This window comes from Salvelinus fontinalis, chromosome 8 (assembly GCF_029448725.1).
Source record: "Salvelinus fontinalis isolate EN_2023a chromosome 8, ASM2944872v1, whole genome shotgun sequence".
Taxonomy (NCBI): Eukaryota; Metazoa; Chordata; class Actinopteri; order Salmoniformes; family Salmonidae; genus Salvelinus; species Salvelinus fontinalis.
The window spans coordinates 976,383-1,048,471 of record NC_074672.1 but is presented as its reverse complement, the minus strand read 5'-3'; the positions used below and the strand labels follow the sequence as shown (position 1 = coordinate 1,048,471).

Here is a 72,089-nt window from a genome sequence, read left to right as displayed (position 1 = left end):
AAATAAACGTGAACACTTACAAAACAAAATAACAAATGTGGCAAACCGATACAGTCCTTTCTGGTGCAGACAAAACACAAAGACAGGAAACAACCACCCACAAATCCCCAACACAAAACAAGCCACCTATATATGATTCTCAATCAGGGACAACGATTGACAGCTGCCTCTGATTGAGAACCATATTAGGCCGAACACAGAAACAGACAAACTAGACACACAACATAGAATGCCCACCCAGCTCACGTCCTGACCAACACTAAAACAAGCAAAACACATAAGAACTATGGTCAGGACGTGACAGTAATACAATGAAAGTTTAGATGCGATCACCATATAAGTTCAAAGATGTAAAAGCCTGGAAGGAGGAGAGATGACTAGAAACGATTCGGTTGCCATTTTGTATTAATTGTCGGAGTAGAGGTCCTTGTGCATTTCAGGTAAAATAACTCAATGTTTATATCCCAGGACAAATTAGCTAGCAACAGCAAGCTAGCTAAATAGGACAAATTCACGTTAGCTAGCATGTGCAAGCTAACTAGCTAAATTGCCATACATGTTTAATGCTTTTCGACCTGTCCCCTAATTAATGTAATTGGTTCAGAGGTTGTTTTGATATTTTAACCTGCGTGTCGTGATCGCGTTTGGTGTGGGGGGGCAAAATACATTTATGCACGATAGCGCATGATGGCGCACGCGCGCAGATGGTTTGGGTTCCGTGTAAGGCAGTTGTTTGCAGTTCCTATCGCTTCCACTGGATGTCAACAGTCTTTAGAAATTGGTTGATGTTTTTCCTTCGTGTAATGAAGAAGTAGCCCTGTTCAGAATGAGGGTCGAGTGAAGTGTACTGTTTGTTAGAGGCGCGTGACCTGAAAGCACGCTCCACTTTGTTTTCCTCCGGTATTTTATCGATTATTTACTTTAAAAAATACCTAAAGTTGTATTAGGAAAGTTGTTTGAAATACTTGGACAAAGATTACAGGTAACTTATGAGATATTTTCTAGTCATGTTGCGCGAGTTGGAACCAGTGTTTTTCTGGATCAAACGCGCCAAATAAATGGACATTTTGGATATATAACGAGGGAATTAATCGAACAAAAGGACCATTTGTGATGTTTATGGGACATATTGGAGTGCCAACAGAAGAAGCTCGTCAAAGGTAAGGCATGAATTATTTCTTTATTTCTGAGTTTCGTGTCACGCCTGGTGGGTTGAAATATGATTGTCTGTGTTTGTTTGATGGGGTGCTATCCTCAGATAATCGCATTGTTTGCTTTCACCGTAAATGTAAAGCCTTTTTGAAATCTGACACGTTGGCTGGATTAACAACAAGTGTAGCTTTAATTTGGTGTATTGCATGTGTGATTTCATGAAAGTTTAATTTTTATAGTAATTTAATTTGAATTTGGAGCTCTGCCATTTTACCGGATATTGTCGAGGGGTTCCGCTAGCGGAACGTCTAGCCATAACAGGCACCTTTGGGCTCATGGTGAAATCCCTGAGCGGTTTCCTTACGTTCTGGCAACTGAGTTAGGTACGACACCTGTAATTGTGTGGTGACTTGGTATATTTCTCCGCCATCCAAAGTGTAATTAATAACTTCACCATGCTCAAAGGGATATTCAATGTCTGATTTTTTTTACCCATCTACCAATTAGTGCCCTTCTTTGCGAGTCATTGGAAAACCTCCCTGGTCTTTGTGGTTGAATCTGTGTTTGAAATTCACTGCTGGATTGAGGGACCTTACAATTATCTGTATGAGTGGGGTACAGAGATTTTTTTAACGTTTATTTAACCTTTTGACCTGAATACAAAGTGTTATGTTTCAGGCACGTGCAACACAACACATTACTGAGTACCACTCTCCGTATTTTCAAGCATAGTGGTGGCTGCATCATGTTATGTGCATGCTTGTAATCATTAAGGACTGGGGATATTGAATGGTCCCAGTACTTAAAAAAAAACTAAATGGAGCTAAGCACAGGAAATATCCTAGAGGAAAACCTGGTTCAGTCTGCTTTCCACCAGACACGTGGTGATGAATTCACCTTTCTGCAGGACAATAACCTAAAACACAAGGCCATTTCTACACTAGAGTTGGTACTAAGGCAGTGAATGTTCCTGAGTGGCCGAGTTACAGTTTAAAATGTAAATGTGTTTGAAAATCTGTCAAGTGGTTGTCTAGCAATGATCAACAACCAATTTGACAGAGCTTGAATAATTTTGAAAAGAATAATGGGCAAATATTGTTTAATCCAGGTGTGTAAAGCTCTTAGAGACTTACCTTGAAAGAGTCACAGCTGTAATCACTGCCAAAGATGATTCTAACACTCCAGGGGTATACGAATATTTCTGTATTTCATTTAATACATTTGCAAACATTTCTAAATGTTTTCGCTTTGTCATTATGGATTATTGTGTGTAGATGGGTGAGGTAAAAATGTTGATTTCAGGCTGTAACACAGCAACATTTGGAATAAGTCAAGGGGTATGACACACAGAGAATGCTGTCTTTCAGAATAACACAGAATAACACAGTGAAATAAAAGGATTAGACTACAAAAGAGACAATAGAATCTTCACAGTGAAACACAGCAGAAAAGCAGGTAATAAAAACACCGAGAGAGGGTCAGAACAGAGAATGCTCATGCAGATAATAGCAAGTATATTAGACTGTGAGTGCTATTGTAGTACTACCCCTACTGTGAGAAGTAGTATTTTGCTGTTGGGTGAAAATAAAGCTCTTTGGCCGTGCACACCGGTGGTGGATTTGTCATCGAAATGAGCATGCACGAGCAAACAATTACTCCGTACTTACTGTAAAATATGGTGGTGGATCTTTGATGTTATGGGGCTATTTTGCTTCCACTGGTAATGGGACATCATGAACTTTTCCCAGTACCAGAATATTTCAACCAAAAACCTGGTTGCCTCTGTCAGAAGGCTGAAACTTGGCCACAAGTGGATCTTCCAGCAAGACAAAACCCCAAGCACACATCAAAATCCACAAAGAAATGTTTAATTGGCTACAAAATCCATATTTTGCACTGGCCATCTCAGTGTCCGGATTTGAAACCCTGGGGTTTGAATTGAAGAGGGCAGTCCGAATGCAGACGTAAGAAAACAAGGAAGGAAGGATTCTGTATGGAGGAATGTGTTCTCCAACTTATAAAACATTTGTTTTAAAGGCTCACTGCCATTATCCTCGCAAGGTGAGGTATTAAAAGGTATTGGAAACAGGGGTGTTAATAAATGTGACCCTACCTTTTTGAGAAAAACAAGTATTAGTTGTTAAACAAAATCTCTTTCTCTGAGCAATTGTATTAGTATGAAATAATATAATTTCAACAACAAAAATTACAAAAATTACAGCTCAGATTTTCAGTTATTTATTTAATACAGTCATTTTTGTTAATCTTTATCAAGGGTGTCAATAATTTTGTATCCCACTGTACATGAATGTGTGCGTGTGTCACGTTTGTTGAAAGGATCGGACCAAGGCACAGCGTGAGTAGAGTTCCACATAATTTTTATAAACGGAAACGCACCTAACACAACAAACAACCAAATGAAACGTGACGCTACTGATGTGCACTAAGGTAACTATACATAGACAAGATCCCACAACACAAATGAGGAAAATGGCTACCTAAATATAATCTCCAATCAGAGACAACAATAAACAGCTGTCTCTGATTGGGAACCATATCAGGCCAACATAGACATACAAAAACCCCTAGACATACAAAAACCCTAGACATACAACAACTAGAGTACCCACCCTAGTCACACCCTGACCTAACCAAAATATATAGAAAAACAGATATCTAAGGTCAGGGCGTGACAGCGTGTGTGTACATTTACATTATTAGGCAGACGCTCTTATCCAGAGCGACTTACAGCAGCAGCATTTAGGGTTAAGTGCCCACCGCCCTCCACTCTTAACCGCTAGGCTATATGCGACCCTACAGTATCTACAGTAGGTGTACAGCAGGTGTACAGTAGGTGTGTGTGTATTCAAGCGTATAGGTGTGTGTCTGCATTCTCTTCGATAGTGTTTGCCATGTACTGAACAATATAGATAGTAGCAGCCGATAAATAATATTGTCACGTGTGCTCCCTCTCCGGCCTCTAGGTCATTAGGCTGCTCGTAATGGCGCACACCTGTCACCATCTTTACGCGCACCTGCACGTCCTCAGACTCACCTGGATTCCATCACTTCCCTGATTACCTTCCCTATATCTGTCACTCCCGTTGGTTCTTTACTCAGGTGCTATTGACTCTGTTTTCATGTCGGTGCGTTGTTTGTGTTACGTGTTTCATTTATTTCTTAAAACACTCACGTGCTTCCCGACACTCAGTGCACTCGTTACAAATATGTTATGTCTCATCCAATTCAGCAAAGCGACCCTATTGTAACACGTGCACTATTCACTAATCAATCATTAATTAGATTATCATAAATTATTGCCCATGATATTTCACATATTCACTCGTTATTCACATATTGCAGAACATTACAGCCACTGGAAAAACATTGCATAGTATAACATATTGCAGACTGAAACAGAGATTATTGAAGCCTGTTACAAATGTGGAAATGACTCCCACACTCCAAAACCACTTGGCACTGACAGGAACAGCATAAATGCAATTAGAATGTCTGAACCGTTCGTCCTCAGAGTGGAGCATTCATGTGCAAACGTACCAAATAGTCATTACTGACACTAAATTTGAATTGTGTGCACTGTGCACGCTCAACATTCATACAGTAATCTCTACATACTTTACTTCCGTAGAGCCTGTTCTTCTACTTGGGAGAGATAACAGAGGAATGAAAGACGGTCACTAGTAGGAAGGAAGGAGGAAAGGAAGGAAGGAAGGAAAAATGCAAGAATATGCAAGAAAATGCAAAAATAGCAGGAACCGAGGTGATGAAGAGGGGACAAGATAGTCAGATAGTCAGTAGCCAAAATGACTACTGTTTAGAACGCAATTATGGGTATTTGGCACAGCTGACAGAGAAGGGAAGGGGACAGGCTGTACCTAAATGAACAAATGGTGGGATTCAATGCAATTGCGCATGAGATTACTTAGTAATTAATGCACAGTATGTAGGTAATCAGTGCACAGTGCAAGGTATGTAGTTTTAGTAAGTAGTAGGCAAGACAGATTTTGGACAAGGCCAAATGTCTCTTGCCTCTGCAACCATCAAAAACACTTAAAAATTACAAATAGCTACACATCATATATGTTTTTATTTATATTGAGCTGTTTATCAATGAAAAAACATAATGCAAGTAATTATTATTGCAAAGCTTTGTTTATGCATTGTTTAAAACTTCTTGTCAATAGGGGGAGCTGTTAGCACTTTGTAATAATGACGTTCCCAAATTAAACTGCCTTGTACTCAATTCTTGTTCGTACAATATGCATATTATTATTACTATTGGATAGGAAACACTCTCTAGTTTCTAAAACTGTTTGAATTATATCTGTGAGTGAAACAGAACTGGACTTAGAGCAATTTTCCTATGTGTATGTGAGAATGACAAATTTTGCAAGCTGCTCTGAGACCTGTGTATAAATCTGCCTGTCTTCTATTGGTTGAGATGCACTGCATACGCCTTCCCCTGGATGTTAGCGAATAGGGAGACTTGAAATGGAGTCTCTACGTAGATCTGAAATGTTATAAATCACTTGGCAAGGACGTGTCTGTTCTTTTCCCTCTTCGCTCTGACGCACTGAGGACCTTGGCATATTGTACTAGAACCATCGGTTATAGCTCTTAGAAATTTCCGGCTGTGTTTTTATTCGATATAGGATTTAAAGACATCATAATCTTGTTATATTAAACCGAGTTATATCAGTTTATATCGGTATATTGCGATTTTCGGATATTTATTTGTACTGCGTTTTAGTGAGTCGGACACGTCTTTGCCACATGGCTAATGTTTACTGCTAATTGCAACGTTGAAGAGGACGTTCTACAACCTAGCAACGATTCTTTTGGACAAAGGACACCTTTCCCAAGATTCTGATGAGAGTTCATCAAAAAGTAAGAACTATTTATGCTGATAATTCGTTGTTCTGTTGAAAAATGTCAAATGCATAAGCCGCCATTAATTGCAGTGCAGCCTCGCTTTAGCGCACGCTGTATGCTGAAGTAACGTTAATTTTAAAAATGTAACACAGCGATTGCATTAAAATGCTTAGGGTAAGTAAATCGGCTTGCCCCAGTAGTGATGAGTAGAGTTGTAGTGACATGTTTTTGGGATGTAGAGATATCTATCTATTATTTTGAGTGCTATAAAATAAACAAAAGTATTTAATTAACTCAGCAAAAAAAGAAACGTCCTCTCACTGTCACCTGCGTATATTTTCAGCAAACTTAACGTGTAAATATTTGTATGAACACAAAAAGATTCAACAACTGAGACATAAACTGAACAAGTTCCACAGATGTGACTAACAGAAATAGAATAATGTGTCCCTGAACAAAGGCGGGGTCAAAACCAAAAGTAAATCAGTATCTGGTGTGGCCACCAGCTGGATTAAGTACTGCAGTGCATCTCCTCCTCATGGACTGCACCAGATTTTCCAGTTCTTGCTGTGAGATGTTACCCCACTCTTCCACCAAGGCACCTGCAAGTTCCCGGACATTTCTGGGGGGAATGGCCCTAGCCCTCACCCTCCGATCCAACAGGTCTAGGACGTGCTCAATGGGATTGAGATCCGGGCTCTTCGCTGGCCATGGCAGAACACTGACATTCCTGTCTTGCAGGAAATCACACACAAAACGAGCAGTATGGCTGGTGGCATTGTCATGCTCAAGGGTCATGTCAGGATGAGACACAGGAAGGGTACCACATGAGGGAGGAGGATGTCTTCCCTGTAACGCACAGCGTTGAGATTGCCTCCAATGACAACAAGCTCAGTCCGATGATGCTGTGACACGTCGCCCCAGACCATGACGGACCCTCGACATCCAAATCGATCCCGCTCCAGAGTACAGGCCTCGGTGTAAAGATCATTCCTTCAACGATAAACGCGAATCCGACCATCACCACTGGTGAGACAAATCCGCGACTCATCAGTGAAGAGCACTTTTTGCCAGTCCTGTCTGGTCCAGCGACAGTGGGCGACGTTGTTGCCGGTGATGTCTATTGAGGACCTGCCTTACAACAGGCCTGCAAGCCCTCAGTCCAGCTCTCAGCCTATTGCGGACAGTCTGAGCACTGATGGAGGGATTTTGCGTTCCTGGTGTAACTCGGGCAGTTGTTGTTACTATCCTGTACCTGTCCCGCAGGTGTGATGTTCAGATGTTCCGATCCACACCTGCAGTCCTCGTGCCTCTTGCGGCATGCCTAAGGCAAGTTCACGCAGATGAGCAGGGACTCTGAGCATCTTTCTTTTGGTGTTTTCCAGAGTCAGTAGAAAGGCCTCTTTAGTGTCCTAAATTTTCATAACTGTCAGCTTAATTGCCTACCGTCTGTAAGCTGTTAGTGTCTTAACGACCGTTTCACATGTGCATGTTCAGTAATTGTTTATGGTTCATTGAACAAGCATGTGAAACAGTGTTTAAACCCTTTACAATGAAGATCTGTGAAGTTATTTGGATGTTTACAAATTATCTTTGAAAGACAGGTTCCGGAAAAAGGGACGTTTCTATTTTTGCTAAGTTTATATTGTATAAATCAATAAAAATGAAGGCTATTCAAATACACACTTTTTCACACAAATATTATGTTATCCTACATTATATGTAATTGGTGTTACCCAATGGAAAAGAAGGGAAATTTCTTTTTGTGCAAAATGATTAAACACGTCACTTTAGTAAATTATTTTAAAATTGTTAATGACCTTAGATTTGAGCATCTGTGGCCATTGGTGTTATCGTCATTGGTGTTACTGTCAGTAGTGTTAGACCTACTACTCCTACTGGTGGCACATTGTTTTCATAATGGTACAAATGGTTTAAAGTCATTGAGCTGCCATATTAGTTGATTTAGAATGGGAAGATCTACCCAAGTACATAAAACAATTCTAAGTTTAAAAAAATCCAAATGCCATGCCCAAATGCTACTGCAATTCTTGAACCACCCAATACATACATAAATGCTAATTTAAATCACTTCAGAGAAGCACAGTATTGCTGTTTTGTCACAAAGATGATTTTATCGAATACATTTGAAAAACATAAAAATATAATTATTAATTAATCATAGCACAATATACTGTAGGTACAGTACATGGTTTAATAACTACCTCAAGACTGCCTACCATGTACAACACAATTCCTGTCACCCCTTTTGCGCTATACTCACTAATGCCCAGCAATGATTGACCACTTAAGACTGGTAATAGTTAGATATACTGAATGTAACATGACAGTATGTGATGGATTCGTTTATGTCTATTGCACATAAATATAACCATTATAAACCATGGTAAATCATAATATTTGATTGGTGGGAGATAGTTGTCAGCACTCCAGTCTTTCCATTTCCTCCCATGATGCCCTAGTAGTAAGTTCCAGAATGGAATAGATTTCATAACAATGGTGCCCCAAAGTGCCAAGCTATTGATTTTTAAAAATATATCATTTACATTAAACGCAATAACCTCTTTAAATCCAGACTTTTCAACTTTGCTACTCATATGGCTGTCTCAACTCTCAACTTGCGTTGACCCCACTTTAACTCAATCAGACCACACCGGCACAAAGCTTTAAGGTTGATTAAATATTAAAAATACGTGTTGTTATTACATTCTATTGTAATGCACCGTAAATGGCAGTCTGTACACTTTAAAGACAATCTTATATAATACAACCCCGATAGAATCACTACTTTACAGGAGAGCCATTTGAACGTAAACCTTTTATTTGTGTTTTAAATGTGGGTTTTTTTGGGGCAGAAATGCCTTCTGGAACATGTGAACTTTCATGTGCCTTAATAACAAACTTGTATGCCATCTGTAAATATAATACAATTGTTAAATTGCGAGCCTAGTTGGTTTAGCCACAGACAAAGTCAGCAACCTTCCCACTAGCCTTGATTGGCTAAGATAATGAGTGGGCTGGACATGCCGAGAGATCGAGTATTGAAATCAGTGGTATGATAACTAAGGAAATGGAGAAAACACCTGTCTCCAGATTACATCTTCAAACTAAGGGCAACCATGGCATCCGTAACAGAGTGGGAGAAGCGTCCATCAATGTATACAGGTCCATCAATGCATACAGGTAATATAGTCTAGTTAACTACATTTTCAGATATTACACATTTCTAATGTTATGTATATGATCTGTGTAGTAATATTATTCATATCTCAGAGCCATTTGCTTTACTAGTTATAGCCTAATGTTAGCTAGCTAACATTGAACCTGGTTTATCAACTTTCAAAGAATAATTAATTTACCATTGTTCCTCAACTTTAGTGTAGGATATACCATTTTCTAACTCTGAGTTTGTACTTTTATCCAATGGAAAAAAAACACAATTTCAAATTTTGCTACATAAGACTGAATCGAGCCGGTGGGTCACAAACGTATGCCATGCAAAAACACTAGAGCGTTATTGCATGAATAAGGCCTTTAAAGGGCTACATAGGGCCAGTAATGCATTACACCTGGAATAAAGGCTTACATTTTTATTGGGTGGGAGGGACTTTGTTAAGGCTCTTTATTCACACCTTTTTCATTGTTGTAACGATCGTCTTCGGGAGAAAGAGAGGAGGACCAAAGCGCAGCGTGGTAAGTGTTCATGATGATGTTTTTAATTAAACTCAGAACACTAAACTAATCAATAAACGACGTGAACAAACGAAACAGTACTGTGTGGCGACAAATACTGACACGGAAGACAAACACCCACAAACCAAAAGACAAAACAGGCTACCTAAATATGGTTCCCAATCAGAGACAACGACTAACACCTGCCTCTGATTGAGAACCATATCAGGCCAAACACAGAAACAGACAAACTAGACATACAACATAGAATGCCCACTCAGATCACACCCTGACCAAACAAAACATATAAACATACAAAGCAAACTATGGTCAGGGCGTGACAATTGTAGGTTTCATAACATTTGTTACTCTCCACCATCCAACACTCACCGCTTTGACCTAGTTTTCTTAATAACCAATAAATCATTCATAATGTTTAACCAGTGTGAACTCATTCTTCCTCTATCCTTAGCAAACATTACCCAAACTTACAGTGTCCATATTAGGACAGCCCCAGTCTCAGCAGGAGACATTGCCCTGATGTAGACGTAACCAATACAAGTCTGCAAAGGCAAATAGAGGTTACTGAACCTTCCATCCAAAACTTCTTCTTTAATTACCTTTAGCTTCTAGACGAGCATTACCTCAAAAATCCAGACTCATGTCCCTTCCTTGGTGTAGCTCTATCCTTATAGAGCATTGAGTAATGTTTAGGGAGGTGAAATGACTAAGGCCAGGTTTGACGTCAACAATCTGTGATTTAAAAAAAGAAAATGGGAAAGATATTGCTTTCATTCTCTCTCAGAATATCATAAATAAATATTTTGCTGTCCATTTGGCTGGAATGCAGTGTCTATGCCTACACAAAGCACAGCAGTCTCTAGTGCACAGTAGTTTCTGCTCTAGGAAATATGTCATCTGTTTTGATATGCATTGAAAGATCTTGTCTGTGACATTGGTCTCTGATGTCTCTGACCTTCATCTCTATGCCACTAGTGACCGCATTTACCCGGAATGATCGTCCAATAGAATGCAAGCACCGACTGAGCCCGGCTCTAATGATGTGCAAAAATAGAAGAGAGGGCAGAATTGCACTCATTATCTTCATATACAACAAGGTTATATTGCCCAACGTTTTTGTATGGCATTAATATCTTTAATGAGATGGAGTTTTTGTAGTCATCAAGAACTGTTTGATACCTAGTACCAGAGCTGTAAATGGCTAGGCAATTTTTTTTGCCTTGGATATGATTGGAGATCATATTTAGGCAGCCTTTTCCCACTGGGTTTTTGTGGGATCTTGTTCGTTTGTGTGTAGTTGCCAGTGTGCACTGCATTTGACTTCACGTTTCATTTTTGCTCTGTATTGTTTTGGTGAGTTTCTTTAATTAAACAGGTGGAACTCTATGCACGGTCTGTTAATTCTACAAACGACCGTGACAATTATATTTATTTTGTATCATCCCTTTCAATTTTTTTTTGTGTGTCCTCAACCCTATCTCCCCTGGCCTCAGAGCCAGGGCTGGATTAATGCAGGGGCTGATTCCCCTGGGCCCAGGCTCGTGGGGGCCAAGAGAAAGCAAAATATGTTAATAAATATTATTAAGCAAATATAGACCGTATATATTATATATACCGTGTATAGCATATACAGTTGAAGTCGGAAGTTTACATACACATATGTTGGAATCATTAAAACTAGTTTTTCAACCACTCCAGAAATTTCGTGTTAACAAACTATAGTTTTGGCAAGTCGGTTACGACATCTACTTTGTGCATGACACAAGTAATTTGTACAACAATTGTTTACAGACAGACTATTTAACTTATAATTCACTGTATCACAATTCCAGTGGGTCAGAAGTTTACATACACTAAGTTGACTGTGCCTTTAAACAGCTTGGAAAATTCCAGAACATGATGTCACGGCTTTAGAAACTTTTGATAGGCTAATTGACATAATTTGAGTCAATTGCAGGTGTATCTGTGGATGTATTTCAAGGCCTACCTTCAAACGCAGTGCCTCTTTGCTTGACATCATGGGAAAATCAAAAGAAATCAGCTAAGAACTCAGAAAAAAAATTGTAGACCTCCACAAGTCTGGTTCATCCTTGGGAGCAATTTTCAAATGCCTGAAGGTACCATGTTCATCTGTACAAAAAATTGTACGCAAGTATTAACACCACCGTAAGAAGTTAACAGAATGCTAACAAAATTAGCATCATTAATAGTACATTTCCATTGAGGATGCTAGCTAAATATCCTAACGAGTGCAAACGAAAATAGACAAATTGCAAAGATAGGCAATCCAGCTCATGAAGTTAATCATATATAGGTAGGTTTGGACATTTACAAGTGAATCTAAACTAGAGACATCAAGACCGGCCGCTCATTAGGCAGGATTAGACGGCCACTTATGGTGGCAGATTGACCAAGACGCACCTCCAACAACACATAAAACCTCCATCTCATCACTCAACCAGTGACATATGGGCTTTTTAGGTGAGCGCTGAGGCCGCCCTGTGATAAGCAATGCCCACTTTATCAGTTGGTCTCTCCAGAGTTCGATCGGGTTCATGTCCGGGCACCGGCTGGACCACTCAATGACATTCAGAGACTTGTCCCAAAGCCACTCCTGTGTTGCCTTGGCTGTGTGCTTAGGGTCGTTGTTCTGCTGGAAGGTGAACCTTGGCCCCAGTCTGAGGTCTTGGGAGCTCTGGAGCAGGTTTTCATCAAGGATCTGTCTGTACTTTGCTCCGTTTATCTTTTCCTCAATCCTGATTAGTCTCCCAGTCCCTGCAGCTGAAAAACATCCCCACAGCATGATGCTGCTACCACCATGCTTCACCGTAGGAACCAGAGAACCTTGTTTCTCATGGTCTGAGAATCCTTTAGGTGCCTTTTGGCAAACTCCAAGCGGGATGTCATGTGCCTTTTACTGAGGAGTGGCTTCCGTCTGGCCACTCTACCATAAAGGCCTGATTGGTGGAGTGCTGAAGAGATGGTTGTCCTTCTGGAAGGTTCTCCCATCTCCACAGAGGAACTCTGGAGCTCTGTCAGAGTGACCAAAGGGTTCTTGGTCACCTCCTTGACCATGGCCCTTCTCCCCCGATTGCTCAGTTTGGCCGGGTGGCCATGTCTAGGAAGAGTCTTGGTGTTTCCAAACTTCTTTCAGTTAAGAATTATGGAGACCACTGTGTTCTTGGGGACCTTCAATGCTGCAGAAATGTTTTGGAATCCTTCCCCAGATGTGTTGCTCAACACAATCCTGTCTCTGAGATCTACAGACAATTCCTTCGAACTCATGGTTTGGTTTTTGCTCTGACATGCACTGTCAACTGTGGGACCTTATATAGACAGGTGTGTGCCTTTCCAAGTCATGTCCAATCAATTGAATTTACCACAGGTGTACTCCAATCAAGTGGTAGAAATATCTCAAGGACGATCTATGGAAACAGGATGCACATGAGCTCAATTTCTAGTCTCAAAGCAAATGGTCTGAATACAAATGTTAATAAGGTATTTCTGTTTTTTATTTTTTTTAATTAGCAAAAAATTTGAAAACCTGGTTTAACTTTGTCATTATGGGTTATTGTGTGTAGATTGATGAGGGGAAAGATGTAATCGATTTTAGAATAAGGCTGTAATGTAACAAAATGTGAAAATAGTCAGGTCTGAATACTTTCCGAATGCACTGTATATACTGTATATATATGTATACATATATATAGCTTCCTAACGTTGTCCAATCTGTGTGTTGCTTCATTGCCCTGGGCTATTGTTTATCTGAATTCAAGACCAGATTGATCTCAGTTCGTAGCCACTCATTTCGGTCATTTGTGTGGTATTCAAAATGATTCAGCTTCTTTCATATTTTATGTAAATTACTCAGAATTGCATGACATACGTTTAAAAAAATAATAATTCAGACCCTGCTAAAAAATAAATCCCCATTTGTGGAAATACAAAAAATGCCTCTGTTCAACTGTAGCCTATGAATGAAAAGCTAGCCGGTTGTCACACCAAGCCGGAGCAGTGTGAAAGTTATTCACAGCTTCTCTTTAGGGAAGTCAATGCGAGCAGGTCTATGATTCATAGTCTGTGTCCGTTTCATTCACACTGTTGTATAACTCACAGTATGTCTTGTCAAGTGAACTCTGGTCGTATCACACAGAATGACCTCACACGAGGCCACGTTAGTATCAAAGATAACAAGCTTCCCATCAGCTACACTGTGCTTGTTTGTTTTGTGCTAACATATCAGCTCAGTGGCCTTTGTCAGAGGTTTCGTGATGTTCACATTTCATCACTATTCGTTTTTTTAAAACATTGTTAGCATCAGTCACAACACTAAACTTATCTAAGCTTATCTAATTTAGTTTAAGTCAAAATCCAATATGGCCGCCAGCTGATTAAAGCCTATTGAAAGCAACTGTGATGTATCATCCACAGGTCTCTGCAGTGGGTTCACTGTTAGTGATAGCATCAGTGACAGTACTCTTTGTAGTTATGCTCACAGCTCTTGGCAGAGGTAAGACAGGGATATGGAGAAGGGAGGAGAGGAGCCGTGGAGGAGAGGAGACGGGGAGGGTGTGGTGGTCGATGTCAGCAGCAAGGCTTTTTCATTAGGCAGTGGTGAAATGGGTCGTTGAGCTTCATAAACCAGGGAATAATGTCCAAAAACAAAGAAAGAGAATGAGAAAAAGAAAGTGAAGAATACCCAGCTAGTCATTTGATTTGGGCAAATGAGGTAAAGAGGATGCCTAGCTCAATGTGTTTTCTATGCACATGGAAAAGTAAACTGACTCGACTCTCTCTACACTAGACCGAACAACAGAGGAGATATTCTTATATCGTTCCAATGTCCCAGATACTGCATGCATGCATGCACACACACACACAGCACAGGCTGGGTTAAACTGTGCTCATAATCATTAAGAGTAAGACTTTCTTATATAGACATTCATAAAGCCTTTATAGATAACACTTAATACTGTATGTCACAACAGCAAACTTGAGCCATTATTTCATGAGCTAGCATTGGCTTCCATTTTGAAACAAAGTTTTTCTTCAAGAGATAAGTTCACAGTATTTAATTGCTTTATCTTTTCTTCCATAGCCAATAAAGAAAATATCCAAAAACATCTAGTCTGTCACATCTTCTCCTGCTCCTCCGCTCCGGCGTACGACATCGTCAGAATACTAACCACCGGTCCTAGGATTCATCATTACACACACCTGACACTCATCATTACGCATACATGTTAATCATTATGATTCACACCTGGTCTTCATTACCTTCATCATTTCTCCCCTTTCTATGTCACTCCCTTATGCTTTCGCATCAGTTGGTATTGTTCTTTTGTATCGGTGTGTAGCCTTATGTATGTCTCGTTACTGGTTTTGTTTTATTAAACGTTTCACCTGCACCTGCTTCCTGACTCACAGCTCCATTGTTACATAGTCAGAGTGGTTGCTTACCAATTGACACCCTATTCCCTACATAGTGAACTACTTTAACCAAAGCCCTATGGGCCCACGTCAAAAGTAATGCACTATATATGGAATAGGTTGCCATTTGGGATGGACCCATAATCAGAATGTGTGGGAAAATCAGTGCTCATGTCCAGCTGGCAACACCAGTGGGTCCAGTGTAATCAGAGTTACAGAATTACAGATACATTAATCATCTTTGCTTTAACACTGGCTGTAATTCATGTGTCACACAGCTGTACCCCTCTTGCTTTCCCGCATGTTATGGAGACTCATTAAGAGTAATTAAAAGTAATGACGGTGATTATGCAACGCTCTTGAGCGGCATCCACTGGGACCTTGATATTTCCGAACAGGCAATGACACAGACAATCCTATCTCAATGCCGATCTAAAGGGGGAGCAGCATGTTGACTTCTGAAATTTAGGGGCGGTTTCTTGGACAGAGTTTAATTTTCAGGATGAGGCTAATTCTACTTAAATTAATGCAGATTTAAAAAATGGCTTTCTGAGATGTTGCTTAACTTCAGATTAATTAGTTCTAGACTAGGGAGTCCCAGACTAAGGTAAATAAGGATTAATTGTTTAATCTTTGTGAAGCCTAATTAGATGATGTGCACTTGGTGCTGACCTGAGGATGCTTAAAAAAACAGGGATGGGACACTAATACATAAGCATTGTGGAATTGCTTATATATTAGTGTAAACTAAACAATGGACGGAGGTAAGGAGAAACGTTCAAAGAATTTCAGTGACTTTGAAAAAACCCTCTTGAAGCGAATAGTATCAAACCAATCAATTATCGAGAACAAACTCAAATGAAAAGTAAACAAAAGGACGCTACAACAACTATTGTTGGCCCACTTTTACAACTCAGAGTCACTTTGAAATAGTTTAGTTTAGTTTTCTTGTGTAACACAACACAGTGGGGCCTAAATGGGTGTGACATAAATGTAACAAACAATATCATACATAATTACTAATAATTTCTATATTGTCTTCTTTCTAAGGTCCCATGAAAAAAGATAAAAATCAACTGAAAGAAGACAAATGCTGTTGCTCGTAGGGAGCCTTTCAAAACTGGTGGCAGACCCCCAGTAATACCAGAGCCAGATGAGCTTGGGGACTTGTTGACCGGGATCATTCATAGCCATCAACCCCTGTAAGGTATCCCCGATGATGACCATTTGGACAGTTCAGATGGGGGACCTTTCCAATCCTCATTTGGTAGGACACATTCGTTCAACATGTGCCATTCCCGGACTACAGTGAATATGTAATGTTGACAGTCATCTCTTGCACTCCCATAATAAAAAGAATATGTCACAAACTCAACTCTGAATAAATAATGTTCCCTAATGCAGCAATGTAATCATTTTCTAGAGGCAGATGATCACCATAGCTTGGAGGGGATAAGACAGGATAAAGGTCAGCCTGCTACATCTGCAGATTAGAGTGTCTAGTTTGTGAAACAGACGCCTCAAAAGTCCTCAACTGGCAGCTTCATTAAATAGTACCCGCAAAACACCAGTCTCAACGTCAACAGTGAAGAGGCGACTCTGGGTTGCTGGCCTTCTAGGCAAAAACCTCAAGGTGACCAGTACTTGTAGGGAAAGAGGGATGGGCCTTCCCCTAAGAGAGTCAGATTAAAGCCTTGGCTTCAGCAAACTAATTATGACAGCTGCATTTTTTTTGTACATAGGGAAAAGGTCACATAAATAGATTTCATCAAAGTCATTCAGTGGGTTTATCCTGTCTATAACCACATTTCTGTCTGGCCTTGGTGGTGCTCTTTGATCATCAATGAATAGTCCAGGTAATCCTCCATTGCCAAGTTCAACCTGGTGGTTCATCTGAAGGTTAACCTGCTTTGGCCAGGTTTAATTTAAACCTTCACTTAGATCTAGATTAACTGTAATCGTCCTTCTAAAAAATCGGACTTTTTAAATCTAGACTAGGGCAAGTCTGAGACTATTTTAAACCATGTCTGAGAAATTCCATTTCCGTTAGTCCAGTTTAAAAGGGCAATTTAGTCTAGGATTAGGCTTAATCTGTGTTCGCGAAACTGCCCCTTAGAGTTTTATGAGTTGAGTACATGAGGTAAATTAGGGGTAAATTGTTAGCATTAAGAGGGTGGTGTTAAAAGGTTAGTGTTAAGTAGTTAGTGTTACTTTAAGGAGGCAGGAGTTACTGTAAGCAACTAGTGTTAAATTTGTGCTGAGCTCTGAGACCAGACTTCTCCGAGATGTATGATAAATTACTTCATACAAGTGGGTAAGACGTACACTATTATACTAAACGTCCTCTAATTCGTATGATATTGTACAACCGCTATTCCACTCATAACGTAACCTAATCTAATATATCATACAAAATGGAGGGAAACCAAATCCTATGAATTGCCCTGAGGCCAGGTTGCTGAGACGGTAATACAAGCTGTCTGTTGAACTTTCAGACTGAGCCAAAGTAACGGTTTGGAGCTCAGAGTTGAGGGGTGTTGATAGGTGTTGCTGGGTAGCACAGGCAGGTCGTAAGGCCCACTTCATTATACTGACTTCAAAGCACAGGGAGAATATTGCTATGGCAGATGAGGGAGCGCTCCCTAGATTCCAGTTTATTCCGTGGAATTCTAGGATACACAGTGGGATCCAAACAAGATTCAAACACGACTGGGATGGATTCGAAAAAAGATTCATACAGACTGCACAGGATGGATCAAATCAGACTATCCATGATGGATTATTATGACAGTTCTCATTCCCGTCAACATCTATTAGAAATCATCCTGAATTACAAGGTACTATTTAATTGTTTATTGAGCACAGGTGTGTAATGTGCAGCAGAGCGCCATATGCACAAAGTGTTGGGAGCTGGGGGAAGATACAGCGGGCATTCAGTAAGCTGTAACGGAACAAGCAAACAACAATAGTCATTGTGTTGTGCTAACTGCGTTTATTTTCCAGAAGCTGAGCTGTGTACTTACCGTGATGTGCATTCCATTTGCTTCATGTCATGCCGCCCAGCTATGCTAGTCTAATGCTAAGCTAACATAGCACGGGTTCAGTTTTCCTTGAGTTCATTACACAGTGGGGCAAAAAAGTATTTAGTCAGCCAACACTTGTGCATGTTCTCCCACTTAAAAAGATGAGAGAGGCCTGTAATTTTCATCATAGGTACACTTCAACTATGACAGACAAAATGAGAAAAACAAATCCAGAAAATCACATTGTAGGATTTTTTATGAATTTATTTGCAAATTATGGTGGAAAATAAGTATTTGGTCACCTACAAACAAGCAAGATTTCTAGCTCTCGCAGACCTGTAACTTCTTCTTTAAGAGGCTCCTCTGTCCTCCACTCCTTACCTGTAATAATGGCACCTGTTTGAACTTGTTATCAGTATAAAAGACACCTGTCCACAACCTCAAACTGTCACACTCCAAACTCCACTATGGCCAAGACCAAAGAGCTGTCAAAGGACACCAGAAACAAAATTGTAGACCTGCACCAGGCTGGGAAGACTGAATCTGCAATAGGTAAGCAGCTTGGTTTGAAGAAATCAACTGTGGGAGCAATTATTAGGAAATGGAAGACAACTCGTTGTGTTTGGAGGACAAAGAATGCTGAGTTGCATCCAAAGAACACCGTATCTACTGTGAAGCATGGGGGTGGAAACATCATGCTTTGGGGCTGTTTTTCTGCAAAGGGACCCGGACGACTGATCCGTGTAAAGGAAAGAATGAATGGGGCCATGTATCGTGAGATTTTGAGTGAAAACCTCCTTCCATCAGCAAGGGCATTGAAGATGAAACGTGGCTGGGTCTTTTAGCATGACAATGATCCCAAACACACCGCCCGGGCAACGAAGGAGTGGCTTCGTAAGAAGCATTTCAAGGTCCTGGAGTGGCCTAGCCAGTCTCCAGATGTCAACCCCATAGAAAATCTTTGGAGGGAGTTGAAAGTCCGTGTTGCCCAGCAACAGCCCCAAAACATCACTGCTCTAGAGGAGATCTGCATGGAGGAATGGGCCAAAATACCAGCAACAGTGTGTGAAAACCTTGTGAAGACTTACAGAAAACGTTTGACCTCTGTCATTGCCAACAAAGGGTATATAACAAAGTATTAAGATAAAATTTTGTTATTGACCAAATACTTATTTTCCACCATAATTTGCAAATAAATTCATTAAAAATCCTACAATGTGATTTTCTGGATTTTTTTTTCCTCATTTTGTCTGTCATAGTTGAAGTGTACCTATGATGAAAATTACAGGCCTCTCTCATCTTTTTAAGTGAGAGAACTTGCACAATTGGTGGCTGACTAAATACTTTTTTGCCCCACTGTATTTATGTTTAGACAAGTTTACTTCATTTTTTCAGATTTGGCATTTTAGATTTTTCTTATTTTTGGGACTCTGGCACTCAGCTTTGCTTGAAAATAAAAATAAATCCAGTTGCAACTATCAACGATCCTCTCGTCCAGTCCTTTGGCACCGTAGACACTTCTCCAGCCAGTCCGCCTCCTTACAATTACAGTATATACAATATTCAGTATTAATACAGGATTCTTAAACTAAAGATTGTTGTCTAGTAGCACAACAAGATGAGGCGGGATTTATTTTGCTATATACTATCCTCTCTGCTTAGTGAACTGGTGGATAGTGGGTCAGGTTAGAAGACACAGCGTACAGTACAATGTATTCACAAACCCACAACAAACAAACAGGCATACTTATAAACAAGTGTGTACTTCCAAACTAAGGGATGCGGAGGAGGCTTTGGATAAAATGTTTCAGAACTCTTTTCGGTTCTGCTATGGCAATGGTGACAGATGGCCACACACTGCTCATGAGTTCCTCTTGTCTGACTAAAAATATATAGCCACTGTTCTGGCAATACACACACACACACACTGAGTACTGCTGGGGTAGAGGTATCTGGTATTTTGTTCCCCTGTCACCTGTCCCCCAAAGGTGAGAGTGCCAGGGTGAGGTCTAGGAACCAGCTGTCTCATATTTCTGATACACTTGCGGTCATTGACTAGTACATGCATATACTCTTTCTCTGCCAACACACACACACACACACACACACACACACACACACACACACACACACACACACACACACACACACACACACACACACACACACACACACACACACACACACACACACACACACACACACACACACACACACACACACACACACACACACACACACTGTTGTCTCAAATACACATTGGTTCCTCCTCTCTCTTTTCCTTTTGACATGCTTTTGACACACACACATACACACACAGAGATCCTGCCCTGTTCTTTAGTTGTGATCTGATGGAGTAGAAGTGTCCTTTCTCATCTCTTATAGACATAGATCTGACCGAGTGTGGAGCATCCCTCAGCAGTCTGCTCCAACCAAGATACATATTTCACGGTTCTAATCATCAGTCCAAATTTGACCCACCTAATCAATTAAGCAGTGCTAGCCTACCATAAACACGTTTCCAATACGTACAGTTCCATTTACTGAAACCATGATAGAATGTATCTATTTCTATGATGAAACAGGGGCATCATTTGGGTTCCTTCATTGGAATTATATTGAATTCTGCTTATATCACACTACACCCCAATAAACATAAGAGTTCAAATGCTTTTGACCAAGAAGTTACAGGTTCAATGGCACAACATTTCTGCTGTGCGCTATCAGCACCATGGACAGTGCCCTACACCCTAAAGCAAAGAAGCACATGGCTGAGCTCTTTAATCACCACTTCTTTAAGTCAGGATTCCTATTTGACTCAGCCATGCATCCTTGCCCGTCCAACATTTCCTCATCCCCCACCCCTTATAATGCGACTAGCTCATCGCAAGTCCCACTGATTGATGCTTATTTATAAAACCCTCTTAGGCCTCACTCCCCCATATCTGAGATATCTACCGCAGCCCTCATCCTCCACATACAAGACACGTTCTGCCAGTCACAAGATTTTGATTTTAAAAAACAACCAGCTACACTGTTTCAATCTTACCTTTTCAAACAAGTTGCAGCCTCCTTGATGCTCCGTGGAACTTCCTGAGTAATCGATCATTCCATTCTCCCCGAAATCTTCTTGTAAGATCCCCCATTACAGCTGTGCATTTGTTTTTTTTGTTTTTTTGCTTTATGTGCTATTGCTCTGTCTGTGTGCTACGTTGTGCTTGACCTATGTTGCTCTGCTCTGTAAATTGGTATGGAATCAGCTCGATCCCCTCTGTCAAAGATGCTTGGATGTTCTTTTTTGATATTTTCAGTGGTATTGTTAACAAACCCCATTAAAGAAAATGAGAATTAAAAACAGGTTCAGCCCCTGGTTCGACCGTGATCTTGCAGAGTTACTCCCCCTCGAGAATTGCATTTGGCGAAAGGCTCGGCACACGCGTACTCAGGCTGACTGGCTCTCGTTCAGGCAAATTAAAAATAAGTGCACTCAGGCTATCCGGAAGGCCAAAGTTAGTTACTTTAAGGAGCAGTTCTCTCTTTGTGGGTCTAACCCCAAGAAGTTCTGGAAAATGGTTAAAGACCTGAAGAATAAACCCTCTTCCTCACATCTGCCCATGTCCATTAATGTTGATGATGTTGTTGTTACTGACAAGAAGCACATGGCTGAGCTCTTTAATCACCACTTCTTTAAGTCAGGCTTCCTATTTGACTCAGCCATGCATCCTTGCCCGTCCAACATTTCCTCATCTCCCACCCCTTATAATGCGACTAGCCCAACGCAAGTCCCACTGATTGATGCTTATTTTTAAAACCCTCTTAGGCCTCACTTCCCCCTATCTGAGATATCTACCGCAGCCCTCATCCTCCACATACAAGACACGTTCTGCCAGTCACATTCTGTTAAAGGTCCCCAAAGCACACACATCCCTGGGTCGCTGGTCTTTTCAGTTCGCTGCAGCTAGCGACTGGAACGAGCTGCAACAAACACTCAAACTGGACAGTTTTATCTCAATCTCTTCATTCAAAGACTAATTCATGTACACGCTTACTGACAGTTATGGCTGTTTTGCGTGATGTATTGTTTTCAACACCTTCTTGCCCATTGTGCTGTTGTCTGTGCCCAATAATGTTTGTACCATGTTTTATGCTGTTGCCATGTTGTGTTGCTACCATGCTGTGTTGTCATGTGTTGCTGCCTTGCTCTGTTGTTGTCTTAGGTCTGTCTTTATGTAGTGGTGTGTTGTCTCTCTTGTCGAGATGTGTGTTTTCCACTATATTTATATTTTATTAAAAAATATATATACACTGCTCAAAAAAATAAAGGGAACACTTAAACAACACAATGTAACTCCAAGTCAATCACACTTCTGTGAAATCAAACTGTCCACTTCGGAAGCAATACTGATTGACAATACATTTCACATGCTGTTGTGCAAATGGAATAGACAAAAGGTGGAAATTATAGGCAATTAGTAAGACACCCCCAAAAAAGGAGTGGTTCTGCAGGTGGTGACCACAGACCACTTCTCTTCCTATGCTTCCTGGCTGATGTTTTGGTCACTTTTGAATGCTGGCGGTGCTTTCACTCTAGTGGTAGCATGAGACGGAGTCTGCAACCCACACAAGTGGCTCAGATAGTGCAGTTCATCCAGGATGGCACATCAATGCGAGCTGTGGCAAAAAGGTTTGCTGTGTCTGTCAGCGTAGTGTCCAGAGCATGGAGGCGCTACCAGGAGACAGGCCAGTACATCAGGAGACGTGGAGGAGGCCGTAGGAGGGCAACAACCCAGCAGCGGGACCGCTACCTCCGCCTTTGTGCAAGGAGGTGCACTGCCAGAGCCCTGCAAAATGATCTCCAGCAGGCCACAAATGTGCATGTGGTAGCATATGGTCTCACAAGGGGTCTGTGGATCTCATCTTGGTACCTAATGGCAGTCAGGCTACCTCTGTGGCCTGCTGGAGGTCATTTTGCAGGGCGCTGGCAGTGCACCTCCTTGCACAAAGGCGGAGGTAGCGGTCCTGCTGCTGGGTTGTTGCCCTCCTACGGCCTCCTCCACGTCTCCTGATGTACTGGCCTGTCTCCTGGTAGCGCCTCCATGCTCTGGACACTACGCTGACAGACACAGCAAACCTTTTTGCCACAGCTCGCATTGATGTGCCATCCTGGATGAACTGCACTACCTGAGCAGCTTGTGTGGGTTGTAGACTCCGTCTCATGCTAACCACTAGAGTGAGAGCACTGCCAGCATTCAAAAGTGACCAAAACATCAGCCAGGAAGCATAGGAACTGAGAAGTGGTCTGTGGTCACCACCTGCAGAATCACTCCTTTTTTGGGGGTGTCTTGCTAATTGCCTATAATTTCCACCTTTTTGTCTATTCCATTTGCACAACAGCATGTGAAATTTATTGTCAATCAGTGTTGCTTCCTAAGTGGACAGTTTGATTTCACAGAAGTGTGATTGACTTGGAGTTACATTGTGTTGTTTAAGTGTTCCCTTTATTTTTTTGAGCAGTGTATAATATTTCACACGGAAAGTACTATGTTCAATAGGAAAGTAAAATTCAGAAGTGTGCGCCTTCTCCCTCACGTGCCGAAAAAGATTGATTTGGTCCAGGTGGTCCAGAAGCCATAGGAATTGCAATTTGGGTGACGGACATATGTTAAAGCAATAGGTTTCCAAAATAAGAGCCTGGGAGCTGGTCTGAAAATTCTGGTCTGATTTTCTTCAGGTTTTTGCCTGACATATCAATTCTGTTCTAGTCCCAGACATTATTTTAACAGTTTTAGACACTTTAGAGTGTTTTCTATCCAATGCTACCAATTATATGCATATCCTTGTAACGGGCTTCTTCCATCTCTTCATCCGAAGAGGAGTAACAAGGATTGGACCAAAGTGCAGCGCGGCTAGTGTTCAACATGTTTAATAAAATAACAAGTGAAACACTACAAACATACAAAATAACAAAATGTGCAGAAACCGAGACAGAGCTATCTTGTGCAGACAATCACAGTGACAGGTAACAAACACCCACAAAATCCCAACACAAAACAAGCCTCCTATATATGAGTCTCAATCAGAGACAACGACTACCATCTGCCTCTGATTGAGAACCCACACTAGGCTGACATAGAAACAGACAAACTAGACACACAACATAGAATTCCCACCCAGCTCACGTCCTGACCCACTAAACACATACAAAACAACAGAAAACAGGTCAGGAACGTGACAATCCTGGTTTCTGGGCCTGAGTAACAGGCAGCTTACTTTGGGCACTTCAGTCAGGCGGAAATTCAGGATACTGCCCCCTAGCCCTAAGAATTAAGGGAATGGTCTCTTGGAAACAGTCAGTCTTGCACATCACTGGAACATCCCTAGAAAAACATAATGACCTAATGAGACTCTTATGGGAACGAACATTCTCGAAAGTAGTGGGAATGTTTTTTGTTAGCTGGATAGGGTGCTCTGCCTGTGTGCTGCTGTTGTGGTCCATACACACCAACACAGTCGTGAAGAAGGCAGGCTGAAAAGACTTGGCATGCGCCCGATCCTCAAAAAGTTACACAGCTGCACCAGTGAAAGCATCTTAACTGGCTGCAATACCGCTTGGTATGGCAACTGCTTGGCAACTGACCGTATGGCATTTTAGAGGGTAGTGCATATGGCCCAGTACATTACTGGGGCCGAGCTCCCTGCCATCCAGGACCTCTATACCAGGCGGTGTCAGAGGAAGCCCCTAAAAATTGTCAAAGACTCCAGCCACCCAAGTCATCGACTGTTCTCTCTGCTACCACATGGTAAGTGGTACCGATGCAGGACGCAGAACAGCAGGACGCAGAACAGCTTCTAACCCCAAGTCATAAGACTTTGACCCTCTTTGCACTAACTCTTTTGACTCATCACATGCTGCTGCAACTGTTTACATATAGCCAAGTGAGTTACTCTTTCTGTATTTATTCCTTGTGGTATTTATATTTTTCAATCTTTTTCTCTCTGTGTTGTTCTTCCCAACAATGCACAGATTTTTTTTTTATATATACAACACAATAACTAAATACACAATGAGTAAGTAAGCATTTCACTGTTAGTCTACAAATACAATTGGATTTCATTTGTCTGTGATGTTCTTTGGAGGGAGTGTGGTGGGGACCACAGGTGGCCTCTCAGTGTCTTCCTCTCTCCAAAGTGTCTCAGTATGAGTCTGTATGAGTTCCAGAAGGTCACAGTGAGCAGCAATGTTACCGCTGATGAGGGGATGTGAGGGTGTTGTCACGCCCTGGCCTTAGTTATCTTTGTTTTCTGTATTATTTTAGTTAGGTCAGGGTGTGACATGGGGGATGTTTGTGTGTGTTTGTCTCGTCTTGGGTGGTTGTATTGTCTAGGGTGTTTTTGTAGAGTTCATGGGGTTGTGTTCAGTGAAGGTGTTTAGGTAAGTCTATGGTTGACTGGAATGGTTCTCAATCAGAGACAGCTGTCTATCGTTGTCTCTGATTGGGAGGCATATTTAAGCCAGCCATAGGCATTAGGTAGGTTGTGGGTAATTGTCTATGTTTGACATTAGTAGCTTGTGTCTGCACTTTCGTTTGTTAGCTTCATGGCCGTTTGTTGTTTTTGTTTATTTTGTATTAGTGTTCGTTTCATCTTCTCAAATAAAAGAGGATGTATCTATATCACGCTGCGCCTTGGTCCTCTCGTTCACCTAAAGACGATCGTGACAGGTGTGGTAGTTGGGGTTGTATTCTCTTAGAGTGTGGATGGTGTTATTTGTATTGAAGCAATTCTATGACAACTGACAACTCTTCTGTAGCTCCTCCCTGGTGTCAGCCACCGCTCTCATGATGCTCTCGACCGTTGACAGTTTCTGTCTCAGCACCCCCTTATCCTGCCTCAGAACTGTCATCTCACCTCGAAAGCTCATGCACTTCTTTCTACCTCCAATAGGGAGAAAAGCCTTGGACAGGTAGGACAGGTTATCACTCTCCATGTCTGCTTGGGTGGCTTGGTTAGATATGAGGGACTGGTGACTTATGGAATCAACTGATTTCTCATCAGGGTTTCTCACTGCTATGGCAAATGATTGTGCCCTCTTTTCCACAGAGATGGGGTCAAGTTTCTACAGTGTGTCTGATACTCCGCTGTTATGGAAATGTCAAAATATTACTATAAAATACCATCCACCATCACATAGAATTTGTAGCTACGTTTCACCTAAACATCCCGTGCTTCACCCAAACGTGCTGTGAAAACATTGAAATAATATGATTTGCATTTACTAAGCTGCTAATTATTTCCTTTTAACCATAGTGAATCACTCACATTTAACATATTTACCCATTCATACAGCTGGATATTTACTGACGCAAACCAGGTTAAGAGGGCCTCCTCAAAGGCACAACAGCTGTATGGCTACAGAAGCATTCACATTTCAACAGCAAGCCTCCAGTTTAGTCTCTGGTGCATTTTTCAAACACTGAGGTAATATTACCACGATATTACATCAATCCATATTCTATGATGTTTTCAAGTTGAAATTAGCATATGTTTAGCTATTTGATTTAGAATTGTAGGAGCTCTTTAGGTATTGTAATGGAGACGCTGTGAGTCGAGAAGCAGATGTTAAACATGCAGGTTAACCTTTTCTCAATAGGGGGTGCTGTTAAACGTTCCTCAACTGTAGTGTTTGATATACCATTTTCTACCTCTGAGTTTCTACTTTTATCAAATGGAGTAAAACACCATTTCAAATTTTGCAACATAAGATCGAATCGAGCCGGTTGGTCACAAATAGCCTACTTACTAACCAAGACATCGGACAAAACTTTTTCAATACCTGGTTTGCACACCCCGTGTTGAATTAGTTAGCATTTACTGGTAGATGAGTTGAAACATCTTTTTCCTACCCTACCGGCTACCGATGTTATTCTTCTGTGAGCGGCTCCGTGCCAAAACCAATTGAGACCTGCAAACTTCAGATGATATTCCGCTGTGGCTGTGTGCGGCGCGCATGTGAATATATTTAACGTGCTTTGTGTATGATCTCACTATTGTACTACATAATTGCTAAGTCGTATACCTCCACTACATTGATACGCATCAATACAGATTAATGCCCACTGAAAAAAGTGGGTATACGGCTTATACCCTCCACTACACCACTAGCCCTTTGTGTTTCACTGGCCCTTTGTGTTCTCCTACATGAGTGTGCTGGTATTACGTTTGCTGTCCTTTCAGAATCACGAACCTGTCCCACCACTGTGCAAAAATATCTGTAATAGATAAAGGCTTTTAAGATATTCATGTTTAAACGAAAAGAGTATATATTTGTCTTGGCGAAGCGGTTTATGCACTGACTGAATGGAAGTTGATAATGAGTTTTTTACTCCGCTGGTCTTGGCTGGTCTCGGGAATTAATTACTAGTGTCACGCCCTGATCTGTTTCACCTGTCCTTGTGCTTGTCTCCAACCCCCTCCAGGTGTCGACCATCTTCCACTATTATCCCCTGTGTATTTATACCTGTGTTCTCTGTCTGTTGCCAGTTCGTCTTGTTCGTTCAAGCTTACCAGTGGTTTTCCTGTCAGCTCCTATCGATTCCCAGCCTCTCTTTGCTAGTCCTCCCTGTTTTGACCTTTGCCTGTCCTGACCCTGTACCCGCCTGCCTGACCTCTCTTCCTGACCCTGACCCTGCCTGCTGTCCTGTACCTTTGCTCCACCTCTGGATTACTGAACCCTGCCTGTCCCTGACCCTGTACCCGCCTGCCTGACCTCTCTTCCTGACCCTGACCCTGCCTGCTGTCCTGTACCTTTGCTCCACCTCTGGATTACTGAACCCTGCCTGTCCCTGATCCTGTACCCGCCTGCCTGACCTCTCTGCCTGACCCTGACCCTGCCTGCTGTCCTGTACCTTTGCTCCACCTCTGGATTACTGAACCCTGCCTGTCCCTGATCCTGAGTCCACCTGTACCTTTGCCTCACCCTGGATTTTCAACCCCTGCCTGCTTGACCTGTCTTTGCCTGCCCCTGTTGCTACAATAAACAGTGTTACTTCGACAGTCTGCATCTGGGTCTTGATTCCTGATACTAGTACTCACTGTGAGACCGAGTACAAATGTATCCAACACCAAGGCAAGACCTAGACACTCAATATGTGGTCTCGAGACCTGAACTCGAGTACTACAACACTGCCAAATATCATCCTTTGACCACCCTTGATCACAAACCAGTCTTCCATTTCTGCTAACTGCCTACTTGTAGAAGAGGCTGGTGGGAGGAGCTATAGGGGGACGGGCTCATTGTATTAGCTGGAATGGAGTGAATGGAACTGTCTTATACACATCAAACATATGGAAACCACGTTTGACTCCGTTTCATTAATTCCATTCCAGCCATTACAATGAGCCTGTCCTCCTATAGCTCCTCCCACCAGCCGCCTCTGCCTCCTAGCGATTTAGCTAGCATCTCCACAAAGCCAGGGCTTAACACCACAGCACCTCTACTGAGCTTGACAACTCCATCCATCCATGAAACATCTAGGCTCCATCCATCCTTGCCTATCAGCTCCATACAGCCTTGGTTTAGAAATCCTATTTCTTTCCAGCAAGATCTGAGGTATAGGCTACTAGAGCGTCTTATACTAACTCAATTAGCCTGCAATTCAGTCGCTACTGTAGCTAGTTACCTCAGGTCACCAGCTCTTCAAAGAGCGGGGGAACAGGCTATTGCACATGGCTAGATTCCACATGCTAACCCCATCTCTCTCTCGGCCACGTAGACCTTTCAAGTGCTTCTGTACTGTCTGAACGGATTAGCTTAGCACAGTAGCCGCTAAAACCCACCATTTCCCAGACGTCCAACTCAGCCCCAATATGGCTATACCGCTAATGCCTCAGCTCAGAGAAGACAACATTAACACTTGCTGCAGGGGGTGGCTGATAATTGTTCTCGTTTGCGGTGGGATATTCTCACTGCCTCGCTCTCATCCCACTTTTTTGAGGACCGCCAGATAACTTATCTACGGATGTGTTAATTGGTCTTTCAGCAGGAAGTCAGCTTATTAAAGCGGTCTGCACATGTACCAGACCAAAGACTCAGGAAATGAGACCCGATTTGACCTGACCTTCAGCTAATGTGCAGTCGAAAGGAAACACCGAGAGCTGGACTGGATTTGCATACACATATAGGCGGAGTAGAATTAAATGCAGGAAAGAGGGGGAGGGGATAAACAAAGACATTCAGCCATTTTATAGATGCTAATGCACTGGTCATTTTAACATATTGACGAAAATAATAAAAGTTTGTATCAGTTCTGGTACACAAAGTTTGATTTGAACTCAATATTAAACATTTTATTTGTTTGTGTGTTAAAGACTTAATACATTTGTACATTTACATAATTCAACTTGCTGGTGGAGACCAGCTAGTAGGATCAGGACATAACTGAGGTAAACAGTAGGCTACAAAGCTAAAATTAACATTACACAATGTGATCATAATGCCTACATAACCTGTTATAACAGTCTGACAAAACCTTGACACTTATGACAACTGACATAACACTGTTCTGATGTATACAGTTGTGCGATATCGAACGAAACTATAAATATTCACAATTTCACACAGCAAAACAGTGTATGCATCATGTCATAAGTAGAGGCTACATATGCAAGTTATGCACGCATTTGGACCGCCATTTCAAGTGTCTCTAAACTACCCCTGTCATTAATTACATTATTGCACAGTCGGACAGTGGGGCCTAAGGCAGAGCTAATACATGTTCTACAACCAATGGGAGACTGATGCTTCACCCTATGAGTGATCACAGAAAATCTCCGCCCAGAGTGAGGTCAATGAACCACCATTCTCCTCTGACTACGGTCATCCTTAAAGTGTGACGTATGACAAGGGCACTGACTTCATGACTAGCAGGTAGGTGTTCTAGAGACGATGGAGGAATAAGGAAGGTGAATTGGACAGATTTTGACAAACGTAAACAGTACAACAGATGTATGTACATAGTATATGTGATAGAATGAGACTGACATGGACGAGATAGTGGAACAGACATACTGTATACTACACATTATATGTGATGTAATACACAAGGAAGGCAATTGCTATGAGAACTCATGGCTAGCAGGGCAGTGTTGTTAATAATACTGGTGTTGTTGCAGAACGACTAGACCAGCCAATTATGTTGGATGTTTCGGGAGTGGACAGGAGCTGACAAATGAACCATGAAAACACTGACTGTCACTATAGCGACAGGGATGATGGGCTGTCAGGAAAGAAGGGAAGGGTGGGAGACGCACAAACACACCTGTCTGACATAACAGTAGCAGCAACTTAGCCGATAAATAGAGATGAACGCTTGATAAAGCACACAGTGTGCTTTTCAGATGCTTACATCACTTTTTTTTTTTTTTTTCACTAGCTGAGACTCTCGCGGTTTGGCGGCCTCAATTGATCATCAGCCCACAGCATGCCAAAGGGGGGAGAGAGGTCATCCTACCAGACAACACAGAATGTCTCAGAGACTCAAGTGCAGGAGAAAGACAAGCAGATGGGGAAGGGAGGAAGAGAGCGAGTGAGTGAGAGATAGAAAAAGATGAAGGTGAAGGACGAAGAGTGGGGGGAAGATTGGTTGGCTGGGAGTTTGAGGAGCCTGGAGCGAACATGGGATCTATGATCAATTGTATTGGAATTGCTTTGGTAAAGTTATACAGGATGCATGTGCGCAGTAAAGCAGTAACTCAGTAAAGTACATGATTTAATTGAGTTGAATTGACAGAGGAACGGGACTATTGATGGTTAAGATGGGCTAAAGTCATGATGCGGTCACAGTGTTCAGAATGTGCTCAGGGAGAGACATCACACAAGTGTTAAACAGTACTATTCCAATAGGCCCTGGTCCGATCCCAACCATACTCTAAAGGCTGCTACTGTCCACCCCATTTTTGGCACCATAATGCACCACTATAGAGCATTATAATTTTAGAATGTTCATATACTGTACATGTCATATTATTTTTGCTACATTCAGTGCATTGATCCCTGTTACCTCCTTAAGTAGTAAACGATATTAATAGAGCTACATGGTTGAACTACCTGACAATAATACAGTGTGGCGCTTAACATAGTAAATATCTATAATGCACTGTTTTTAAATTCTCCCCTTTACAAAGAGATTGTGTTTTAGTTGTTCAAACACCCACCCACCTACCTACCGACCCCCCCCCCCCCCGACCCCCCAACACACACACACAGCAAATATAAAATAAACACTCCCTCTATTCTATAACAGTTTCCAAGCATTTGAATGTCAACAGAAGCAATAATATATTTTCTAATTTCTTTTCACATTGGAACATGCCTGTATGAACTAATTAGGCACTGTTACAGAATGAAATGTGTCCTTTTAAACAGTGGTCTACTACAGGAAATCACCTGTAACCCTCAACAGGAAGTTACTCTGAGACAGGAAGTAACCACTGAGATGTTCTGAGATGTTCTGAGATGTCTGACAGCAGGGTCCTGTCTCAGTTCAGACTAGTCTAGATGAGCAATGTCCCATTGTCATAGTAACTGCTACATTGGAGAGTCACCTTCACATATTTTCACCTTTTGAAAAACAATTCATTCTCCCCTATGTCCATAGCCATTTTCACACTTTGGAAATGGCCGGAACTGCTGTGGAATCCCATTCGTTCAGCGATATGTCAGTTAGATAGAAGATCAGTTTGACCTATTGGATCGCTGGCCCTCTGATCAGCTAGTTTTCTAAAGCATGTCACTAGATCAGCTAAGGTTTGGGCCTCCCCAGGTCAAAGGTAATTATGTATATAGAGAGAGAAGCAGAAGAAGAAATATAAAAATAAGAGAAATTCGGGAGAAAGGAGGCAGAATGGAAATGTGTCGTCAGGGAGCATTGACTGTTTCTACTGAACCCAATGTTTAGAATGGCTAGAACTGTTTCTATTAGCATCATTAGCAGTGTTCATGTGTGTACTAAGAAGCAAAATAGCTGAACAGTGGAGCGAGTTGCCGTGAAAAAAACGACGTCAGTCAGTGGACTCTTGAATGTCGCTTCTCCAACTCAGAAAACAGTCTAAGGTCACAAATCAAAATAACAAACGCATGCGCTAGTGATGACTTGTCCAAGAGTGTACTGCCGTGAGTGCTGATACCAATCTGTGTCACAGTCAAGAATTCGATATTTGGCTTCTTCTCGGCAGCGCTCTAATACGTCAACCTTTAACTCCAGTCAAAATGGCCGTTACAAGTACCTTGTGCAGGTTCCTATCGCCATGGCAACGCCCACAGATCCCGCTGCTCATCCAGTCTCTGTCAGACACAGATCTCTATGGCAGTAGCCATCACCATCTGGCCCTTGGTCTTCTCTCGACCCAGAGAAGAGTGGTGCTGGCCAGGAGACTCCTCCTGAGGGGAGTGGGGGTCAGAGAGGATGCTCCTCTTCAGGGGCGCTGGGCGCAAGAGGGAGGTCGTCCCTGGGGGAGTGGAGGGCTCTGGGTGTCTGTGGGAACGCAATGAGGAGGAGGACAAAGAGGTTGAGGTGCAGCCTGCAGGGCATACACCAGATGAACTGGACCTCTCGCCTCGCTTGGCTCGGCAGGAGGCACGGCGTCGGAGCTCGCTGACCAGCTCGTACTTGACAAAGCAGAAGACGTCCTTCACGCCGCATCGCTTCTCAGGTTCGGCAGCTAGCAGCCGCTTGAACATGCGCAGGGCGTCGTCAGTGAAGCGGCGCCACTGGGATGGGTAGGCCGCCGTGGGACACCCCGCCCGCTGCCAGCGCCGGAACTCCTCATAGAATGCGTCAGTAGGCAGCGCTGCCTCCCAGGGGAAGTTACCGGTCAGCATGCAGAAGACAAGCACTCCGAACGCCCAGATGTCCAGACTGGTGGTCACCAGGAAGCCTTCGGCACGACTGGCGCGGCACACCTCCGGCGCCGTGTACGGGATGGTGCCACTCACACGCTTCACCCGGCAGCCCACTCTCCGCGTCATGCCGAAGTCAGCCAGCTTGACGCGTCGGCACTCGCGGTCGAAGAGGAGCACGTTTTCGGGCTTGACGTCACGGTGAACCAGGTTCTTGCTGTGCATGAAGTCCAGAGCCAGACCCAGCTGCTGCATACAGCGCTTCACCATCTCCTCCGGAAGACCCACCTACAGGGAGGAGAGGAGGAAGGAGTGAAGAAAGAGAAAATGGCTTTAGTTTTACATTTTACAGTAGGGGAGGAAAACGAAGTACAATAAATGAAATGAGAAAGAAATAGAAGAGGTGTAGAGGGACTAAAGTGGGACAAAGAGGCTCTTGTTAAGCGTTATATTGCAATCATCTTTAACAACCTGGAATAAGAACCTTTGAGTCTGGGTACTATTCCCTCCACTGAAATTTAACGAGAGCCTTACAGTACACTAAGGCTCCAATCCCAGAACCACAACGCTTTGAAATACTGTGCTTGATTGGCTTGGGTGTGGGAGAACAGTGATTGGTGTGGAGATAAGTACGATCCAGTGCCAGTACAGTACCTGGGGAGGAATGATGTCGAACAGGTCTCCAGCGGGGGCATACTCCTGTCCAAAGACGTAGCTATCCTCGGTCTCGAAGAGTACGTCCAGGACTTTGATGATAAACGGGCTGCAGCTCAGTGTTCCCGTCAGGCTGTACTCCCTCAGGAAGCTCTTCAGCTTCGTCTTGCTCTTGGTCACAAACTTCAGAGCCATTTTGGTGCCTGATATGTACACACAGTGATGGACAGAATGAATGAATGAATACTTTAATGTCCAATAGGGAAATGTGTTTGGCAACATTTCAGAAGATAGACAGAAGATAACAAAAAAAAAATGGCGGATTGGAAGGGATGCTGACAATTACGTTGATGGAAGCTACAATCTGCAATATTAAAGCTGATCTACCCCCTTTAAAAAAAGTGATCACAGACCTATGTTACAAAAGACATATCATGCAATTATTTTTGATCACCATGCCCATGCACGCACACAGAAGCAAGCACACACCTGAGTTAATATCATTACAACAACTCACATACTGTATCAACATTCTGTATAGCAAGATTATTATCGTTTTTTTTTTAATATTAATTTTTATTTCTATTAGTGTTGGGACTTGTATTTGGAATTCAGTTTAGTTTCAATTCGTTTTTAGACATGTTTCAGTTGTATAAAGTAATTATTATTTCATTTTTATATTATTACGTTACAGTTTTAGTGTTAGAGACAGAAAGTATACGTGAGCCAGGCTAGGAGCCATTTGTGTTGTATAGTTTTTGTGTGTGTGTTTTTTCCAGGGGGCAGCAATACATAAGGTGATAGATCAGGTCATAGGTTGGGTTAGGTTTAAAGGGGCAATCAGCAGTTGCTTCATACATTTTTTACTTAAATTAATGATATTGATTCTTGAATAATATAATGTATAAATGCCTCATGAGCTTAGTTAAACTGTTATTCCCCATCAGAACCCAAAATATAAGCTTGTTTTACTTCAATGTTTATAAACAAAGTAAATGTAAACAAACACTGTAAAGCCTTAAAGCATGGTTAAAAATAGAATTTTGATATCATGGATGGTCAGTTCTTGTTTCCATAGCGCTGCCTATGAATTTAAAAGTGGTTACATTTCTCCAGAGCCATCCCTCAGCTTGTGGCGGGGAAAATGCTTTGTTATTTTTCTACTGCTGATTGGCTCTTTAAATGATCAAATAAATATCAATGTGACTAGGATTTAAAAGGAACAGTGCTGAAACTGGTGCAAAAAAAATATTGTGGAAGGAAACTCTCTCTCGCCCATATTTACACCAATCCAATGCTTTTTCACCTCAGTAGGACATATAAGAAGAATCAAGTTAGCAACCTAACGATTTTTTCTAGTGATAGTGATGTCATCTCGGATATCCCAGACCTTGAAGTATTATAACCGGTCTTTCTAGAGAGACTAATAGGGATACAAACTAGACCTATTTGAAACATTGGTATCTCCTGGCAGCATTTACCCGTCAGATTCAGTAGCTTGAAAACCCCATTAGATTTTTTTCCCCAAAGCTTAGAAGAAAAACTAAAATGTTATTTTAAATAGTTTCAGTATTGTTTTAGTTTTTCAAACTGGTTTGTTAATTATTTTATTTCAGTTTACTAAATAGTTTTTTCATGATTACTTTTAGTTTCAGTTTATTATTATAACCTCGCTGTACAGTATCAGAGAAATATCTTAGGCAAGGCAATATGAACTTAACTGACATGTATTAAGTGAATTGAACTAAATATGCCTGTTCTATCTGATGATTCTGTGTATCTGATACGATTCGAATCTGTTATTGTTTTTATTTTATTCTGCAGTCTGAACAGCCAAAAAGCACATGGAATCGGATATTTCAAGCCACATTTCAAACCACCTTCGTAGGTGGTTTGAAGTCAGAAATCTGATTCCTGGCCATGTGACTGAATGGTCAAATCTGATTTATTTGCCCTCAAGTGGTTTTTAGACTCTTATTTGGCATATCTTGACGTTTGCTAGCTACTCTGTGACAGTTTGACAAGAACATGTGGTAGATAACTGACTTGTTAATTGTTTTTTAAAAACTGAACGTGCTAGAACGTGCTAGAAAGCTAAACAGCTACTTAGCTGCCTAGTTGACTGTTTAGGCTAGCCAAAATTGACTTATTTTGAAAGTTGGATCATCATCCTTTGAGGCGTTGAAAGTGTTCTTACCCTATGATTTTGAACATTCAAAGCAACTGGGAAACGTCCATGGCAGGCATTGTCACCTTAGCTTGCTACATAACTTCTGAGTGACGTAAGAGGTGCATGAGCACCACCACCAATCAGCCTACACCACTGCACACATACTCGTCATTACTATGACAACTATGGAAGCCTTCTCAGAAAGTGACTGCGGTCTGAACACACACAAATCCGATTTGGTCACTTGTAACTTGCTGTTTGGACAATCAGTAGTCCAAAATGGATTTGAAAAACAAAACTGATTTGAGCATTAATGCCTTCACTTTTACCTAGTCGAATGCCCTCTTCAGCTTAATGGCATGTAACCTTGTAATTAACTTTCAACCTGAAGAGCCCTTTCACCCTGACATCTTACACTATGGTGGCCTTTGACCTCACAATGCACTGACACTTTAGTGTCCTTTTTCATTGACATGTAAACTCTATGGAAACTTTTGCCGCCAACAATGTCCCTTCACCACACCCATGCCCTCTGACTCACCCTGTGTGCGGTGTGCCACCAGGTCCACCTTGCCATAGGTGCCCTTGCCCAGCTCGCGGATGTGCTCGTAGTGTTTTGCTACGTCTGCACCCGGCAGGGAGGTAATGGCCAGGGCCTGCATGTCCTCCACAGGCACCCCTCCACCACCGCAGTAGCCCACCTTGGAGTTGGGAGAGCCTCCACCACCCACCCGGCCCGGCCCCAACAGAGACAGGCTCACCTTGACGCTGTGGGGCAGACTAGGGACAGAACAGAACACAGACAGACAACATAACATTCATGTGTCTGAGACAAGAAAAACTGTGTTACGCTAAATACAGCAGGCTTATTGGCAATAACACACATAAATGTGACAACTTGACCTTGAATGTCATTCAGTGTGTGTGGCCCAATGCTCTAACCACTAGGCTACCTGCAGTAATAAAGTCTCTGTATCAGCCTGAGAGAGAAATGGCCGGCTCTTGGCAATGTTCCTCAGGTGGTAAAAAGCTATTTTGGTCACATTTCTAATATGTGACTTGAAATTTTGTTCAGAATCTAAAATAACACCTAGGTTTTTTTTACCTGGTGTTTTATCTTTATTGCCTGTGAATTAAAATATGCTGCTTGATTCTCTCTGTGCTTTGGCTCCAACAATAAGTACCTCGGTCTTGTCTTGATTTAGCTCGAGGAAGTTGTGAGCCATCAAAGTATTTAAATCACTAATACAGTCTAATAATTTATCCGTGGAGCTAAAATCCTCTGGTGACACAGAAATGTAAAGTCGTGTATCGTCTGCGTAGCAGTGAAAATCAATGCTGGGCTTTCTGATAATGCTGCCAAGAGGTAACATATATAAAAACTGAACAGTACCGGACCCAAAATCATACCTTGTGGAACGCCACATGTGTTATGTATTTTCTCTAAGTTATGGTCACCAAGGGTAACAGAAAACTCTTGACTGGTTAAATAGGTCCTAAACCAATTTAGAACTGGACCGGAGAGGCCAACCCAACTCTCCAGTCAGTCCAAAAGGACATCATGGTCAACAGTGTTGAATGCAGCACTTAAATCTGAGAGTACAAGGACAGAGAGCTGTTTGGTATCTGTGTTGGCCTGTAAACAGGGATTGATTAACAACAGATTGCACTTCTTCAGATATGCAATTAAAAACAGTTTTGAAGAGAGTGTTAGGTTCGAGAAGGCAGGTAGAAGGCTTAAATTGTGATATCCTTTTCCTGAGCATATCTGTGTCAACCAAGGAAAATACATCCATAGTGCCGTTGCGTGGGCACATATCAAACTTCTCATCAGTTCTTGCTTGACTGATACCTAGCCTAATGTCTTATTTCGTTGCACAAAGGCGGAGGTAGCGGTCCTGCTGCTGGGTTGTTGCCCTCCTACGGCCTCCTCCACGTCTCCTGATGTACTGGCCTGTCTCCTGGTAGCGCCTGCATGCTCTGGACACTACGCTGACAGACACAGCAAACCTTTTTGCCACAGTTCGCATTGATGTGCCATCCTGGATGAGCTGCACTACCTGAGCCACTTGTGTGGGTTGTAGACTCCGTCTCATGCTACCACTAGAGTGAGAGCACCGCCAGCATTCAAAAGTGACCAAAACATCAGCCAGGAAGCATAGGAACTGAGAAGTGGTCTGTGGTCACCACCTGCAGAATCACTCCTGTTTTGGGGGGTGTCTTGCTAATTGCCTATAATTTCCACCTTTTGTCTATTCCATTTGCACAACAGCATGTGAAATTTATTGTCAATCAGTGTTGCTTCCTAAGTGGACAGTTTGCTTTCACAGAAGTGTGATTGACTTGGAGTTACATTGTGTTGTTTAAGTGTTCTCTTTATTTTTTTGAGCAGTGTATGAGCAAGCTACACAACATTTAGTGTGAAGTCACCCAGGTACATTTGGGCAAATTGTGAAAGAGACACTTGCATTCATATTACATTTTTTCTGCAAGAATATCATCAAATGTGTATACTTGGACTTTGATTTAGCTGTCCAGTATTAGTAGCCATATTATAAGTTCAACATTTGCAAAACAACCAGTTTTCATAACTCTGAATATTCTTAGAATTTTTGTCCAAAATGAAAAGGTATGCTGTTGTACAAGGTTAGTAGCTACATTTTACGACAGATACATGGTTTACCGGATACTCCCGTAAAGCCCAGCTCATTGGCTGTCTAGCCAGCTTTGTTTGACCCCAATTGGTCCTTATTTGACAAACGTAGAGTCGTTCAAGTGAAGACCGTCCGCGTCATCGGCCTGCCATGAAGGTGTCGCTTTCTAACCAAATATGGTGACCTATAGGATATACTACACCCCTAATGATATAGTGACGTCTGGTTACGTTCTAGGATCTCTGAGGAATACATAGGAACGTGATTTGACTGGTTGAAACAACGTTTAGGATGAGATTTCACAGATTCCTTTCTTTGCGAATTGAACAAGTGGAAATACAAAATCGATCGTGCATGTTATATGAACCTTTCAGGATATGAAAAAGGATTTTATCTAACAAAACAACATTTGATGTTATCTCTGGGACCTGAAGGAGGGTGTGGGGTGGGTTGGGTATATGGGGTGAGTGCTTGGGAATCGACGTGGGTGGACTGAGGTAGGGAAGGGACTGGGGGGTGTTGTGTGGAGGAAGGGAGGGAGGGTGGTTGGGGTATGGTCAAATCTTTGTACTTACAACGATGTACATTTTGTAAAACTTCAATATTAAAAAAAATATATATACAAGAAAAAGATGAGCTAATTGGAATAAAAGGCGGACCTAACAAACAAAGAAACTAACGTATTAATCTTGTCACTGTGTGTGACTGTTTTTATGTGCTGTGTGGTTACGTATTGTACACACAGATAGTGTTATTGATAAGGCTGGTCTCACACGGAGATGTCATCTATTGTGCATGGATATCACAACACTCACACACCCCATCAGTGTGTATTTCCCACACAGATGGGCCATTGGTAAGCGAGCAATCTCCCTCGCACACGCACAGACAAAGAGAGACTAGTTCACCGAAGGCTCTTTCTCCCTCCCTCCCTCCACAGCCCAGCTTTTGTTCTTTGTTCTTCCTCTCGTCCAATTAAGATTACTCAGCTATCTTGTGGGAAGAAAGTAATAAATATTACATTATTAATTAGAGGGAAGAAACTGCAATAGGGTGCAACTATTTGGAGCTGCCAGATCTTCACACGCTTGGACTAAACAAGGCCAAAATATAAGTGTGCCTCGCTAAGTATCTTCTATCAGAACACATATACTCCTGTACTCAGTCACGATTAGAGCCAAGACCGAGAAATAAACATAAGTCAAAGCATGTCTTGTGCCTAGGAGTGAAAACTGTACAGTGCATTGTCTATAGAGTATATACTGCATAGACAATGCATACCCCGTTCAAATATTTATTATATATATATATTCACCCTCTGAATGGCACACATACACAATCCATGTCTCAATTGGCTCAAGGCTTAAAAATCCTTCTTTAACCTGTCTCCTGCCCTTCATCTACACTGATTGAAGTGGATTTAACAAGTGACATCAATAAGGGATCATAGCTTTCACCTGGATTCACCTGCTTAGTGTATGTCATGGAAAGAGCAGGTGTCCTTAAAATGTTATTGTATACTCATTGTATATGTAGCTCATTTGCTGTTATAAAAAAATAGCTTTGAACAGGTTGGGTTACAAAAAATGTTTTAACTGATTGAGTAGACCGGACTCCCCATCCCGCTCCTGACCCATCAATCATAATGAATTCAGTAGATGAAGGACTGTTTGTTTACTGGCACTCCTTAAGCGCTAGCTGGCTAGCTGTAGTTGCAGCCGCGTAGGTCTCCAGGGGGGAACGTGCAACACTCCGGCATCAAATCTAATTGCATTACTCAGCCTCCACTAAGACAAAAACACCTCAGAACCTAAGACGCAGCCACCTCATTTCCTTTGCAGAACATGATTAAGAGACCCAGAATGAGAGGAGGGGAAGACAGATGCCATCAGCTGCAGTATAATGTTCTAAATGGGAACCAGGAAATGGGGATCGTGCAAAGTGCTTTGTGGGTGTGTTGATAGAGTGTTATGTGTGAGTCTGGGTTTGGATGAATGGGTGCACTGAATGTGTTGTGAATGTTTGAGTGTGTACAAGTGTGTGACTATGTGAGCTCAGTTTGCACGTATATTGGTGTGTGTGTGTGTACCGCATGTGTTTGTTTGTGTGTGAGTGTCTGTGCACTCATGTGTGTGTGTGCCCCTGTGCACACAGTCCTGCAGTGACACTATCAAAGGGCCATTGTGTTCCCATATCTCCCAGAGAGCAGCTGCGGCGCTGCGTGAGGGAGGCCGAGCGTCTCCACCGGGTCTCTTTCCTCACGACTCAACATTAGTGTTCAGCTAAGGCCACATGCCCCACTGCGCTCCCATTCTGCCCTGTGCTACTCTGTCCTCAGCACCTATAAAGGAGAGGCAGCATGGATATATAAGGGTTTTACTTGTGTGAGATCCTCATGTCCCGAAGTTTATTGAGCCAGTAAAATAACTGAAAAGAGTCTGCACACTCAAATGATTCATACACACATTTCACTACTTGGATCAAAACACTTCAATATTAGGTATGTCAATTAGATAATACAGTATGGATGCCATTAAAATGGGTGATTGCAGATCTACTCCAGTCTCACATTTCCTATTCATGTATATTTCACTGGTCACCCCCAAAGCCAATTCCTACTTTGGCCACCTTTCCTTCCAGTTCTCCAATGACTGGAACGAACTTCAAAAACTCATATCTCCCTCACTAACTTTAAGCACCAGCTGTCAGAGCAGCTCACAGATCACTGCACCTATACATAGCCCATCTGTAAATAGCCCATCCAACTACCTCATCCCCATACTGTATTTATTTATTTATCTATCTTTGCACCCCAGTATCTTTACTTGTACATTCATCTTCTGCACATCTATCACGCCAGTGTTTAATTGCAATATTGTAATTACTTCGCCACCATGGCCTGTTTATTGCCTTACCTCCCTTGCACACACTGTATAGACTTTTTCTACTGTATTATTGATTGTATGTTTGTTTATTCCATGTGTAACTCTGTGTTGTTGTATGTGTCAAACTGCTTTGCTTTCTCTTGGCCAGGTCGCAGTTGTAAATGAGAATTTGTTCTCAACTAGCCTACCTGGTTAAATAAAGGTAAAATAATAAATAATAAAATGTCATTCTTAGCACCTCTGAACCTTCAATGCTCAAGACTAGACTCTAGAGATCACCATATGCAGCAATTACATATTTTCTGCATTATTGTTTAATGTGCTGTGAATTGCAAAACGACCTCTCCAGCAGCAGTCAGCACAGCACTACCCTTGCTAACCCTAACAGACAACCCACTGTGCAGAAATTGGTTAAAATAAACATTGTTTCAATGTATTGTGACGTGGAATTGATGTGGAAAATACATTGGAAATGAAAAAAGTCATAAACGTAAACTTTTGTTTTGAGGGTAAAATTTCAACCACAGGATTATGTCATTCATCATGGTAATCCATTTTCAACCTAGACAAACCTTATATAAAATATGTTGAATTTGAACCTTTGAAACAATGTCAGATCTTCAACGTAAAATCCACTATAAGAAAAAAACTACAGGCTGGGCAGCACCTCCTACTGGAGAGTTTATCTATCTACAGGTATCCCTTCAGTCTCCCATTCAAGGTTTTAACCAAGCCCTTCTTAGCTTTGATATTTGTCACTGACTATAACCAATGTGCTATCGTGAGAATGATTGCTGAGAAATCTCCACTTAATACATTTACTGTTCCTATCGAAGTCATTCCAAAGGGTAGGTTCAACAGAGCAAGTTAAATGGAACCATACTTTATCAATCATACATCATCAATGAAGCCATTTAGGCCTACATAGCGTTTGGTAAGTCATCAATAGCTATTGTTTAAATTCATCCCAGGATTAATTAAACAAAAAATAGACAATAGATGTAGGCCTAGGGTTTCTAGCTTTGGTTGATTTCAAATGGAATCTACACGTTAATAATAAATATGTTGGATTTACGTCTCCATCTCAACCAAAAATCTAAGAATAGGATTAAATCAAATCAAAATCTATTTAAAAGTGCATTCAAGTTTGATTTGATTTAGTCTTATTCTTTAACTTAGAATTTTGGTTGAAAGAGAAACGGGAGTCCAACATATGAATTTGTAGACATACTGGAATTATAGCCAGACTCAGTGGCACAGATGGAGCTCTCCAAGCAGAAGACACTTCTCCTTCAAATGTTGATATTTGGTTGCGTTGACAACCAAGCACAATTCAGTATTACTTGTCTAAGACAATAAATAGTCTAATGTTATGGATACCTGACAATGTAACGTTATTTATTCAACCTTAAAATGAGTAACACATCCATGACCACATTTTTAGATTACTGTAACAATAAATATCTTGTTATGTAATCATATACATAGAAAGCCTCCATGTTCAGGGTTGCAGGTCTGTGGAAATCTTCACAATTGCTATAATAATCTGTGCAGAATCTCAAACGGCATTGATCACTTGCACCACGCACTTCAAATGTAATCTCAACTGTAATCCAGGTCATTTGGTTGTGCTATTAGATGAAGCAGTGATAACACTTTAAGTTGTTTTATAAATAAACAAGATATGACATTGTATTACCATTTTAAATTTGTTGTGCTTTTAAAAATGGTTGAAAGTGCAGCGATAACACATTTAGGTGACAAGTAAACCAAAAAAATCAGACATTGATTTTCCATTGGATTTTGTTTTTGCTTTTGGATGGTTGAAAACATAGTGATAACACATTGGGAATTCAACAAACTTTTGGCAGTCTTTTTGAGCGAGTCAAAATAGGGTGGAATCTCATTAATTAACATATCTGCCAAATATTACCCAATTCTCCATGTTGCAATGACGTGGTGTGCACAGTGGGAAGATATCCCCTTTAAAGCCCAGAATGCCCCTAATGGACAAAAACATACCCTTTAAGGTCCAGAAGAGTCTGAACCAGATGTGGCTGGTGGGAGGAGCTATAGGAGGACGTGCTCATTGTAAGGGCTGGATTGGTATAAATGGAACAGAGTCAAACATGTGGCTTCCATATGTTTGATGTGTTTGATACCATTCCATTAATTCCATTCCAGCCATTAAAATGAGCCCGTCCTCCTATAGCGCCTCCTACCAACCTCCTCTGATTCACACTAACAAACAGACAGAACCTGTGTAAGCGTGCGCGTGCACACACACACACATATCAAAATGGTAACAGCTTGGACCTCCACATGCATAGACACGAGATGGCTAGTGGAATAGCCAGACAACCTTTACTGAACAAACTCTTGGCTTGAGAATAGAATAGAGCTGAATCCTGGGAGACTAATGCCAAATGGTCTCTTTTTTTTTTGTTCTCAGTTTGTGTATCTGTCTCATGTACAGCTAACTGCCAAGATAAAGAAACACCAACATAAAGTGTCTAAAGGGAGTTGGGCCACCACGAGCCAGAACAGCTTCAATGCACCTTGGCATAGATTATTATACACGCGTCTGGGATCTTTATAGGAGGGATGCGACGCCATGAATTGACAAGAAATTTTATAATTTGGTGTTTTGTTGATTGGGGTGGAAAAATAATACTGTCTCAGCCGCCTCTCCAGAATCTCCCAAAAGTGTTCAATTGTGGATGGGAGGTACTGTCATCGTATGGAAGCATAGCCATGGTAGACTCCCTTCACAAAACAGAGTAAACTGGCTCTTACAAGAATAGAAAGAGGAGTGGGAGGCCCCGGTGCACAACTGAGCAAGAGGACAAGTATGCTCCAGATACTTCACCAGTCTAAAGAAGGCCAGTTGTATTGCTTCTTTAATCAGCACAACAGTTTTCAGCTGTGCTAACATACTTGCAAAAGGGTTTTCTAATTATCAATTAGCCTTTTAAAATGACAAACTTGGATTAGCTAACACAACGTGCCATTGGAACACAGGAGTGATGGTTGCTGATAATGGGCCTCTGTACGCCTATGTAGATATTCCATTAACAATCAGTCGTTTCCAGCTACAATAGTAATTTATAACATTAACAATGTCTACACTGTATCAATTTTATGTTATTGTAATGGACAAAAGTGCTTTTCTTTCAAAAACAAGGACATTTTTAAGTGACCCCAAACTTTTGAACAGTAATATATATTACATATATACATACATGTATATATAGAAATATACATATATACACACACACAGTTGAAGTCAGAAGTTTACATACACTTAGGTTGAAGTCATTAAAACATATTTTTCATCCACTCCACAAATTTCTTGTTAACAAACTATAGTTTTGGCAAGTCGGTTAGGACATCTACTTTGTGCATGACACAAGTAATTGTTTAGAGATTATTTCACTTATAATTCACTGTATCACAATTCCAGTGGGTCAGAAGTTCACATACACTAAGTTGACTGTGCCTTAAAACAGCTACGAAAATTCCAGAAAATTGTCATGAATTTAGAATATTCTGATAGGCTAATTGACATCATTTGAGTCAATTGGAGGTGTACATGTGGGTGTATTTCAAGGCCTACCTTCAAACTCAGTGCCTCTTAGCTTCACGTCATAGGAAAATCAAAAGAAATCAGCCAAGACCTCAGAAAATAAATTGTAGACCTCCACAAGTCTGGCTCATCCTTGGGAGCAATTTCCAAACTCCTGAAAGTACCACGTTCATCTGTACAAACAATAGTACGCAAGTATAAACACAATGGGACCACGCAGCCGTCATACTGCTCAGGAAGGAGACGCGTTCATCCAAGAGATGAACGTACTTTGGTGTGAAAAGTGCAAATCAATCCCAGAACAACAGCAAAGGACCTTGTGAAGATGCTGGAGGAACAAAATTATCTATATCCACAGTAAAATGAGTCCTATAACGCCATAACCTGAAAGGCCTCTCAGCAAGGAAGAAGCCACTACTCCAAAACCGCCATAAAAAAGCCAGACTACTGTTTACAACTGCTCATGGGGACAAAGTTTGTACTAAAAATGTCCTTGGTCTGATGAAACAAAAATAGAACTGTTTGGCCATAATGACCATCATTATGTTTGGAGGAAAAATGGGGAGGCTTGCAAGCCGAAGAACACCATCCCAACCCGTGAAGCACGGGGGTGGCAGCATCATGTTGCAGGAGGGACTGGTGCACTTCACAAAATAGATGGCATCATGAAGGAGGAAAATGATGTGGATATATTGAAGCAACATCTCAAGACATCAGTCAGGAAGTGGACAATGACCCCAAGCATACTTCCAAAGTTGTGGCAAAATGACTTAAGGACAACAATGTCAAGGTATTGGAGTGGCCATCACAAAGCCCTGACCTCAATCCTATAGAAAATGTGTGGGCAGAACTGAAAAAGCATGTGCGAGCAAGGAGGCCTACAAACCTGACTCAGTTACACCAGCTCTGTCAGGAGGAATGGGCCAAAATTCACCGAACTTATTGTGGGAAGCTTGTGGAATGCTACCTGACACGTTTGACCAAAGTTGTATGTAAACTGTATATATACTGTATATCCGCCTTTAATATTCCAGATAGATTGTAGCTTCCATCAATGTAATTGTCTGCATCACTTCCAATCTCCCATATATTTTTTGGCATTGTGTATATATACACACTGCTCAAAAAAATAAAGGGAACACTTAAACAACACAATGTAACTCCAAGTCAATCACACTTCTGTGAAATCGAACTGTCCACTTAGGAAGCAACACTGATTGACAATACATTTCACATGCTGTTGTGCAAATGGAATAGACAACAGGTGGAAATTATAGGCTGTTAGCAAGACACCCCCAATAAAGGAGTGGTTCTGCAGGTGGTGACCACAGACAACTTCTCAGTTCCTATGCTTCCTGGCTGATGTTTTGGTCACTTTTGAATGCTGGCGGTGCTTTCACTCTAGTGGTAGCATGAGACGGAGTCTACAACCCACACAAGTGGTTCAGGTAGTGCAGCTCATCCAGGATGGCACATCAATGCGAGCTGTGGCAAGAAGGTTTGCTGTATCTGTCAGCATAGTGTCCAGAGCATGGAGGCGCTACCAGGAGACAGGCCAGTACATCAGGAGACGTGGAGGAGGCCGTAGGAGGGCAACAACCCAGCAGCAGGACCGCTACCTCCGCCTTTGTGCAAGGTGGAGCAGGAGGAGCACTGCCAGAGCCCTGCAAAACGACCTCCAGCAGGCACAAATGTGCATGTGTCTGCTCAAACGGTCAGAAACAGACTCCATGAGGGTGGTATGAGGGCCTGACATCCACAGGTGGGGGTTGTGCTTACAGCCCAACACCGTGCAGGACGTTTGGCATTTGCCAGAGAACACCAAGATTGGCAAATTCGCCACTGGCGCCCTGTGCTCTTCACAGATGAAAGCAGGTTCACACTGAGCACATGACAGACGTGACAGAGTCTGGAGACGCCGTGGAGAACGTTCTGCTGCCTGCAACATCCTCCAGCATGACCGGTTTGGCGGTGGGTCAGTCATGGTGTGGGGTGGCATTTCTTTGGGGGGGGCCGCACAGCCCTCCATGTGCTCGCCAGAGGTAGCCTGACTGCCATTAGGTACCGAGATGAGATCCACAGACCCCTTGTGAGACCATATGCTGGTGCGGTTGGCCCTGGGTTCCTCCTAATGCAAGACAATGCTAGACCTCATGTGGCTGGAGTGTGTCAGCAGTTCCTGCAAGAGGAAGGCATTGATGCTATGGACTGGCCCGCCCGTTCCCCAGACCTGAATCCAATTGAGCACATCTGGGACATCATGTCTCGCTCCATCCACCAACGCCACGTTGCACCACAGACTGTCCAGGAGTTGGCGGATGCTTTAGTCCAGGTCTAGGAGGAGATCCCTCAGGAGACCATCCGCCACCTCATCAGGAGCATGCCCAGGCGTTGTAGGGAGGTCATACAGGCACGTGGAGGCCACACACACTACTGTGCCTCATTTTGACTTGTTTTAAGGACATTACATCAAAGTTGGATCAGCCTGTAGTGTGGTTTTCCACTTTAATTTTGAGTGTGACTCCAAATCCAGACCTCCATGGGTTGATAAGTTTGATTTCCATTGATCATTTTTGTGTGATTTTGTTGTCAGCACATTCAACTATGTAAAGAAAAAAGTATTTAATAAGAATATTTCTTTCATTCAGATCTAGGATGTAGTGTTCCCTTAATTTTTTCAGCAGTGTATATATAAAATGCCAAAAAATATATGGGAGATTGGAAGTGATGCAGACAATTACATTGATGGAAGCTACAATCTGTAATATTAAAGCGGATCTACCCACTAAAATGTTATTTATAAATTAATAAATAAAACAAAAAGTGTTTACATTATTTCAGCAGTTACCTGTATGTCCTCTTTGTTATTTACTAAACATAGCATTGTTTTGTGTAGACACTGTTTGTCTTGAATCTATAATTGATCGCTCCTGCCTCGTCTCATCTATCTTACAATTCTGTTCTGTTTGAGTGTCTATTCATCTCTAGTCATTTTGGTGTGAAATTAACATTACATTTCCATGGGAACTGTCTCCAACTTCAAGTGGACATCTCTGTCAACGTCGTGTGTATAGGTGGCAGGGAAGTCAGACGCAGGAGAGTAAATGAAGTGTAGATGGAGACTTTTAATAAATCACCATGACATGCTCCACACACGAGAAATATATATACATTAAATAACAATGGGTACGAGGACCCGTCGCGCACCTATACACCAAACAAACAACACTTGACATAAAAACAATCTCTGACAAACACATGAAGGGAAACAGAGGGTTAAATACACAACAGGTAATGAATGGGATTGACAACAGGTGTGTGGGAAGACAAGACAAAACCAATGGAAAATGAAAAATGGATCGATGATGGCTAGAAGGCCGGTGAAGTCCACCGCCGAACACCGCCCGGACAAGGAGAGGCAACGACTTCGGCAGAAGTCGTGACAATCTCTCTCTTACACTTTAAAAAGGTCCAATGCAGCCATTTTTATCTCAATATCAAATCATTTCTGGGTAGCAATTAAGTACCTTACTGTGATTTTAATTGGAAACACTTGTCATTTTTTTTAATAAATACATTACAAAAATATGTGGACACCTGCTCATCGAAAATCTCACGGACATTAATATGGAGTTTATTCCCCCTTTGCTGCTATCTTCTGGAAAGGCTTTCCACTAGATGTTGAAACATTGTTGTGAGAACTTGCTTTCATTCAGCCACAAGAGCATTAGTGAGGTTGAGAACAGATCTTGGACAATTAGGCCTGGCTCGCAGTGGGCATTACAATTCATCCCAAAGGTGTTCGATGGGGTTGAGGTCAGGGCTCTGTGCAGGCCAGTCAAGTTCATCAACACCGATTTCGACAAACCATTTCTGTATGGACTTCACTTTGTACACGGGGGCATTGTCATGCTGAATCAGGAAAGGGCCTTCCCCAATCTGTTGCCACAAAGTTGGAAGCACAGAATCATCTAGAATGCTTTTGTTGGCTGTAGGGTTAAGATTTCCCTTCACTGGAACTAAGGGGGCTAGCCCAAACCATGAAAAACCACCCCAGACCATTGTTCCTCCTCCACCAAACTTTACAGTTGGCACTATGCACTGGGGCAGGTAGCATTCTCCGGACATCTGCCAAACCCAGATTCGTCTGTCCGACTGCCAAATGATTAAGCATGATTCATCACTTCAGAGAACACATTTCCACTGCTCCAGAGTCCAATGGTCAAATCAAATCAAATTTTATTTGTCACATACACATGGTTAGCAGATGTTAATGCGAGTGTAGCGAAATGATTGTGCTTCTAGTTCTGACAATGCAGTAATAACCAACGAGTAATCTAACCTAACAATTCCACAACTACTACCTTATACACACAAGTGTATAAGGGATAAAGAATATGTACATAAAGATATGAGTAAGTGATGGTACAGAATGGCATAGGCAAGATAAAGTAGATGGTATTGAGTAAAGTATATACATATGAGATGAGTAATGTAGGGTATGTAAACATAAAGTGGCATAGTTTAAAGTGGCTAGTGATACATGTATTACATAAAGATGGCAAGATGCAGTAGATGATAGAGTACAGTATATACATATACATTATATTAAGTGGCATTGTTTAAAGTGGCTAGTGATACATTTTTGATCAATTCCCATCAATTTCCATTATTAAAGTGAGCTGGAGTTGAGTCAGTATGTTGGCAGCAGCCACTCAATGTTAGTGATGGCTGTTTAACAGTCTGATGGCCTTGAGATAGAAACTGTTTTTCAGTCTCTCGGTCCCTGCTTTGATGCACCTGTACTGACCTCGCCTTCTGGATGATAGCGGGGTGAACAGGCAGTGGCTCGGGTGGTTGTTGTCCTTGATGATCTTTATGGCCTTCCTGTGACATTGGGTGGTGTAGGTAGTTTGCCCCCAGTGATGCGTTGTGCAGATTTCACTACCCTCTGGAGAGCCTTCCGGTTGTGGGCGGAGCAATTGCCGTACCAGGCGGTGATACAGCCCGACAGGATGCTCTCAATTGTGCATCTGTAGAAGTTTGTGAGTGCTTTTGGTGACAAGCCGAATTTCTTCAGCCTCCTGAGGTTGAAGAGGCGCTGCTGCGCCTTCTTCACAACGCTGTCTGTGTGGGTGGACCAATTCAGTTTGTCCGTGATATGTACGCCGAGGAACTTAAAACTTACTTCCCACTCCACTACTGTCCCATCAATGTGGATAGGGGTGTGCTCCCTCTGCTGTTTCCTGAAGTCCACAAACATCTCCTTTGTTTTGTTGACGTTGAGTGTGCGGTTATTTTCCTGACACCACACTCCGAGGGCCCTCAACTCCTCCCTGTAGGCCGTCTCGTCGTTGTTGGTAATCAAGCCTACCACTGTAGTGTCGTCCGCAAACTTGATGATTGAGTTGGAGGCGTGCATGGCCACGCAATGGGTGAACAGGGAGTACAGGAGAGGGCTCAGAACGCACCCTTGTGGAACCCCAGTGTTGAGGATCAGCGGGGTGGAGATGTTGTTACCTACCCTCACCACCTGGGGGCGGCCCGTCAGGAAGCCCAGTACCCAGTTGCACAGGGCGGGGTTGAGGCCCAGGGTCTCGAGCTTGATGACGAGTTTGGAGGGTATTAATGGTGTTAAATGCTGAGCTGTAGTCGATGAACAGCATTCTCACATAGGTATTCCTCTTGTCCAGATGGGTTAGGGCAGTGTGCAGTGTGGTTGTGATTGCGTCGTCTGTGGACCTATTGGGGCGGTAAGCAAATTGAGTGGGTCTAGGGTGTCAGTTAGGGTGGAGGTGATATGGTCCTTGACTAGTCTCTCAAAGCACTTCATGATGACGGAATTGAGTGCTACGGGGCGGTAGTCGTTTAGCTCAGTTACCTTAGCTTTCTTGGAAACAGGAACAATGGTGGCCCTCTTGAAGCATGTGGGAAGAGCAGACTGGGATAAGGATTGATTGAATATGTCCGTAAACACACCAGCCAGCTGGTCTGCGCATGCTCTGAGGACGCGGCTGGAGATGCCGTCTGGGCCTGCAGCCTTGCGAGGGTTAACACGTTTAAATGTTTTACTCACATCGGCTGCAGTGAAGGAGAGCCCGCAGGTTTTGGTAGCGGGCCGTGTCAGTGGCACTGTATTGTCCTCAAAGCGAGCAAAGAAGTTATTTAGTCCGTCTGGGAGGGAATAGCTACACTGTTTGTATTCGGTGTCGTGCTTTACACCACTCCAGCTGACGCTTGGCATTGTGCATGGTGTTCTTAGGCTTGTGTGCGGCTGCTTGGCTATGGAAACCCATTTCATGAATCTCCCGACTATCAGTTCTTGTGACTCTGGACGCAACGTCAACACTCGGTAGTGAGTGTTGCAACTGAGGACAGACGATTTTTATGAGCTACGCGCTTCACCACTCCGCAGTCCCAATCTGTGAGCTTGTGCGGCCTACCACTTCGCAGCTGAGCCGTTGTTGCTCTTAGATATTTCCACATCCCAATAACAGCACTTACAGTTGCCCAGGGCAGCTCTAGCAAGGCAGAAATTTGACAAACTGACATTTAGCGAAGGTGGCATCCTATGACGGTGCCACGTTAAAAGTCACAGGGCTCTTCAGTAAGGCCATTCTACTGCCAATGTTTGTCTATGGAGATTGCATGGCTGTGTGCTAGATTATATACTCCTGTCAGCAACGGGTGTGGCTGAAATAGCCAAATTCACTCATTTGAAGGGGTGTCCACATACTTTTGTATATACAGTTGAAGTCGGAAGTTTACATACACCTTAGCCAAATACATTTAAACCCAGTTTTTCACAATTCCTGACATTTAATCCTAGTAAAAATTCCCTGTTTTAGGTCAGTTAGGATCACCACTTTATTTTAAGAACGTGAAATGTCAGCGTAATAGTAGAGCTATTATTTATTTCATCACATTCCCAGTGGGTCAGAAGTTTACATACACTCAATTAGTATTTGGTAGCATTGCCTTTAAATTGTTTAACTTGGGTTGAACGTTTTGGGTAGCCTTCCACAAGCTTCCCACAATAAGTTGGGTGAATTTTGGCCCATTCATCCTGACAGAGCTGGTGTAACTGAGTCAGGTTTGCAGGCCTCCTTGCTCGCACACGCTTTTTCAGTTCTGCCCACAAATTTTCTATGGGATTGATGTCAGGGCTGTGTGATGGCCACTCCAAGCCATTTTGCCACAACTTTGGAAGTATGCTTGGGATCATTGTTCATTTGGAAGACCCATTTGCGACCAAGCTTTAACTTCATGACTGATGTCTTGAGATGTTGCTTTAATATATCCACATAATTTCCCCCCCTCATGATGCCATCTATTTTGTGAAGTGCACCAGTCCCTCCTGCAGCAAAGCACCCCCACAACATGAAGCTGCCACCCCCGTGCTTCACGGTTGGGATGGTGGTCTTCGGCTTGCAAGCATCCCCTTTTTCCTCCAAACATAACGATGGTCATTATGGCCAAACAGTTCTATTTTTGTTTCATCAGACCAGAGGACATTTCTCCAAAAAGTATAATCTTTGTCCCCATGTGCAGTTGCAAACCGTAGTCTGGCTTTTTTGGGCGGTTTTGGAGCAGTGGCTTCTTCCTTGCTGAGAGGCCTTTCAGGTTATGGCGATATAGGACTCGTTTTACTGTGGATATAGATTATTTTGTACCCGTTTCCTCCAGCATCTTCACAAGGTCCTTTTCTGTTGTTCTGGGATTGAATAACCTGTCTAGGATGAGGGTGCCGCTAGCGGCACTCCCCCCCCACCCCCACTGAAAAACCAGTGCCGCGAAATTCAATTTTTTTTTTTTTTTTTAATATTTAACTTTCACACATTAAAGTCCAATACAGCTAATGAAAGACACAGATCTTGTGAATCCAGCCAACATGTCCGATTTTTAAAATGTTTTACAGGGAAGACACAATATGTAAAGATGTACATCTATTACCTAAAAACACATTAGCATAATCCACCATCTTTTATTTGTCCACCAACACCAGTAGCTATCACCAATTCGGCTAAACTAAGATATTTATAGCCCCTAACCAAGAAAAAAACTCATCAGATGACAGTCTGATAACATATTTATGGTATGGGATAGGTTTTGTTAGAAAAATGTGCATATTTCAGGTAGATGGCATAGGTTACAATTGCACCCACCGTCACAAATGGACTAGAGTAACTACATAGAGCAACGTGTTTACCTACTTACTAATCATCAAACATTTCGTAAAAATACACAGCATACACTAATCGAAAGACACAGATCCTGTGAATACAGACAATATTTCAGATTTTCTAAGTGTCTTACAGCGAAAACACAATAAATCGTTATATTAGCATAGCACATAGCACATAGCAGTCCAGCATTGATTCTAGCCAAAGTGAGCGATAACGTAAACATCGCCAAAATATATTATTTTTTTCACTAACCTTCTCAGAATTCTTCAGATGACACCCCTGTAACATCACATTACAACATACATATACAGTTTGTTCGAAAATGTGCATATTTTGCCACCAAAATCATGGTTAGACAATGTGAAATGTAGCCCAGCTGGTGAGAAAATGTCTGTGCGCCATATTAGACAGTGATCTACTCTTATACATAAATACTCATAAACGTGACTAAAAAATATAGGGTGGACAGGGATTGATAGACAATTTAATTCTTAATACAATCGCGGAATTACATTTTTTTAAATTATCCTTACTTTTCAATACAGTTTGCGCCAAGCGAAGCTACGTCAAAAAACATGGCGTCCTAAGCCACTAACATTTTTCGACAGAAACACGATTTATCATAATAAAAATGTCCTACTTTGAGCTGTTCTTCCATCAGTATCTTGGGCAAAGGATCCTTTCTTGGGTCTAATCGTCTTTTGGTGGAAAGCTGTCCTCTTGCCATGTGGAAATGCCAACGGCGTTCGGGATGAACTGGAAGCGTGCCCAGCCATTCACAGCGTTTCAGAAATAAATGTCCCAAAATCGCACTAAACGGATATAAATTGCTATAAAACGCTTTAAATTAACTACCTTATGATGTTTTTAACTCCTATAACGAGTAGAAACATGACCAGAGTAATATTACTCCCTCCACTAATGCTTGGAACAGGTGCGGGTCGGTGTCCTCCACGCGCATAACGCAGCTCCAAAAGACTTACTAGCTACAGGGTTTTTTAATTTATAGTGCCTGTGAACGCGCAATCGACCCCATTCAAATCGTCATCACGTAAAGGCATCCAGGGGAAGACGTAAGCAGTGTCCGTATACTCATAGCAATAACTGTGGCCTTTTAACTGACTCCAGATCAGGGGCCAACATTTCTGAAATCTGACTCCATGTCAGGGAAATTGCTGTAGAATGGGTTCTGTTCCACTTAGAGACAAAATTTCAACTCCTATAGAAACTATAGACTGTTTTCTATCCAATAATAATAATAATATGCATATTGTATGATCAAGAATTTTGTGGGAAGCCGTTTCAAAAATTACACGATTAGCATAAATAGTGACAACAGCGCCCCCAGCCTCAACAGGTTATTAAGTTAAGGGTTTAAGCGATATAATTGTTATGTCTCTTTGGCCAGTGTGAAGGGAGTTAGAGTTAGTTTTGAAAGCCAATGCTAATTAGCGATAGCGCAATGACTGGAAGTCTATGGGTATCTGCTAGCATGCTTGAGTTTAGGCAAATCAGCCAATATAATGGATATAAAAAATACACTGCTCAAAAAAATAAAGGGAACACTTAAACAACACAATGTAACTCCAAGTCAATCACACTTCTGTGAAATCAAACTGTCCACTTAGGCAGCAACACTGATTGACAATAAATTTCACATGCTGTTGTGCAAATGGAATAGACAAAAGGTGGAAATTATAGGCAATTAGCAAGACACCCCCCAAAACAGGAGTGATTCTGCAGGTGGTGACCACAGACCACTTCTCAGTTCCTATGCTTCCTGGCTGATGTTTTGGTCACTTTTGAATGCTGGCGGTGCTCTCACTCTAGTGGTAGCATGAGACGGAGTCTACAACCAACACAAGTGGCTCAGGTAGTGCAGTTCATCCAGGATGGCACATCAATGCGAACTGTGGCAAAAAGGTTTGCTGTGTCTGTCAGCGTAGTGTCCAGAGCATGCAGGCACTACCAGGAGACAGGCCAGTACATCAGGAGACGTGGAGGAGGCCGTAGGAGGGCAACAACCCAGCAGCAGGACCGGTACCTCCGCCTTTGTGCAAGAAGGTGCACTGCCAGAGCCCTGCAAAATGACCTCCAGCAGGCCACAAATGTGCATGTGCCTGCTCAAACGGTCAGAAACAGACTCCATGAGGGTGGTATGAGGGCCCGACGTCCACAGGTGGGGGTTGTGCTTACAGCCCAACACCATGCAGGACGTTTGGCATTTGCCAGAGAACACCAAGATTGGCAAATTCGCCACTGGCGCCCTGTGCTCTTCACAGATGAAAGCAGGTTCACACTGAGCACATGAGCACATGTGACAGACGTGACAGAGTCTGGAGACGCCGTGGAGAACGTTCTGCTGCCTGCAACATCCTCCAGCATGACCGGTTTGGCGATGGGTCAGTCATGGTGTGGGGTGGCATTTCTTTGTGGGGCCGCACAGCCCTCCATGTGCTCGCCAGAGGTAGCCTGACTGCCATTAGGTACCGAGATGAGATCCTCAGACCCCTTGTGAGACCATTTGCTGACACATGCACATTTGTGGCCTGCTGGAGGTCATTTTGCAGGGCGCTGGCAGTGCTCCTCCTTGCACAAAGGCGGAGGTAGCGGTCCTGCTGCTGGGTTGTTGCACTCCTACGGCCTCCTCCACGTCTCCTGATGTACTGGCCTGTCTCCTGGTAGCGCCTCCATGCTCTGGACACTACGCTGACAGACACAGCAAACATTTTTGCCACAGCTCGCATTGATGTGCCATCCTGGATGAACTGCACTACCTGAGCCACTTGTGTGGGTTGTAGACTCCGTCTCATGCTACCACTAGAGTGAGAGCACCGCCAGCATTCAAAAGTGACCAAAACATCAGCCAGGAAGCATAGGAACTGAGAAGTGGTCTGTGGTCACCACCTGCAGAATCACTCCTTTTTGGTGGTGTCTTGCTAATTGCCTATAATTTCCACCTTTTGTCTATTCCATTTGCACAACAGCATGTGAAATTTATTGTCAATCAGTGTTGCTTCCTAAGTGAACAGTTTGATTTCACAGAAGTGTGATTGACTTGGAGTTACATTGTGTTGTTTAAGTGTTCCCTTTATTTTTTTGAGCAGTGTATATAACTATGTTGAAAATCTTTGGCAAATTGTCTGTAAACTGGGGCACTATTTTGAGTGGCTCACTTGTATCAACCATAGCTGCATTCATGTCATCATTATTGTTGGTCTATTTTAGGCCAATGTAACCTTTTGGGTTTTAGCCAAATAGCAATGTGTGCTGATGGGTTGGAGGGGTCAAAAACCTTCAATGAAATGAAACACGGACATTTGTTGCATTACATTCTGGGGAAATGGCATAATAACTTTGAAAAGTTGGGGAGTGGGTGTCTAAAACAGCAAATGTCCACACCGCAAATCAATATAGAGAGATTGCTCTCTTCAGTGCTTTTTTAGTCCAACTCCCCAATAATTCTTGAGAAATGTAAACAATAGACTAATGAAATAAAACATTTGATTTCATAGTCTGACTCACTTCTCTCTGCCAGGCCCAAACAGACTCTACCTCTTGTCTCAGCTGAAGATTCATTATCAGTTAAGAATGATCTAGCTGTGTACAGTTTCCCGTCAAAGACAAGGACACATACATTGGGCCACACTGTCTCTCACACAACAGGTAAAGGTCTCTCTCACACACACAATCCCACTTTGTGAACACTGGGGACCTGCTTGAGAGGAACAACTAAACACTTCATTCCATATAACCTCAACAAACACCCTGTTCAATCAGAGCGTCCTGTTCTTGAGTGAGTGTCATATAGCTCTGCGGTCCACCGCGCAGTAGTAAATAACTGAATCGTCTACGTAACAGCATGAGTGGACCACATGGACCGCAGAACCGAGAGCTAACCCTACCCCGAAGATAAACAACCAGAAAGCAGTCAACTGTCCATCTACAATTGCTCTATTGTGAGTTTAACAGTTCGATTCAGAGACACTAGACTAGGCAGTGTGCTACTGCTAACTACAAATGCTACTTTAAATTCTGAAACATGCCGTGAGCTAATCATACATTTTTCCCAGCTTTCAAATTGAGTGTAATACCCCTTTAATTGTGCATTTTGCAAAACATTTGTCATGACAGAGTTTGCTAAACAAAAGCCCACCCGATTGATACAATCATGATATAATTATGCTACACTACGTGCATAGCAGACACGCATACCACACAGACATACAGGGGCAATATTGCTGGAAATTAATTGGCAGATATTGTGTTACGTTTAGCTTTTTAAGCCAATTGTGGCTAACTAGGGATGGAATAATGTTAATGTGGATTTGATTGGATAGTAGCAGGGAGCTTGATGTGTATGATACTTGTGAGATTTGTTTATGACAGTTTGCGGTGGCACACGTGAAAAATAGATGCACTTTCAGAATTGTTTGGCGAGCTACTCCTAGATGGGCTGCGAGCTACTGGTCGCGATCGACCTGTTGGAGACCGCTGATTGTAGAGCTACAGAGCACCATTCAACATGAAATAGCTAGTCTACATCAAACAAATGCAATTAACAAGACATAGACACACAAAACCACTCAACAGTCAAGTAACTGCACTCAACAGGAAAATATACTGTAGATTATAGAACCCCCTCATCTTGCATGTATTCTACAGTGTAGGAATGTTTAATGTTATGACTGACACTATAGGATTGAGGACATGGAATGGTATCACACAACAGGTAAAGGTCTCTCTCACACACACAATCCCACTTTGTGAACACTGGGGACCTGCTTGAGAGGAACAACTAAACACTTCATTCCATATAACCTCAACAAACACCCTGTTCAATCAGAGCGTCCTGTTCTTGAGTGAGTGTCATATAGCTCTGCGGTCCACCGCGCAGTAGTAAATAACTGAATCGTCTACGTAACAGCATGAGTGGACCACATGGACCGCAGAACCGAGAGCTAACCCTACCCCGAAGATAAACAACCAGAAAGCAGTCAACTGTCCATCTACAATTGCTCTATTGTGAGTTTAACAGTTCGATTCAGAGACACTAGACTAGGCAGTGTGCTACTGCTAACTACAAATGCTACTTTAAATTCTGAAACATGCCGTGAGCTAATCATACATTTTTCCCAGCTTTCAAATTGAGTGTAATACCCCTTTAATTGTGCATTTTGCAAAACATTTGTCATGACAGAGTTTGCTAAACAAAAGCCCACCCGATTGATACAATCATGATATAATTATGCTACACTACGTGCATAGCAGACACGCATACCACACAGACATACAGGGGCAATATTGCTGGAAATTAATTGGCAGATATTGTGTTACGTTTAGCTTTTTAAGCCAATTGTGGCTAACTAGGGATGGAATAATGTTAATGTGGATTTGATTGGATAGTAGCAGGGAGCTTGATGTGTATGATACTTGTGAGATTTGTTTATGACAGTTTGCGGTGGCACACGTGAAAAATAGATGCACTTTCAGAATTGTTTGGCGAGCTACTCCTAGATGGGCTGCGAGCTACTGGTCGCGATCGACCTGTTGGAGACCGCTGATTGTAGAGCTACAGAGCACCATTCAACATGAAATAGCTAGTCTACATCAAACAAATGCAATTAACAAGACATAGACACACAAAACCACTCAACAGTCAAGTAACTGCACTCAACAGGAAAATATACTGTAGATTATAGAACCCCCTCATCTTGCATGTATTCTACAGTGTAGGAATGTTTAATGTTATGACTGACACTATAGGATTGAGGACATGGAATGGTATCGAAACACAACATCCCCGAGGCAGGGAGGAGAATCCATCCCTTTGATGTGAAATGGATGGGGGTACTATGACTCCAAGGCTGTACTGGAGGTGACTGGAGTCTACTATGGGCTGGGAGAGAGACGGTTTGGCTGTATTATATGATGATGAGGAACTAAGGAGGAATTTGGCCATTTACCAAGCATTCAGACATCTGCTGGAGGGGACCAATGTAACCAGAAAACCAGATCTTGATGGATTACCATGACGATGGGGGGATCCTACCACCAAATGCCAACCCTGTGGTGACATCAATCCATGCTGTTGTGTCGACTGCTTTTGGTTGCTGAGCCAGAGGGGCTGCAACGCAATCCAGTCCAATCTTATCACTCGCTTTCTTCCCCTTTCCTCGGACCTTGTCAATTCCGAATGGAATGCAGCCGCTGCAGGGGCTGCTCTAATATCATACCTATCCATGCAGCTACACTGTAGGTGTATCGCCTTACCTGCCACCAAAGTGCGTCATGCTGTACCATCCTACCAGCTCTCCCGTGTCCAACCTGCCCCCTGCACAGGACATAGGCTACAGTAGATGTGTGACAATTGCCAAACAGGGCAGTGGTGTGTATAATGTTTGCAGTACAGCGTGTTCTATTATGTATCGTATGCTCCAGTGTATGATAGGCTACTATGAATAATACAGTATGGTACTGAACAATGTTCCTGTAAATAAGGTGAAACTGTGCTGTGATTCATTCATATAGTACAGTTGCATATTGGCTTTACAATGCTGCTAGTGAACACTTAAAGTGGCACTCCAGTCTCCTTTTCCCCTCATTGAACACCTGATTTACTTAACAAAGGCACATCTCAATACAACTTTTGAAAGGCTTTTTGAGGAGGAGCGCAAGTGAACCTTGAAACCCAAATAACTATTGGTGCATTTGTAGACAACAGTGTTCCATTGTGGCTGTAAACAGCTAGCTAAGATAGTTAACTAAGTAAAAAAAAAATCTCAAGATCAAAATGTGCATATTGACCATATTATTCGAGGGTGGGATGATCCTTACAACTGGGAACGAATCTATTTTTCAAAATTAAAGTTGATAGATACAAAGAAGCATCGCAGCGGGATGAAGTACCTGAATTGATAGTAAAGTTAGCAGCAGGAGGTGAAGGCGCCACGATGATGTGTAGCACATGGGAAAGTTGTTTATCAAGTTAACCATCTATTCTAGGTAACGTTAGCTAGCTAGCTACATATAAATAGGATTTACAGCCATCCAATATTTTTTTATGACACAAACATAGCTTTATCTGCTAAAAACAACAATGTTAGCTACCTAGCTAGTATACAAGCTAACTAGATAATGAACAGATTTCCATTCCCAAAGAGAGAACTAGCTATGACAATACAAAAACACAATCACAACGAAATATCAAATGTTATATCGCTTGAGAATAATTAAGCAAGTCCTGGTCTAATTTCTTTGTTTCCTAATCTCAGATGCAGAGACCTGTGAAAGCTGCTAAACCCTGTCTGCGGATTAAGGTCCTAATGAAAGTCCCAAGTCCTGAATAGACTGAAGGGTACAGTATATCTCCAATTGGTTACATGCCATTGGTTTACTGTTAAAATTGATTGTGGGACTACAACAATTCTGTTAAAAAGTAACAATGCATAGGCCTAGAACATGCACGGCCAACCTTACTCCTAGAGATCTACTGGTTGTGCAGGTTTCAGTTCCAGCCCAGCCCTAACACCTGACATTCTGCTTATTATTTGTATTAGACACTACTTATTTAACTATTACATTTTTGTTTTGGATTAACACGGATGTCTAAACTGCAGGTCAGCTTTTTTCGTCATGAATCTTGTTCTGGAGGCAACTCTGCAGTGGTCACTAGCTAGCACAGCCACAAAGTCATAACATCTGATTTTAAACCTAACCCTAACCACACTGCTAACCCTAATGCCTATCCCAAACGAAAAGCAACAGCAAAAAAATCCAGAACTTTTACAATATAGGCAATTTTGACTTTGCAGCTAGCCTATCTTGGTGATTTCTGGTATATCATACAAGTAAATCAAATCAAAGCATGTTTTTGGACTCATTCAGCAGTTTTATATTGATAAATAGCCCAATGTCAAAATACAGTTAAGTGTCCGAATCAATAACCAATATGAAAAACTGTTTGTGATATATTGAAAACCTAAACATATTTACACATACAGTACTTGTGCAACAATAGTAATCAGACAGTATAAGTCTTTGTATTTGATAAAACAAGCACCTTATCAACTGCACACGCACTATTGCCACTTGTTTTGTCAAGTGGCAATAAATCACTCATCGATTAGGGTGAGATATGCGCTTCTGAATCTACCACAACTCAAAAACCACATGGAAATTGGATATATTTTGTTAGACGACAACCTGCAGAACACAGTCACCTACATTTTGGAATGTTGCATTTTGATACGGGGGTCACCAAAACAGAAAGAGAAAAGCAATCACTCCTATCGCTTATCATGTTGAAATTAATTGCACGAGAGGGGAAAGATGACCCTCTGGGCACAGACATCAATTCAACATCTATTCCACGTTGGTTGCACATAATTTCATTGAAATGATGTGGAAGCAACGTTCCTTCAACCAGTGTTCGCCCAATGGGGAGGTTGCACATCTTATTAAAACCCCACAGAATCCGGGAATAATGTGTACATCACTGGTATGAGGACAATTTCTAGAAGACATCTAGCTACATTTTTAAGTGTTGCATTTTGATTAAAGTCGGTCGCCAACGCAGTAAGTGTAACGTTCTAATGTTTTTGGTAATCACTTACATCGATATCACGCTGAAATCAGTAGAACAGGGGACAAACGTTTGGGGTGTTGCGCTGTTTAAACTAACACTATTCAAAGGCCACATAGAAACTTGGAATAACCTAATCAATACAGTGCCTTGCAAAAGTATTCATCCCCCTTGGCGTTTTTCCTATTTTTTTGCATTACAACCTGTAATTTAAATTGATTTTTATTTGGATTTAATTTAATGGACATACACAAAATAGTCCAAATTGGTGAAGTGAAATGAAAAAAAATAACCTGTTTCAAAAAATTCCCCTCAAAAAATAATATGGGAAAGTGGTGCGAGCATATGTATTCACCCCGTTTGCTATGAAGCCCCTAAATAAGATCTGGTGCAACCAATTACCTTCCGAAGTCACATAATTAGTTAAAGTCCACCTGTGTGCAATCTAAGTGTCACATGATCTCAGTATATATACACACACACACACAATTGTTCTGAAAGGCCCCAGAGTCTGCAACACCACTAGGAGCTCTCCAAACAGGTCAGGGACAAAGTTGTGGAGAAGTACAGATCAGGGTCGGGCTATAAAAAAATATCCAAAACTTTGAACATCCCATGGAGAACCATTAAATCTATTATTAAAAAATGTAATATGGCACCACAACAAACCTGCCAAGAGAGGGCCGCCCACCAAAAGTCACGGACAAGGCAAGGAGGGCATTAATCAGAGAGGCCACAAAGAGAGCAAAGATAACCCTGAAGGAACTGCAAAGCTCCACAGAGGAGATTGGAGTATCTGTCCATAGGACCACTTTAAGCCGTACACTCCACAAAGCTGGGCTTTATGGAAGAGTGGCCAGAAAAAAGCCATTGCTTAAATAAAAATATAAGCAAACACGTTTGGTGTTTTCCAAAAGACATGTGGGAGACTCCCTAAACATATGGAAGAAGGTACTCTGGTCAGATGAGACTAAAATGTTGCTTTTTGGCCATCAAGGAAAACGCTATGTCTGGCGCAAACCCAACACCTCTCATCACCCTGAGAACCCTATCCCCACAGTGAAGCATGGTGGTGGCAGCATCGTGCTGTGGGGATGTTTTTCATCAGCGGGGACTGGGAAACTGGTCAGAATTGAAAGAATGATGGATGGCGCTAAATACAGGGAAATTCTTGAGGGAAACCTGTTTCAGTCTTCCAGAGATTTGAGACTGGGACGGAGGTTCACCTTCCAGCAGGACAATGACCCTAAGCATACTGCTAAAGTAAAGTAACACTTGAGTGGCTTAAGGGGAAACATTTAAATGTATTGGAATGGCCTAGTCAAAGCCCAGACCTCAATCCAATTGAGAATCTGTGGTATGACTTAAAGATTGCTGTACACCAGCGGAACCCATCCAACTTGAAGGAGCTGGAGCAGTTTTGCCTTGAAGAACGGTCAAAAATCCCAGTGGCTAGATGTGCCAAGATTATAGAGACATACCCCAAGAGACTTGCAACTGTAATTGCTGCAAGAGGTGGCTCTACAAAGTATTGACTTTGGGGGGGGTGAATAGTTATGCACACTCAAATGTTCTGTTTTTTTTGTCTTATTTCTTGTTTGTTTCACAATCTATTTTAATTCCAGGTTGTAAGGCAACAAAATAGGAAAAATGCCAAGGGGGGTGAATACTTTCGCAAGCCACTGTACATGGTTGGTTAGATGAGAATTTGTAGAAGGCTTCTATCTACATTTTGGAATGGCAGATGTTGATTTTGGGAGACCGCCATCATGGAAAAAGAGAGCAAACAACTTTTTCTGTTAACTTCAACGAATCAAGACTGGCCATAGGATATCAACAGTGACTAAAGTTTGACTTTCAAATCTGTGTATTGGTGTGTGGCCAGCGACATTTATATAAAGAGACCATCCAAATGATCCGTTCCATTTCAGAAAGAAAATGATAGCTGCGTTTTAAGTCCTGCGACCCCCAGCGAGTATGACAAAATCAACAGTACAAAGCCAAAGATATTGATCTGTTTTAAGGAATTGCTCGTGTCATTGTGACTATAAGCTTTTATACTAACATCAACAATCTGAGGTAAAAAGGATGTGTAATTTCCCCCCCAATTCGATGTGGTCAAAATGTCAGCTTGTGTAAGGTAGGATCACATACTGTCCACGGCATGTAAAGTAGCGTAATATACTGTACATTAATTGGATATGACAAACTTATTAAATATCTTAATTTAGGATGATAGTAAATAAAGCAAACTCGCATATTTTAAATGATCAAATATTTCACAAGTTTCACCATTTAGAGATTCAAAAAATCCTCCTAAGCACAATTTAACCAGGTGCTCTAGACTAGAGCATCCATAGGTCCTATGCAGCAGGCTGAACGTTTGACGTCCCTATTAACGAGATTTAAAAATAATAATAATAATAATAAAAATAAAAATGTAATCGCTCCATTCTCCCTCCAGGACAAGACTTATGACAATAAACATTAACCTGCATCCAAACCCACTAACCATTTACACAGGCATTCTTTGTATGATAATAAATAAAGGTGTTGATTCTTGGAATTCAGTAGTGTATTTTAAGGTCATTGAATATTGCTTGTTTGTCTGTTTTATTATATTACATAGATGTGCAGCAGCAGCTGATGTCCTTGATCATTGGTTTGGCTGTAACAATCCCTGTATGGCTGACCTTGGATGCAAACACACACCCGTGAGTCCAAATGTGCACTTCCCATTTCCATATTTCAAAACTCATGTCATTTACAATATCAACATTTATGATCGCTATGTTTGATTTACAGTTACAAGGATGACATGCGTCATACCCTGGGTTGTCCTAAACAGAAGGAACCTATTTTTGTCATATTTTGAAGAAAATTTGCACTCATGAGTCCATTCTATGTGCACCAAAATTACAATATGTTTAGTTGAAGTGCCTTGTGAAAGCCTAACACTGTAAGATCATATAGCTAGTCATGTTCACAAATGATGCCCACCTGACCCAGATTGAGATTTATAATGGAAGTTTTGGGGGGATTGCCTAAACAACAACAGTAATTGTTTGATGGTGGGGACGCAGGGCTGTGTTCCAAACAGAAAACGATAAGTTTACCTGCTTCAGTTCCTCAATGGCAAAGCTAGGAGAGCTAAAAGAAAAGCACCTTTATAGTTGAAGGCGCTTTCCTTGAGTCATAAAAGTGCATTGAAATTACGAAGGAACTGTGCACAGTTTGGACAGATGTGTGTCCACTTGGAGACACCAGTTAGGCCTCTCACTCAAACTTTTGTAATAATTGTTTCTTATATGTTGCACCTACCTCAACATTTTCATGAATATTGTTATTATGTTACTGAATGTATCCAGAGTATTTTCAGATTTCATTATTGACAAATGCTGCAAAAAGTACAGTAAATGTAAAATGCACATAAAATTAACGGTTTTAATGTTTGAATTCAGTCTTCAGTCAGGAGAACTGTTGTCTCCTCACCTTTGGTCTGATAATTTCTCCATAATCTCCAAAGTGTTCTCTTTCAATTGCTACCATGGTCAGGCACATGCTTTTTATATTTAGTAAGTAAACGAATGTCCAACTCTTCGCTGTCATCATGTTTCATTTAGAGTGCATTACTCCCCAGAAGGCTTGCGGCTTCTAATGTTTTTTGTTCAATAGAGTCAGACACTCATTTAAATGCATTTCAGGGCATTACCAGTGAGATATTACCACCACTGACCAGACTGTACACTCACTTTATGATGCCTCCTGAGTGCTCATTTTGTTAATCTATTTGTGTATAATGGTACTGAATAGCAAATGCAGAGTGTTGTCCGGTAAAGGATATCCTGCCTGATTTAAAATGTACAGGCACTAGATTAATACCTTTTGGGGGATGAAAATGATGATGGTGTTGTCACAGTGAGTTTGGTTCAGAAGAGATCACTTTTACATTGACCTGACCTCATACCCTTGCCCCTTAAACCTATCATGAAGATGTCACCTTTTCCTCAAAGAAAAAACATTGCATGGTGAATAGTTAAAGTCTAGAGAAAATGTTCCTCAAATATATGGGAAATAGGCCTAATGACCCCAATCTGCTGAATGAATAATCCACAATCAAGTCCACTGGAAATCTTCAGTGGACTTGATCTACACCAAAAATTATGCACTTTTTCAGCAAAATATTAGGGATCTTTCTCTGTGATGCATATAGCCTAAAGCATCATAGGCCTACAAACAAACAAACCCTATACTGACCAATAAATAACGGTTCATTGCGTTTATGATTTAAATTGCCATTGCATCATATCTTACACGATGTATGGCTGGCCTATGTTAATCAGGTAACTTTCAAATGATCTGTGTGTGATAATCCGATCAGATGTTGAAACTAAACTCACCTGCTGGCGACCTGTCTCTCTCCTCCGTGGTCCTCCATTCGCGCGGTGCAAGGAGCACCTGCACTCTTTAATTGACCGGTTGATTTACTGGGGCCTGGTCGACGAGATCTCCTGTTTTTGATCTATTCTGATTTAAATTAAATGAATCATATTTCAACATTAACGAATGAGTCAATAATATGACCGTTTATAATAAAAGCAAAAAGTATAGCCTACAGTGTGAACTGAATTGCGGTCCCGGTTTGTGTCTTGTTTTCTCGTCTGTGTTGGTAATTCTCTGTTTGGTTCCGTGCGTAAAGGCACTCTTCTGTTTTGGATTATTCGGTGCCACTGGAGAATTGACACCGTTATCTTCTACGGTTTGGTAATGGGTGGCAAGATGCTCCGTTCCTCTATGGAAAGCGGACACCGCTCAACCTGCAAGGCAACGGGAGGCAGGTGTGTGTGTCTTTCGCTTTTCTTGTGGTCTGCATGACCCAATTCAGCACCACATCAAATTCATTCATTTGCAGCATACTTTTCAACCTGCGTGGAAAATGACCCGACTCTCTATCTGCACCTATTCACCGTGTCTCAATTTCTCCTCGTTGCGTCAGGCTGGTATTGTCTGTTACTCCAAGCAATGGAATATGTGGTTAGCTTTTTACTATCCCTTTCACAACTGTTCCCAGTCTCAATCTCTCTGTAGCACTACCAGACAGCTCTTGCATTGTTCTCAAAGATGATATGTTCTATTTAGCCTACAAGATAGCCGAGGGACCGCTCTAACAATGGAAATACATGTCCTCAATTATTGAAGGCAGGCGAGATCAGGTGGGACAATTCTAGCCAATGAGAGTGCAGATGCACGTGTGAACAACAGGGACAACTAAGTAGTTTTTCTGAAAGTTGCCGGAATGCCACGTTCATCCACTTAAATCGTTACATTTGCAACAGCCTAAACATTATGAAATGTTTATTCGATCAAATAAGCTTTACGTAATCCGACACTCTCTCATAGACGTCCAAACAAAAATGTCTTATCTCACGAGGACAGAATTGGGCGGAGTAAATCCTCTTGCTTCGCCTCTTCCTCTTGTTCCCTCCCGCCTGGTCTCCATCTTCTGGCAGCAGCAGCGCTAACGTGCACTGGGTCCTAGCGCCTAGTTTTTAAATGCGTTTAACTTAATAGGAGCAGTCTACTACACCAATGACTGTTGCATAATTCAGAAGCTTATGGCCTCAAGTACTTCTTCACAGTGACTTTGCCAAGTGTCCATATTAGGTAACATTTGGGGCATGACTTTCAATTAATTTAATCTACTGGTTGGTGGTTCCTTGTTTAACAACAGGCAAGCATCCAATCATCTTTGTCAACCCAAATAGATTGGATTGGTGGAATGGGATTGGAATATGAGGGACAACCTTATCAACCCTAGAGCATAGTCCTCCACTAATCCTTTGAGAGCATCATCAGAAATCACGGATCAGAACGGTTGATGAGTAGAGTAGTTGAACTGTTGGGAACTCTTCATCGTCATATCCCACTCAGGCAGGGTACTTGTTCCACTCCAAACCCACTGCTCCAGAACTAAGACAGCCTAGGCCTACAGGGTGTCAAAAATAAGCTGGTTACACACACATCCAGGACAGGATCAGGCCACGGAAGAGGAAAGAAAAAGGAGCATCAGTCTAGATAACAACTATGACAGTGCAAAGAATATGACTTGCCTATATCTTGAAACAATATCAGTGCCATCAGGGTATTCTGTTGCAGTATTTTCCTGTTCAATGAATATGTACTGAGAAGACAGTTAGTTGATATCATCGGTTAGATCTTGTCACCTTTTGAGAGGTTCAAGATTTCTCTCTGGGAATTGGGCAAGAAGCAATGAGGCTGAGAGTTTCCTCGGGGTTACCCTGGGAACCGGGTTGTCATAAATCATGATGAAGGTCAAATACTGTGGGATGACAACAGGGAGCGGTGTGGGTCAAATAAGTTCATGTGAGCCGTGAACAAATAGAAAAAAGCACTTGCTCTTGTGCTCTCTGTCTCTCTCTCTCAATTCAATTTCAATTTAATTTCAATTTAAGGACTTTATTGGCATGGGAAACATATGTTAACATTGCCAAAGCAAGTGAACTAGATGCTAAACAAAAGTGAAATAAGTTCCAAAAGAATAATGACATTACAAATGTCATACAAATGTCATATGTGCAAATAGTTCAAGTACAAAAGGGAAAATTTAAAAAAATAAACATGGGTTTTATTTACGATTGGCAATCTCTCTCTCTCTCTCTCTCTCTCTCTGGATAAGCTTTATTAGCATGAATGACAAAGCCACTGTTGCTAAAGCGAAGTGAGATAATGACAATTACAGTAAAAAATAAATAATGATAACAATAGTGGTGGTGCTTAGAGAAAGAGTACAATATATGTCAATATTACAATCGTTTTTTATGTATAGAAATAAGATGAATAAACACAAATAGTAATATTAATCTAAAAAAAGATTTAGATTTGTTAATTATAAAATAAAAATATACAGTATTTACAATAATAACAGACATATACTGAGTATACCAAACATTAAAGGAAAAATACTCCCAAAACCATTAATTCCTTTAATTTACAGTGTTAAATAAGAATAATATGTGAGAACAATATTTTTTGTTTCATTTTGGCATCATAATAAGGTTGGTAGCAACATGGAAAATTGTTGTGGAAATCTGTTGCAGCTCAGGTAGACTACTAAATCAACGATGCAATGCTCTCTATGGGGTGGCTGGCTAGCTAGCTAGGTAGCTATCAAATGTAGCTACACACAATAATACCAAAGACTATATCAGCATGTAAGGTAGCTAGTTAGCTGTAAAATCGCCTAAACAAACTGCACTATCAATTTAGGTGTCTACAATCTCACCATGTTCAACCTGCAGACTGATGTGCCTCACAGAGTGGAGTCTGACATTCGCAACGGCAGATATACTTTTGAGGAGATGGGAAGCGTTGCCCATAGTACGTCAATGAGCCACACCGTGCATTCTGGACAATTCTGGGACAAGGAGCACTCTCCTTCAAGGAGTAAATGGGAGTCTGTTGTGCGCTAGCTAAAAAATCCCACATTAGCTTGAATTTTGTCAACGTACATTACAAATCGTTTTCAAGATGTGAGATTATTAACATGCTATCTGTAATATCGTATAGCTTTGGAATCGTAACATTACGTACTTTTGACGAAAATAGACACGTTTGTCGAGATATACTCTGATTTTGAGAAGGGATTGCGTGACGATTAGCTTAGCAACCGCGTGACGCAGCATGACAACGTAAACACGATTGGTCGACAGTCTGCTGGGTGGGGATACATACGTTCCTTCATTCCTTCATTCATTCTCTGGCAATGGCACCAAGCAATGCGCCCTGGACAAAAGAGGCAGACAAATAGGAAAAATGTGCTAGACCCTTCATTAAATGAAACATTTCTCGAGGTAGGAATATCGCAAAAATATGATCACTGGGTCATTCAGAGAAAACATCCTCCTGAGTTATGACATCGGCCAGTATTGAAATCTGACATGTATGAAAGATGTTATCGCAACCTAAAAGTCGTATTCCTATTAACTTCCAGTGTAGTTGTCACGACTTCCGCCGAAGTCGGCCCTTCTCCTTGTTCGGGTGGTGTTCGGCGGTCGACGTCACCGGCTTTCTAGTCACCATCGATCCATTTTTCTGTTTCGTTTTGTTTTGTCTGTATTTTACACACCTGGTATCAATTTTCCCCATTATGTTCCCTATTTAACCCTCTCTCTTTCATTTATGTTTGTCCGTGATTGTTTGTGAGTTAGGTGTTGTATTTGATACGGGTTCGTATCTGTTTCTTTTCCATTTGTGGAATTGTGTATATATTTTGAGTAAATACTCTGTGGTTTCGCTCAGACCTGTGTCCTGCGTTTGACTCCAAACATTCTCCGCACACAACCCTGACAGAATCACGGACCTACTTCAGATGGAGTCAGCAGGCGCAGCCAGCCCTTCTCTCCCAGTAGAGGAGCAGGTTCAACAGCACGCGACTATGTTGCATAGTTTAGGGACTGCCATGGATCGCGTGCTGCAGACTATGGACAGATGGGAGAGAGGAGGTCTCCCGGTTAATCAGAACCCAGCACCAACACCCGCACCTCTACCTACACCACCATCCATCCCTCCACCGGTCGGAACCAGTGGAATTCGGCTCTCGCTCCCGGGAGCGTATGACGGAACAGCAGCCGGGTGTCAGGGTTTCCTCCTACAGCTGGAGCTATACCTGGCATCTGTTCATCCGTCCCCGTCGGGACACGAGAGGGTGGGCGCTCTCATCTCCTGTCTGACTGGTAAAGCCCTGGAGTGGGCCAACGCCATCTGGGGAAGAGAGGGATCTACCCTGGATGATTATGATGACTTCTCTCGCCGCTTCCGGGCAGTCTTTGACCATCCACCTGAAGGGAGAGCGGCGGGAGAGCGATTGTTCCATCTCAGGCAGGGGATGAGGAGCGCACAAGATTTCGCTTTGGACTTCCGTACTCTGGCCGCTGGTGCGGGATGGAATGAGCGGGCCCTGATCGACCACTACAGGTGTAGTCTACGAGAGGACGTTCGTAGGGAGCTAGCCTGCAGGGACACCACTCTCAACCTGGACCAGCTGGTGGATTTATCTATCCGGCTGGATAACCTGTTGGCCTCCCGCGGGCGTCTAGATCGGGGTCCGCCCATTCCATTACCCAGCTCCTTAGATCCAACTCCTATGGAGTTGGGAGGGGCTGCTAGGAGGGAGACCGGAGGGGGAACCACTCCATGTACCAACTGTGGACGCAGAGGGCACACTGCTGTCCGGTGCTGGGGTGTTTCTCCTGGGAGTCGAGGTAGCAGGCGGAGCACTGGTGGGTCGTCTCAGGTGAGTAGGCACATAACTCACCCAGAGCCTTCTGTTGCACTCATGTGGTTATCTATAGAATTTCCTGGGTTTTCCCTACATTCCCAGCATAAGGCGCTAGTAGATTCAGGCGCAGCTGGGAATTTTATTGACCGCTCTTTGGCTCATAGCTTAGGGATCCCTATTATTCCGGTTGATGTTCCCTTCCCTGTACATGCCTTAGATAGTCGTCCTTTGGGGTCGGGGCTGGTTGGGGAGGTCACAGTGCCCATCGCTATGAGAACGCAGGAGGATCACGAGGAGAGTATTTGTCTCTTCCTGATCGACTCTCCTGCGTTTCCTGTTGTGTTGGGTCTTCCCTGGTTGGCTTCTCATGATCCGGTTATTTCGTGGCAACAGAGGGCTCTCAAGGGATGGTCCTGTCAGTGTTCAGGGAGGTGTGTAGGTGTTTCCTTAGGTGCCACTACGGTGGAAAGTCCAAACCAAGTTTCCACCATGCACATTCCTCCTGAATATGCCGATTTGGCACTCGCCTTCTGTAAGAAGAAGGCGACTCAATTACCACCCCATCGACCGGGGGATTGTGTGATAGATCTCTTGGTAGACGCTAAACTTCCCAGGAGTCACGTGTATCCCTTGTCACAGGAGGAGACGGTGGCTATGGAGACATATGTCACCGAATCTCTGGGACAGGGATACATTCGGCCTTCCATCTCACCTGTCTCCTCGAGTTTCTTTTTTGTGAAGAAGAAGGATGGAGGTTTGCGTCCGTGTATTGATTATCGCGGATTAAATAAGATCAGGGTAAAATACAGTTACCCGCTACCACTTATAGCGAGTATGACCGAGTCATTACACGGGGCGCGCTTCTTCACAAAATTGGACCTCAGGAGCGCTTACAACCTGGTGCGTATCAAGGGGGGAGATGAGTGGAAGACAGCATTTAGCACCACTTCTGGGCATTATGAGT

The 72,089-nt window shown here is 42.2% G+C and overlaps 1 protein-coding gene across 2 annotated transcripts; it reads right to left on the bottom strand.

Moving 5' to 3' along the window:
• Positions 1 to 31,450: 31,450 nt before the first annotated feature.
• On the bottom strand, positions 31,451 to 67,318 carry LOC129860339 (serine/threonine-protein kinase SBK1-like). 2 transcript variants are annotated; one of them, XM_055930662.1, is made up of 5 exons: positions 66,444 to 67,318; positions 66,228 to 66,354; positions 36,474 to 36,712; positions 33,763 to 33,965; positions 31,451 to 33,396 (listed from the first exon to the last, which is right to left on the bottom strand). In XM_055930662.1, exons 2-5 carry the CDS (start codon positions 66,263 to 66,265, stop codon positions 32,557 to 32,559), a joined length of 1,320 nt encoding a protein of 439 aa, XP_055786637.1. In that variant the 5' UTR covers positions 66,266 to 66,354; positions 66,444 to 67,318; the 3' UTR covers positions 31,451 to 32,556. The 2 variants fall into 2 exon arrangements, with proteins under 2 accessions (XP_055786637.1, XP_055786638.1); XM_055930663.1 differs by having other exon boundaries at positions 66,228 to 66,349.
• Between the last annotated feature and the right edge of the window lie 4,771 nt (positions 67,319 to 72,089).

What these genes read in the sequence shown, in the direction of transcription:
- LOC129860339 (XM_055930662.1), bottom strand. Translation starts at nt 66,265, where the DNA reads ATGGAGGACCACGGAGGAGAGAGACAGGTCGCCAGCAG. An exon ending in GGTGGCACACCGCACACAGG is followed by an intron (nt 33,966 to 36,473) that starts GTGAGTCAGAGG and finishes TGTACATATCAG; the next exon opens with GCACCAAAATGGCTCTGAAG. An exon ending in TCGACATCATTCCTCCCCAG is followed by an intron (nt 33,397 to 33,762) that starts GTACTGTACTGG and finishes TCCTCCCTGTAG; the next exon opens with GTGGGTCTTCCGGAGGAGAT.